This window comes from Panicum virgatum, chromosome 2K (assembly GCF_016808335.1).
Source record: "Panicum virgatum strain AP13 chromosome 2K, P.virgatum_v5, whole genome shotgun sequence".
Classification (NCBI taxonomy): domain Eukaryota; kingdom Viridiplantae; phylum Streptophyta; class Magnoliopsida; order Poales; family Poaceae; genus Panicum; species Panicum virgatum.
The window spans coordinates 41949612-42020298 of NC_053137.1; the positions used below are offsets into that span (position 1 = coordinate 41949612).

Genomic DNA, 70687 nt, shown 5'->3' on the forward strand with positions numbered 1-70687 from the left:
GAAGCTTCGCGGCCGTGCGCGTGCCTGCGCCTGCAGACACATGGCGGCTCCGGACCTGCCCCAGGCGGGGTATCTGTTTCCTCCCCGCTGAGGGGTCCGCATAGTATATGGGGGTCCGGGACCCCGTGGGTGGTCCGGGGCCCCCGGCTGTTTTGGCTGAGCGCTCCCTTATCCGGGACATGCGGCGTCACCGGACCCTTCTCTAGCAAGGAATGGGTCTGGGGCCGTTGACCGGGTGAGAAGGGCTTCGGACCACGGGGGTCCGGCTGCTCAGGCCATCAGCGCGTAGTCAAATATAACTACGAGGCTCTCGCCTAGACACAGCAAGAGGGGGTACTCTAGTCCAGAGGTACCGACAGTGGCCCCCGGGCCCATCTCGGGGGAGGTACGAACCCGCAGGTGGGGCCATTATCGTGATGTGTTCCGACGCAACCTGGTTGCGTTGGCGTGCCCATGTCGAGAGCGGGTGCTCCGGACCCACTGGAAGCCAGAGCACCTGTTGCCAGGTTCAGGTACTAGAGCACTCTCCACAGGGCGGTGAAGGTGTAGGCTTAGGGTACGGAACCAAGCTAAGCATCTACACGGACCTCGGATCGCCCCAGGGAGCGAGCACCACTTCCCCAGACCCGGCTCCTGGCGACCGTAGCGAGCGGTCTCCGTCAGAGCGGGCCACCGGAGTGGACTTGGGCGACCGCGGTGAGCGGTCTCCGCCGGAGCGGGACACCGGAGTGGACTTGAACGACCGTGGCGAGCGGTCTCCGCCGGAGCGGGCCACCGGAGTGGACTTGAGCGATCGTGGCGAGCGGTCTCCGCCGGAGCGGGCCACCGGAGTGGACTTGAGCGACCGTGGCGAGCGGTCTCCGCCGGAGCGGGCCACCGGAGTGGACTTGAGCGGCCGTGGCGAGCGGTCTCCGCCGGAGCGGGCCACCGGAGTGGACTTGAGCGACCGTGGCGAGCGGTCTCCGCCGGAGCGGGCCACCAGAGTGGACTTGAGCTGTCGCCATTGATCCAACGAGATACATCACCGGATCTTGTGGTAGGGCATAGGAAACCATGCCTTATACTAGAAAGGAGTCCGGACCTCTAGGCACGGCAGCCTCGGATACTAGGGGACTCATAACAGGGCAGTGAAGTGCGTAGGCTTAGGGTACATTACCAGGCTAAGCGGCTACGCAGAACTTCTCCACCCCAGGATACAAGCACCACTTCCCCGGAGCAGGTCCCTAGGAGTTCGGGCCGCCTTCAGCTAGAAGGGGTATCCCAGCCTGACCACAAGCCTGCAACTCAATGTGGATCGTTAGCAACAAAGGAAAGACTCCGCACAGGAGAAGGAAACAGTCAAGCCAAAACGGATGAGTGCAATTAAGCTAATGTAAAGATAAGACTGAGAAAGCAAATCTTTTTTAACTTGATTCATATGTTTAGCGTGGTGTACATCAGAGGTCGGGATTACGAGGGCGTACCTCTACCGCTCTGGACCACTCGCTGGTGTCGCCTGTTTGCGCGACGAAGCCAGAGGTCGGGTTTACAAGGGCGGACCTTTACCGTTCTGGACCGCACGTAGGCACCACGTCATTACAAAGGACAAGCACTCTTAATCTTATCTAGGGGCAACCTACAGCCGCCGTCCCGTAAGGCATGTATGATCCTGGCTGGAGTGGAATCACCACCTTGGGGGTTCCTCTCAGTCGTCGGAGGCAAAGGCGACCTGGACGTGCCTGTACAACATCATCCAGCATCACCTCGGGAGCTTGCAGGGCTCTTCCCAGCACAAGAACTGTCCCATGCTCAGATAGCATGGGAACAAATTCTTTGGCTTTGAATGGGAGTGGCCCAGCCGCCGCGGGCTGCCGTCGGAAGCTAGCTCGGTGGCCGCTCATAGTGAGCTGAAGCCGGCTTGAGACCCTGGCGTAGCGGAAGGACGGGTGCTCGTTTGGACGAGCACGGAGCGTGGAGAAGGGCGGTCGTTCGCCGGCTTCCCCCGGCGCTGACACAGGGCCCCCGCATCTCGTGGCAGAGGTCGAGGCCTGTCTGCAGTAGCACCGAGAGAGGCTTGAGCCAGGCGAGGGAGATGGCGACCGTCATCTTTCCTGAGTCACAGCCGTCGGCTCCAGGCTCCATCTTGAGAGGAAACCTTGAGCCGACGTCGTGTCGCCGCAGGGGAACCCTGGTGGTTGCTTGAGAGAAAACCTTGAGCCGACGCTGGGGTGTCGCAGGGTGACGCACAGCAGGCATCGCCGCTGCGCGCCACCGCGCCGGCTCTGAGGTGTCGTAGTGGCGACGCACAGCAGGCGCCGCTGCCGTGCGCTGCCGCACCGAGGGCACTACCGCCTCGGTGCCGGGGCATGCGGCGTAGGTGATGCCATGCCTTTCTTCATATTCTCGTCGTCTTTGTAGAGGATGAGCTCAACCTCAGAGAAGGTATTAATGGTGCTACAGTGGTTGAGAATCTCTCCCCAGATATGCTTCATCGCCCTGTGGACTCTCTGACCGAGGAGTGGATTCACCTGTCCCGTCGGCGAGGCGCCCGTTGAGGTAGTGTAGGTTGCGGCGTAGACTGTTGGGTCTACCACGTAGGCGTCATGATGGGCGAAGGCGAGCCGTCGTGCCCAACTGGCATAGCAGACTGACATGTGTGGCGTGGGCGGCGCCAGCGGCTGCACTGTGTACCTTGGTAACGCGCGATCAACAGTGCAGCCTGGCAAAAGTCGCCTCGGGCTCTGCTATGGCAGAGCGCACTTACGTCTCCCGTATTGATTGCGGTAGGTAGGCAAGTCTTCCCGAGGAAGCTTCGTGGCCGTGCGCGTGCCTGCGCCTGCGGACACGTGGCGGCTCCGGACCTGCCCCAGGCGGGGTATCTGTTCCCTCCCCACTGAGGGGTCCGGATAGTATATGGGGGTTCGGGACCCCGTGGGAGGTCCGGGTTCCCGGCTGTTTTGGCTGAGCGCACCCTTCTCCGGGCACGAGGCGTCACCGAACCCTTCCCTAGCAAGGAATGGGTCTGGGGCCACTGACCGGGTGAGAAGGGCTTCGGACCACGGGGGTCCGGCTACTCAGGCCATCAGCGCGTAGTCAAGGATAACTACGAGGCTCTCGCCTAGACACAGCAAGAGGGGGTACCCTAGTCCAGAGATACCGACAGTCTTGATTCCTACCCCCTCTCATATTTGTAGGAGGGAGCCATGGGATCCCTCGTTGTCGAGCTGCAGCAAAGCCTTGTTGAACTGACCTAAGGAGCCAATCAGGAGGTGACACATCGAAGAAGAAGGTCTGTGGAGCTCTGGGCTCGTGGGCCGACCGGGCCGGTCGGCCCACGGCCCACTGGCACCAACCGCCCCCAACTTCCTCCTGTGGGTTGTCCTGATGTCCCTCATGTCCAGACAACGTGCTAAAGCCTTGATCCATTTGAGCCAGTTATCTGCCCTCGGATTTGTCGACGAATTCTACCTTATCAAAATGTACTTGCACCATGCATTTTAGCTAAAAAATAAATATTGCATATTTTCTACGAGTATATTAGGTTTTGGCCTTTATTTAAAGATAGATGCGTTTAAAAAATACAATTTTTATAATTTTTTAATCAAATTGACATTTAAAAATAATCATTATCGAGCGTCAACAACCTGCGATGGCGTTTTCTCTCGGCACCGGCCTGGGGGCAGGTCGGATCTAAAGAGGGGGAAATGTCACGATATGAACTACACCCGAAGAACGTGAGAAGCTGATCGATAGTGGGCCTTCAGCCTGGCCTAGTGTTTAGCCCAAATCGGGCTGGGCGTGAGTTGGCTAGCCAGTCAACTGTGAATGTGCCATTTTATACTTGTGCCAGGAACCGTGAGCGACATGAATGAAATTAATCGAACTATTCCCCTCCCATGAGACTATTCTTCCCTGTTCTATTACCCTCTCTCTCCTCTGAATCCCCTCCACCAGTTCTCGAATCCGGATAGTCTCTTAACACGGGCTTGGGCCAGCAGCTTGGCACGCAACTCCGCGGCATCCACCTCTTGCTGGCGCTGGCTGCTGGCCGGCAGTACCTGGTCACCGGGTCCGGTGCCCACGCGGTCTTTTACTCATCCGTGGCGTTGTAAGCTGGATCGATGCATCGTAATTTCGGATGCCGGTGTTAAAATTACAAGATTTGGAGAATCCGGATCGGTGCGTTGGGCTTTCCATCCAACCCCACCTAGGCCAGACTTATCATACCATCTCACCCACACAACACATATGAGTATAGATAGGAGATGTTATCCTTTTAAAGTAATCTAGGTGGACCATTTAGTATCGGGCTATAACAATTTAGTACCGGACCATAACATCACTTAGTACTAAATAACACTATTTAGTATCGGGTGGTGTTAAAAACGAATACTACTCCCTCCTTTCACATTTGTAGGGCGGATGAGCAAAAGTAGCTTTTCTAGATATAAAGGGCGCAGTCTTGGAACAAACCCCATCACCCAGCAGCCCCTCGCCTCGGTAACCACATAATTAAGCCCCCTTATAAGGGGCGCTGCATGTCTTCATGCAAATCTGCAACCCCCTCGCCTCGGTAACCACATAATTAAGCCCCCTTATAAGGGGCGCTGCATGTCTTCATGCAAATCTGCAACGTGGCATAAGACGGGAGTAAATGCCACTATATTGTAGAACCGATACTAAATTGATATAAATACCGAGTTTAAAGCAACCGGTACTACCAAGATATGAATAAATGTCTCTTTTTTTGGTAGTGCATGTGGGCGCAGCTAAGCGCGCCATTCAACGTATAGTTATCTTATCGAGTATTTTATTACGCTATTAGAACGTCGCCCCGAACATATTTTCTCTTACTTCCTTGGTCCCACAATAATTAGGATTTATTCATACAGATTTGTGTGGAGAGGAAAAGACCTTCATACCCCTAATCAATACTCAACCAAGTTTTGATTAAATTTTGGGGAAAAGTCTAAATTACTACCCTCAACTATAGCCAAAGTCTGGATAACTCCATAAAGTATCGTTTGGTTTATTTTACCCCGCAAATTATGCTCTTTGGTTCAAATTACCCCCTAACATAATTTATTTTTTTATTTCTCCATGTATAGGTGGGGTTTTAAGTTGAAATTTTACAAGATGATAGTACACATCATAACACATGTTAGAAAAATATATCATAATTTTTTTATCATTATTGTGATATGTTAGAATATTTAACAAAAATTAAACATTGGAGTTTAAAATTATATGAAAAATAAAGTTGAAAAAATATAATCTTTTTCTAAAATATGCATCCTGATGTCCATTACCACCCTACAAAATTTGAGGTTAAAATTCAACTTGTGTATGAAGAAACAAAAAAGAACAAATTGTATTATGGAGTAGAATGAACTAAATGGCATAGTTGAGAGGGTAAATTGGACCAAATTATAGTTTAGCGGGTTATCCGGACTTTGGCTATAATTGAAGGAAGTAATTTAGACTTTTTTTCTAAATTTTGGTACGTTCATCATATCATTCATCCGATCCATCACCACCATTATCAGGGCTATTGAACTTGCGCCATGTATAAACTGTGGAACCTGTGAATGCTGAAAAGAGTACTCAGATGATTACTTACCACACATGAGCAAGGTTCTGGATCATCGTCGGCTGCTGCTTGTGGGGGTGCAACGTTTGACCAGTTCTTGACCGCACCTTGACCATGATTACGTCAGCTCTGACAAGGCCCCCGCCAACAGGTCTTCCCTGCTATTATTCATCGGCTTCAATTTTTCTTACCAAAATTACTCTTGCAAAATTTTAGATTTAGCAGGTACGTTCATCATTCATGTGTGACGATCACCATACTTGTATCATCCGATTAACCAAGCCGAGCCGAGCCGTGATATGAGCAAACGTTATCTAAACCGAGCGTCATCAGAAAGAGCTTGTTCATCCCGTGCGTCCGATCCTTCAGCTGTCCACATGGTGCCCATCGGGCGTGGGGGCTGCAATTTTTCTGACCAAAATTACTCTTGTGGAATTTTAGTTTTAGCAGGTACGTTCATCATTCATCTGTGACGACCACCATTAGGGGGCCTGCTGTTGACTTTGCGCCATGTATAAACTATCCAAACTGTGAATGCTGAAGAGAGGACGACAAATGCTAGCACAACGAGTACTCTCTGGTAACGATGCTCAGCTGCTACAAATAGCAGTGCAAACATTGTGAATAACGCCAGAATGATAGCAAAATAAAGCATGAAGGTCGCCTGCAACAAGTAGACAGGCAGCCGAAGGTTAGAACACAGCTCGATTCCATTTGGAAATAATGGTTGTACATCTAAGAGATGTCTATCAACAATAAAAGAGAGTGTGCAATGCTGTATATCAGATGACTAGTGTGCAATGCTATATATCGGATGATTAATTACTTACCACGCATGAGCATTCATACGGATCATCATCGTCGGCTGCTGCAGCTTGTGGGGGTGCAACCGGCCGCTGCAGGTTCATCACGTTTGCGCTTCCAGCAGCTGGTTGTGAGAGTGATGATGCGCCGACGTCCACGGACACGGATGAGGCACGTTCGCCTAGTACATCTGCTGAGCTCGGCGGTTTTGCTGCACACACCTTGCTCATCTCCAGGTACTGGAGCAGATCGTCGAAGTAGGATGCCATACCGCGGTGGTACCAATAGAACTTGAGCCCCCGCCCCTCGCCGCCGAACGCGGGCGGCGGCGGCCAGAGGAAGGCTCGGTGGCCGGCCCGGCTGGCCCTGGTGACGAAGACGGTGGGGCAGGGCGCGCGGCAGATGCAGCACCTGCGGTCGTTGCCGAAGCAGCGGATGCATAGTGGTGGCCGCCGCTGCTCCCGGAGGGTGCTGCTTCAATTCTTGGGCGGCCATGGCCGGCCGATCGATCAGATATTCAGATCAGGAGGAATTACTAGCTAGGGCGCCCGGCGCCGACGGAGAATTACATTACTTATATCGAGATGTTTGGCAGCAGAGAGCTTCGGATTATTCTGGTGCCTTGTCCGACTCGGTTCGCCGGGGGCAAGCTGCCGCGCGCCTGCGCGCATGTATGCTTATCCGAGTCGATTTAATTTGTAGTTGGAACAGATATGATTTTTTTTTTCTCCTGCTACTACTAGCCAGGGCTTGGCCGCGGGGACGAGGAGGCGGCCCTGTTGCCGCCAGGTTACGCTGCGTGCACGGGGGATCGGCCAAAATTGATCATGGGCAAAGGAACAACGTACCAACTCTACTAATTATCTGCACGTGACAACAAGCAGCGAGAATAGTGGCGTTTGGGGAGCGCGCGGAGTTCGATAAGGGGCACGCGTTGCCGCCGAGCGATTGGGTGCGGCAGGGGTCTTACTTTGCTTGCTACTAGTACTGCAGAAGGACAAGATGAGATCGATCGGGCGTACGCCGTCGAGATGAGCCGACGCATCGCGCGTTTCGGTCTCCATATCATTTTTTTCTCCTTATTTTAATTTTATTATTTTAAATAATTAACCTGTAGATCGTCCATCCGTGTGCTGCCACGTAGTCGATTTTGATCAACAATCCAGGGCGGCGGTTCGCGAACTGGTGGTCAGTCATCATCAAATATATAAGAACGAGGCTAAAACGAACAAACAAACCCTCGAACGGCATGACGAAAGAAAATCGAACTTGCATTTTGCCTCCCCTGCACGGTTATCTCGGCCTCCAAAACTCCTCATCCAAAGCGATCGACGACCGGTTCCGATCCCCTGGCCCGATTCGATCAAATGCATGCATGCCTCGCCGGCCGATCTCATCCGAAGACTTCTCTTCCTCTCTGAGCTCCTGCTTGTTCGAAATCGTTGGTTCGAGCGCACGCCATCGAATGGGCGCCGCACGTGCGTGCGCGGCTGCATCGAGATTGTTCGCTTCGTTCGGCGAGGTTTCTTTTTATAGCCCACCCACTATTCTCGCGGTGAGGACGAGAGGCAGGCAGGCAGGGGCGAGAGCTACCTCCGCGCCCCTCTCCATCTTCCCCCCTCCTATCCCTACGACGACGCCGACGCCGAGGGCCCCGACCTCGCCGGCCGCTCGTGCGTGCGTACCATGTCCTCCTCCACCTCCTCCTCAAAGCAACCACCGCCACTCCTCCGCCTCCACGTCGACACTGCCGCCGCCACCACCACCAACGGCTCCGGCGCCTCCCCCGGCTCCTCCACCAAGTCCTCCTCCCGCTCCCCGCGCCCCTCCGCCTCCGCCTCCGCCGCCGCCACCGGCGGCCCCGGGGGCGGCAAGAACCCGAACCAGAACCAGGCATGCGCCGCGTGCAAGTACCAGCGGCGCAAGTGCAACCCGGACTGCCCGCTCGCCCCCTACTTCCCCGCCGACCAGCAGCGCCGCTTCCTCAACGCGCACCGCCTCTTCGGCGTCAAGAACATCCAGAAGACGCTGCGCTGGATCGACCCGGAGCGCGGCCCCGACGCCATGCGCGCCCTCATCTACCAGTCCGAGGCCCGCGCCGCGGACCCCGTCGGCGGCTGCGTCACCATCATCGAGCAGCTCCAGAGGCAGATCGAGCGCACCGAGTTGGAGCTCGCCTACGTCAAGCAGCAGATCGCCTTCTACCGACAGGCGGCCGCCGTCGACCCGCTCGTGGACCCGGCGGCGATGATCCTACCTCCAGCCGCCACCGCCACCGTGGCCGGCCAGGATCACCACGCCGGTCAAGATTCCGTTCCGCCAGGCGCCGGCCTAGTCTTCCATGACCAGCAGCAAGGTTACCACCATGGCCTCCTCAAGGTCGACGACCAACAGAATCATCCACCGCCACAGCAGCTTTACAATTACTTCTGCTACGACGGGACGCCGGCTGCCGGCGAGGCGAGTACCCAAGATGGGAGCGTGCAGCACTACGGCGGGTTTGCCGACACCGGTGGTGGTCTCAAGATTGGGTCGCCGGTGGCCCTCGACGAGCAGCTGGAGCAGCAGTGCCGGCTACACGCGTTCGACGTCAAGCCACAGGGCCTGCGGGCGACAACGGAACGCCGCCATGGCGGCCCTGCCGACGACCTCATGCGTCCACAAGATCATCACGACGTCGATCAGCACATGGAGGACGAGCCGGCAACTGCGGTGGCGGCGCCGTGCCACTTGGAGTTAGGCTTCTCCTCCTTCTGATGCATGGGAGATGCATTAATTCATCCATGACCATGCATATATGCACGTTTATTAGAAACGTCTTCATTCATTTTATTATAGGATACACAGTGTTTGTTGCATGTCTCAGTTTTTTTGTTGCAGAGAGTATTGTTAATTAATTCGGCTAGATAATAATTGTTAGGTCATCAAACACATCAGTTTAGATTATATCACTCATTTTCCTCGATCGCCATCCACCAATCCATGATGAAGAAGGTTTGTAGAAACAATCTTTGAATAAAATGCCACTAAGAGTTTTTCATTGCCATTGTTGAGCTTCCCTCTATGGACCATTAGGGTTGTAATAAATGCAGAAGCCCACGTAGTGATAAGAAGTTTAGTTATATATAAATGGGTCCCTCCACCCAAGTATGTTATTTCAATATTTCCGTTTGTGCTTTTATCTAAACTAACGTGCACTAACTTGATTTCACTTGGGGTACCTAGCCATGCAAGTGGGTCAGTTTTGGCTCAAGTAGTGCCTTACTAGTCGACCTAGAGTGAATTAACTAAGTATTGAATTGAAAACAAATCACTAAGTTACCCAAATAGTAACTACAACAACATTTAGTCAGAAGAAGCTTGCACACTTGACGTGGGATCCACATATTGATATGCCATACAATTCGCACGATTGCAATTAATTGACATGTTGAATTAATTTCGACAAATTTCAGCCAATTTTGGTAAAATATTGGAAGTGTGAATGCGAGATTTAAATTTAAAGTCCTTCTCTTGACGTGGGGAGCACATATAGACTAGCCACACTGATTTGTACAAGGTAGCTATACGTACCGAGTCATCTCTAAGAAACTTTGGTCGATAATTATAAGGTATGGCTACAAGGTTTTAGTTCTAGGATCCAGCTTTTCACATAGAACTCATACATAAATGTAGTCACATTTATCTGAACAAAGTACCTATTGTCATATTAAGTAATTTCCAATAAACTTAGACCAATTTCGATAAAATTGTGAAGGTGGAGACATAAAAGACCCATCTCTAAATAAATGTGAAGTTGTGAACAAAATGTCCCAAAAGAGTGGGTAATTACATACTATGTTTGGCTAGTGTCAAATTTTAGTTCCAGGACCTGTCTCTCGTTCATTTTTGTTCCAGGACCCATGTCTAGTTCATTTTTCCTGAATAGCTACATTTTAGCCATATGCATGATGTTCCACAAGTGTAGTTTTCTGGACTTGTTGAGATATTCGGATTTTGGTCCTGTGCAAATAAGCAATATATGTGCATTCTATTGGTGTCTCTGTTTCAAAATGCAAACTAGAGACTTAAACTTTCTGATCATTCTTTCCATTCTTGTCAAGTTATCTATGAATCTATTAGGTTACAATGTCAATCCTGAAAGAGAGGTGTTCAACGATTTTGTTCACGGTACCCTGTAAAGTCAGCTTGTAACAGTGTGGCTCGTGGCAATACTTGGCCATTCAGTGGCAGGACTTTGTGTGTGTGTGTGTGTTGGGGGAGGGGGGGGGGGGGCAGGGGGCATGGCCCGCCTCAATAAAAATAAAAAGGTTCTCACTCAATTTTTTGGTTTGATCCATCTTGTGTCATTGACTGGTGGGTCTTAGTCCATTCCGTATGCGAGTCGGACCAGCTATCCGCCCATGACTCGATCATATAGATCCCTACATATTAACTTACAGGCACAGTACGTATATAATATTTATACTAATTTTATCTGTAGCAACGCATGTGCATAATTATCTAGTAGTATATAATATGTTGACAAAATTAGATCAAATTTCTATAGAAAATCAATTCAAAATTAAAAGGACTACCATTTCTTCAGTGGAATAGCCTATTTCATCCACAAAATTTTAGTCGAGGGTCAACTTCATCCCTAAACTTTTCAAATGACCTTTTCAAACCTCAACCTTTTTTATGCAGCTCAACTTAGTCCTTCATTCTATGTGTCTTACCATGTTAGCATGCTATATCAACATCAAGTGTTCCTATTTTCTAGTAGCAATGTATTTTACCAAAATATTCTTTGGTTGTTTCTTTTGTATTGCAAAATATTTTTTTGTAGCGGTAGCACAGGAAATATACTAGTCTGAGTAAAACTCAATGCTTTCCATATAGGGGGCTAGGGATGCATGTGGATGTATAAAGATATGAATTATCCATATCCGTTACAAAAGCTAATATGCATATCCAATTTTAATATGGATGGCGCATGGATGTATCCGAATCTCAACTCAGTTTAAACTTATTTCACGACTAATTACATTTAGACCATTTAAACTATTTAAAACTATCCATATGAAACATAACTATTAAGATTAGTTCTAATATGACTAATCATATAAAACATTAAATATAACTACTTTAATATATTTAATTAATGTTGAAGCTATTTTGTATGTGTGAATTTAATTATTTATTTAGTGATGAAATTACTTTTTATATGTGTTAATTGTTAAGTCTTCATATATTATTAAAATATTTATTTACTTTATATTTATAATTACTTTAACATATTCAATTATAAAATTAAATATTGATAAGTATGTTGTTTTTTGTTAGCTATGTTTATGCAAATATTAGGATTTTTTTCAACGCGTGGATAAACTGCGCCACCTCCGGCCAACGAATCCGCCTCGTGGGGGTTCGAACCGACCTGGCAGCCAAGCACACTGCTAGACCAACTGGTCTAGCGGTCGCTAGCATGAATTTGATGTACTATAAAATTATTGATAACACGACTCTATCTTCCATATCAAGAAGGTATCCAAATCTAAAGTCGAACTATTTTTTATATTTATATCCGATAAGATTCGATTCAAATTAAAATATGGTAAAAGGTGTTATCCAAATTCTATTTCATGATATGAATCCATCCATAATAATGGGAATCTTGTAGCCCCAGATTCCTAGCCACGTGCGCTAATGAAAGGGTATACCCCTTCCTTATTGGTCACGTGCGGATCTGCTCTGAAAAATGGATAAGTCTACACGCTAGTGGGATTGCAACAATTTGTTTCTTGAATATAGAGTACTTGTAAAACACGAGCAACGGCGCGCGGCGATGAAACCAGAACCTTCCGGTTCCGGCTCGATCGATCGGTTGCAGGTTCGAGTAAGAAGTGACTGCCCCTACCGACCAAAAATTTTTGCCTCGCCTTTAGTTACCAAAAATTTTCACCCAAAAATTTTTGCCTCACCTTTAGACACATGTATGGAGTATTAAATATAGTTAAAAAATAAAACAAATTGCACAGTTTAGATGTACACGACGAGACAAATCTTTTGAGCATAATTAGTGCATAATTAGCCATAAGTGCTATAGTAACCCCACATGTGCTAATGATGCGGTCAAAGACCTCAAAAGATTCGTCTCGCGGTTTCCAAACAAGTTCTGAAATTAGTTTTTTAATTAGTGCCCGAAAATCTCTCCCGACATCGGGTCAAACATTTGATGTGACTTTGTACCAAAAATTTTCATCAACTAAACACCCATCAATTCGTTTAATTCGTACGAGAATCTTCCTCTGTTCTTTCTGAAACTAACTAACGCGTCTTGCTTATTCCACGCGGGGCCTCGCCACCTTGTCCCGTAGCGCTCACTGGAGCGTCCGGACTCCGGAGAGGCCGGCCGGAGGCGGCGAGACACGATCACCACGACTAAGAAGAGTCCAAGCCGACCGCCGTACCGGCGGCCGGCGAGACGCCGAAGCGCACGCAAGATTACAAAGGTCTGCCGTCGTCTAGACTTGCATCATCACGAGATGCATGTCGATGTAGGTGATGACTTGGTTGCTTTGCTACCTGAACCTTCCATGTACATTCAGATTTTAGGTTTAATCAACATCGATGTCACAAAATAATTAAATTCCGGTTGGAACTTGTCAGAAACGTATGGCGCCGGAGAATATTTAGACGTGGCACGTGTGTGTGTGTGTTTGGAGCTGACGCATGACTGAAACGCCTGGAAACGGCACGGGACAGCTACATGTACACGGGATCCCGGGACAAAGTAAACCAGATCGAGACGACGACAGTGCTGATAATACCAGTGCTTAGCTTCCCTGCGAATCAAACATGGAAGGCTACTTGGCGGCCAAGTCCCAGTGGTGACGCGTATTTATAATGTCGAGATCGACATGCATGTGCATGCATGCAGATATTATTATATTAATAACGCTAAACCTGGTCAGCACGAAAATCAGTAGGAAAAAGTGTTTAGTCATGAACTTAGGCCAGTCTCAGTGGGAGTTTTATGGACACAGTTATCTAGACTGAGAACTAGATAATTGTGCCAGATGAGTTTTATGGTGATGAAACTCTAGTCTTCTCTCTCTTTGTCATGTCAGTAAAAGTGATTGTATTTAATGTCATGAAACCCTCCATGAAACTACCATTGGGACTGGTCTTATGATGATGATGACGACGACTTCCACAAGAGTGATGGTGACACACAATTATTTCCTCCGTTCCAAACTATAGGTCCTTTGATTTTTTGACTCCAAGTTAGACTAATTATTTTATTCAAAAATTTGTGCAAAGTATTACTTTTTTGTTGTGGCTTACTTTATCAATACAAGTTCTTCAAAAATGACTTAAAGTTGACTATTTTTATACAAATTTCTTGAATAAGACGAGTAGTCAAATTTGGTGTCATAAAAGTCAAACAATCTATAATTCGAAACAGAGCGAGTAATATATATCCTGGAAAGCGCCCCCAAAAGTCTACATACTCTGAATAGATTAATGAACTAACCTGTAGATGCTAGCGTACGGAAGCATGTTTCCATAAAAAAAGGTTGAGATTATACTATTGTCAGTACCTAACTTCCATAAAGACAACAACGACATATGCAACAAAATAAAAGTAGGAGTGGTCATTTACAAAAAAAAATGGCTTATAAGGGTAATCACAAAGAATTAACATAGAATTTATCAATGCTTTCGGTTAGCATAATCAATTCGGGTATAATTTTCCTTGATTTTGTTTATTTCTCACACCTCATTTTTTTCAATGAAAATCTTGAATATGGCTTGGACTAAAATAAAGTATATTAACAATTGCTTGTGTGCACTGTCTCAGCTGAATGCCCTTACCAACAGCGTTAATTGTTTCCTTCCATAATTTGTTTTAAACAATCAATCCGTCAATCTTGAGATTCCATGGTGCCACCGAAATTCACTTGCACCGAAGAAACAAATGGGCAGAATTGAAAGTAGGAAAATAGATAAAGTTCATTCCCATGGGAACCAAACCAATCATGTGAAGATACGTACATGGCGTGCCTGGTCCATGCTTGACCGGCCGCATTGCCTAGGTCACAGCGGATCTATGACACGGACAACTTCTTCGGCCGTGCTACTTTTCAACAAGAAAACGAGATAATTGAGGGGTAAATTTGCTCCTGGACCATTCAATGATGCTTTTTGCTAGAAGCCACTAAAAAATTTGACTTTGCTCATAGACACTAAAAAAAATTGTCTTTGCTGGGAGACATCACGCCCACTATTTTGTTCAAGTTAATTGGATAATCACATGAAATGACGAATTTGCCCCTATTGACTTATCCTCTCCCGCACAGCAATCTCTCTCTCAAGCCTATGCTTTCTCGCATACTAGCGGTGGTGCGCGGCTTTCCTCCCCCGCGCGCAGCTCTCCTGCTCGCAGCCCGGCCGGGCATGCTACCCCGGCGGTGCCCCCTCTCCTCCTCGCTACAGAATAGACGGCCAAGCCACCATGTGCTCCTCGCGCGGCACGCGTGGGAGGGACGGACGGACGGACCAGCTTGCAACTTGGCCGGCGATCCCTTCTCGGCACGAGGTTGGAGAAGACGGAGCGGGCAGCGGTGCTGAAGCAGCAGTGACGCAGCGGCATGGGCGGGTCACGGGTGGCAGCAGGGGAGGGCCGCCGCGCGCCGGACCAGGCCGTCGGCAGGAGGGCCGCGTCTAGAACCTCCGCACCCCGCGGAACGAAGCTGGAGGCCATCGAGCTGGAGCTCGATGCTAAGCCGCCGCCGGTGGCGGGTGGCAGGAGAGCGACGGAGCTGGCCATGACGCTGCTAGCGGAGCTGTGCGCGTGCGCGGATGGGTGCGCGGCGGTGACCGCGCCCCAAGAAGGGCGTCGTCGTGGTGGCGCGGCGGCTGCTGCGCCGTGGCCTGCGGACCGAAGCTGTGGCCGGCGCTACGAAACAGGTGGGAAGCAAGAAGGCCTCTGCACGCCGGAGCAGGGGCAGGCAGGAGGGCCGCTGCTCGCCGGAGCAGGAGGGAGCAAAGTGCGAATCGGAAGCAGGAGGGGCAAGCCGTAGGTATGAGGTAATTTTGTCATTTCCCATTCCTTTTCAGTTAATCTGAATAAAGAATAGACTCTAGTATCCTGTAGCAAATTGGAATAGTTGAAGAGTGTAATCATAATTTTTTAGTGGTCTGGAGCAAAAAAACCAACATTGAAGGATGTCCTACAGCCAATTTTCCGTTAATTTAGCGCTATATAAACTCTACCCGTGCGTATTCGAGCCCCCACATCCTCCCGGCACACGAAGTCTTTGCTATCACGCCGTTCTCGGCCTCGAGCAGCAGCAGCCAGCAGCAGCAGTGCAGCGCGGGCGTAAGAGCCGGGCGCGCGAAGGAGAATCCCACGGAGCTTGGCCGACGATGGCGGCGGCGTGGTGGTGGCCGTCGCTTCCGGCGTGGCTGGGGTCCGAGGCCGTGTGGTTCGTCGCGCTCAACGCCGTGGTCGCCGCCGTCGCAATCCTGTCCTCCCGTGCGCGGCCATCTCTGGCGGCGACGCCACGCCGCGGCGGCGGCGGCGTTACGCGCAGGGCCTCCTCGGCGGTGCTGCAGAGCCTCCGCTCCTTCTCCATCTTCTCCTTCCCGTCCGCCTGCATGTCGTTCCTCCAGCCCGACGCCGCCGCAGCCGCCTATCAAGAAACAGAGGAGCTGGTGCGTGTGCGTTCACCCACCAACAAGCCGCTGCCGTCGCCGCGAGCGCTCGTGCTAGCACCACCGCCACCCGTGCCGGCGGCAGGTGAGGAGGATGTGGACGACAACGATGAAGAGTACGAGGACGAGGACCCGAACGCGATGAGCATGGACGAGGCCTACGCGCTGGTCCTGGCGTCTCGGCAGCGGCCGGAGCGGGAGCAGGAGGAAGCGGCGAGGCTGTCCGTGGTGGATGCCAAGGCGGAGGAGTTCATCCGGAGGTTCAAGGAGGACCAGCGGCAGCAGCGGCTCAACTCCATCTTCAACTACACCCAGATGCTCAAACAGCGTGGGCTCGCCGGTGGCCGCCGGCCGCCGGATGCGAGGCCAGATCAGCTTTAGAGTATTTGACTCAGTGACGTATTCAATTCTTTTAGATTTTGGTCAGCATTTTTAGGGGGCCAACTATCTTTTGATGTTTTTTTATACACTTAAGTATCTTTTGATTTGGTGTTTTTTGTTTGTTTGTAAATAAGCTAGCATATAGTGTGCAGGTGTATATCTTGTGGCTTGGACAGAACTTTTTTTTTCTTGGCCAGAACATTTGTTTGGTGTATATCTTCTAGCTTGAACATAATTATAATAATAACATTGTTCAGTGACATAACATAGTTTGATGCGCATCTTGTAGGATGGACAGAACATGTGTTACCCATTCTTAGCCCAATGTTTTGCTGACCTAACAAAGTGGAGACTAAGCAAGCCTCGTGATATAACACGGCTAAACATGCTGACCAATATTCCCTCTGTTCCAAATTGTAAGTTGTTTGATTTTTTTAACACCAAGTTTAATTCGACCACTTATCTTATTCAAAAAATTTGTGCAAATAGTCAAATTTAAGTCATTCTTGAAGAGCTTGCACACAACCAAAGAAGTGATGTTTTGCACAAATCTTTGAAGAAGATGACTGGTCAAACTTGGGGTTGAAAATGTCAAACGACCTATAATTTTGAACGGAGGGAGTACAAATTATTTTTTTACTTTATCCAGAGTAATAATGGGCATTCAACATTTTTCCCCCTCCAATGCAATTTTTACTGCAAAACAGCTGCTCATTCGTGTATTTTCTTTTCACAAAACTTGCATTGGATATACATAATGTCATCATCTATATAGTGTAATCCAAAATCAGTCACTACTGTGATGGGGATGGGAGGGTGTCTTTCTCCGGGATTAGGATCTGCACAACTAACCGGTGGACTGGAAAATTCTGTAATTATTATGCGTTTCTTCCGATCCAAGAACAATCCAATGCGGCCAAGCTTGACGCCCGGCTAACGTCACAAAAAAATAAAAAAAGCTTGACGCCCAGCTCACGCAAGACGGCAAGAGGGCAGGTCTCACATCTGGAACCTATATATTTTTTTAGATTAAGATCTGAAACCTATATATGGCACCAGACAGTATCCAAAAATGTTGAGCATCGACGACTACTACAGAACAGGTTTTTTTTTTTTTGTCCCGGTTGAGAAATCTCTTTTGTCCCGGTTTCGCAATCAAGACCGCCAAGGCCTCCTTTTGTTCCGGGTCAGATAACCGGGACAAAAGAGGACCTTTGGTCCCGGTTGGTAGGCAGACCTTTTGGTCCTGCTTGGTGTTACCAACCGGGACCAAAGGGTCCTTTTTTTCCTTTTTTTCTTTTAGGTTATTTCTATTCCATTTCAGATTCAATTTTGTATTAGAATTTAAGTAGAGTATGAACTCCACTAATATAGATAAATATAAATATAAATTCATTTTTGTAATATTAGTCCTTAATTTTTATCATATATATAGGAATTCATATACACAATGTGAATTCCTATATATACGATAAATATTAAGAACTAATATTACATAAATGAATATATATATATACATTCATCTATATCTATATTAATGGAGTTCATATATATATTTACATACACATACATAGATATACTCAGATACATACATATATACTTAATTACATACAAAGTGCAATAAGAGTTTTACTTAATTTTATCATATTTATTCCTATTATCTATGTTTGACACGCCATCATAGTAGTATTCTCCTGCCGGGTCCAGGATCTCGTGAACAATAAATTCGCAAATGGCTTTTTGAATCGCCAAGATCTTTTCCTCTGGTATGAGTTTTGTCTCGCATTTCATTGAGCTGTGGAAAAGTGAGAATATTAATTATAACAATTTATAAAACGAGTTGCACGCAAGCTAAGTTTGATTAAGTTTTTTATTTACTTCCTGCTGTCATACGGTAAAGGTCTTTTGAGGACCTATTAGGGTAGGGTAAATTTGCTCGTGGACACAATTCAATGATGCTTTTTGCTAGAAGCCACTAAAAAAATTGCCTTTGCTCATAGACACTAAAAAATCAGTTGTCTTTGCTGGGAGACATCACGCCCACTATTTTGTTCAAGTTAATTGGATAATCACACAAAATGACGAATTTGCCCCTATTCACTTATCCTCTCCCGCACAACAATCTCTCTCTCAAGCCTATGCTTTCTCGCGTACCAGCGGTGGCGCGCCGCTTTCCTCCCCCGCGCGCAGCTCTCCTGCTCGCAGCCCGGCCGGGCGTGCTACCCCGGCGGTGCCCCCTCTCCTCTTCGCTACAGAATAGACGGCCAAGCCACCATGTGCTCCTCGCGCGGCACGCGTCTAGGGGACGGACGGACGGACCAGCTTGCAACTTGGCCGGCGATCCCTTCCCGGCACGAGGTTGGAGAAGACGGAGCGGGCAGCGGTGCTAAAGCAGCAGTGACGCAGCGCCATGGGCGGGTCATGGGTGGCAGCAGGGGAGGGCCGCCGCGCGCCAGACCAGGCCGTCGGCAGGAGGGCCGCGTCTAGAACCTCCGCACCCCGCGGAACGAAGCAGGAGGCCATCGAGCTGGAGCTCGATGCACCGCCGCCGCCGGTGGCAGGTGGCAGGAGGGCGACGGAGCTGGCCATGACGCTGCTAGCGGAGCTGTGCGCGTGCGCGGCGGTTACCGCGCCCCAGGAAGGGCGTCGTCGTGGTGGCGCGGCGGTTGCTGCGCCATGGCCTGCGGACCGAAGCTGTGGTCGGCGCTACAAAATGGGTGGGAAGCAAGAAGGCCTCTGCACGCCGGAGTAGGGGCAGGCAGGAGGGCCGCTGCTCGCCGGAGCTGGAGGGAGCAAAGTGCGAATCGGAAGCTGTAGGTATGAGGTAATTTGGTCATTTACCATTCCTTTTCAGTTAATCTGAATAAAGAATAGACTCTAGTGTCCTGTAGCAAATTGGAATAGTTGAAGAGTGTCTCTCAGCAAACGCATAATTTTTTAGTGGTCTAGAGCAAAAACCAACATTGAAGGATGTCCTACAGCCAATTTTCCCACTAGGGTGTGGACATTCTCTATGACATAGTATGCGCATAAATTAGTTCCTTGTGCCTGCCTCTGACACTTCAAGAGAAATAAATGAAGTAATTAGCTATCAATGTATTCATATATACTAAAGGATATGGAACATGCAAATAAAGTAGAATCTCACCCGTATCGGAAAGTTTTTCCTCCACTTTAGTTCGGCTCTGAAATTATTGCCACTATGCTTTCGAACGAATTTCTTTCAAACCCTGAACACGAACCAAAACGAATAAATATAGTTGTCGTTGATTTCAAAGCAATGGTAATTGAGGTGGTAAATTACTTGTCCAACATGTCGGTCATATCTTTGTATTGGTTTGGATCTCTGCGCAATGAGTCCATAACAATCGCTAAGCCCTTGTCAGGATATATGTTAATTAGTATCTAGTGATCTCTGCAAGATTTCATGTAAGATTAATAAAATTTAGTTATATAGAACTAAAATAGTTACATGGCAGAAAAGACTTGCCCAAAGTTGTACAGAAATGCAATGGTCGACTTATAGTGCTGAACGCTTAAGTACTTGTACAAGTTTTTGAAAGTTCTGCAGGATTGCTCTGGAGATTCTTACAATTCACAACTATTGGGTCGATGAAGCCGATTTGGTAATACCCTTTTTTTCCGACAAGTTTGAATCTCCATCCTATGAGATACAAAATGAAGTAAGGAATCAATAGGTTTGGAACTTGTAATGAATCGGGACTTCAAGAACACACTTACAGAAGCCACAAAGTGACGATAGAGATGTCGAGGGAGTCCTGACGGTATAGTTGGTAGATTTCTTCCCAATCAATCCATATGATGGCCTCTCCACGAAAAAAATCTTTGTCTGTTATCTTTGCACCCTGCATGAAGTTACAGTCTCTCATCGCCTTCATGTACAAGTCATGTAGCCTTCGCATTTGCGTTGGAAGCAAAGGCACAATATCTGAGGGGACAAGGCTGGTGCCCTCCTTATATGGTCATCTCACCACTGGAGCTATCGGATAATCTTTATCCGGATCCGGAAATTGATTCAAAGCCCATGTTATCTGATCAGTAGTGAGTCTTGATGATTACAAGAACCCCAGAAAGCCTTGTTGTTCCTGGTTTAGAACAACTAGTGGTTGTATTGACTATTTCTCTTGGGCGTCGAGCTGTGGAATATCGAACGATGACGACCTTGATTTCCTCTTCAGGTATGATTTCTTAATTGAGCGATCATAGTCCGAAAGCGGTTTCTCAATGAACTTTCTCCTATTCGCTTCTTTCATTCCAATAAAAAAATTTAATTTTGAAGGGTCCAGTAGTTTATCCTGATTCTCTGGCTCCGTCTTCTTTCGCTTCTTTGGCGGTGGCGGAGGAGGTGAGCCAGGAGATGGCGGCTCAGTAGGAGTAGTCGACGGCTGCCTAGGAGATGGCAGCTCAGCAGCAGAGTGTTCTGGGGCAGGTCCCGGAGACAGTGGCGGAGCAGGTGAACGACGATCGGGTTGCGGCAATGCCGGCCTTGATCCCTGATCGGTAGGCTTGAGGATGATGTACTGCTTGTCCCATAGGATGTAACCATGAACGGCGTCTGCTAGTGTTGTCTCCCCGTCACCTCCAGGAATATCGAGCTCGAGATTCTTCCAATCATTGCACACCCCCTCGACCCCAACTTTAGCGTATCCAATCGGGATCTCCGGCCCATGGTACACCTCGCCTGGTATGCTTGGCATGGCGAAACTGTACGCTCCCGTGAACCTTAAGTTCTTAGTGCAAGTTTGAAGCACACAAGGTGTCCACTGGGTGATCTCATCCACTGGATAGTGCTGCTCGGCCGTCGTATCAATAGCGGCGATTCCCGTATCGGCAGGGAGGCCCGTGGAGGCGCAGCTGCTTTTACGTTGAGATAGGCCGGCCGCATCGACAATAGGCTCTGCAGGCGTCGCTTGCTGTTGCTGCTGCTGGCTCATTGCTAAGGCCACCTGGCATTTAACCTCATCTGCCATTCTTTCATCTTGTGAGAGGAGCTTTTCCTCTAGCCTTCGCAAGTGCAATCGCTCCTCGTTCTTCCTTCTATCCCGGCTTCTATATGTATCGATGTAATCTCTGAAACTATATTTCCACGCAACCACTCCCTTGCCCCTTGTATGCCCCGGATGTTCTGGGTTCTGAAGGGCGTAAGTCAGCTCGTCCTTTTCTCTATCGGGCTAGAATGTCCCTTGGCCAACTGCTTGTATGGCCTCCTGTAGTCTCCGGGCCACTTGCTGAATTTTCTGGCCAAAGACGCACTCACCCGTCTCTGGGTTCAATGTTCCACCATGAGCATAGTACCAGTTCTTTGAACGTTCAGGCCAGGTGATGGTCGCAGGTGTGATATCTTTGTCAATCAAATCCTACTCCATCTTCTCACATTTTGGTTTTGCCATCTTGTACCCACCTTGCCCCTAGAGTGTGATGATATATTTTCTTGGAGGCATTTTCCTTGGCCTTTTCCACGTTACGAATCCCAAGCTCTGAAGACTTATATGCCACAAAGGCATTCTAGTGGTCCTTCTGCTTTGAAAGGTCTCCAGTAAACTCGGGCATTTTCCCATTCTTGATATAATTCTTCGTTAGATTCTTCTTAAATGTCTGAAGTTGTTCGGCCATCTTGCTTAGGGTCCAGCGCTTAGCTGCTTCTTCTGATTCAGCTGGAACCGTGAAGTTCTTCTTCAGCTCCCGCCAGAGCCATTCCTTTTCTTTTTCAGGCACCGCATCCCTTTGCTTACTCGGATTGTTAGCTTTCCATAACCTAAAACTTATAGGGATGTGGTACCGGACAAGACATCCACATTGCCTAACGTATTTCTTTGCGGCTGCTTCTGGAGCGATCGGTTCGCCATCTGGAGCCACTTCTGTTATAATAAATCGCCCTTCCAATTTCTTGGTCGGGCCTTACTTCATTTTTTTGGTCTGCTGACTTGTTGATCCAGATGGCTTCAAAAAAATAAATATATATTCATGGTTATGACTCATTGTAAGTACAACTTAGAACAGAAGGATCGATATTTAAGTATATACATTTGCTTCATGGTCATGAGCAGCATCTGTAGTTTGATCAATTTCCTCGCCACCGGACATATTGAGGTATATGTCGGTATTGGCGGCATCACCGGTGTCGTCAGCATGAGCAGCCGCGGCGGCGTTACCGGATGCAATTATGTCCATTAAGAATTGCTCATCATCCATCTTGTCACGTCGTGGGTCCATCTTAACAAACTATTGAATATACAAATTGTTTTGATCAAATTAAAGAAAGTATCCAACTAAATTTCCAACTAAATTTCCAATAAATTTCAATCCAAAATTTACAAGGATCTAAATTTCCAAGGATCAAAATTTTCAAACTAAATTTCCAACTAAATTTCAAACTAAATTTCCAATAAATTTCAAACTAAATTTCCATCTAAATTTCAAACTAGATTTCCAATAAATTTCTATCCTAAAAGTACAAGGATCCAATAAATTTCCATTCTAAAATTACAAGGATCAAAATTTCCATCCTAAAATTACAAGGATCCAATAAATTTCCATCCTAAAATTACAAGGATCCAATAATGAGGACGACGGTGTGGGGCGAGTCGCCCAAGGAATACGACGCCGGCAAATGAGGACGACGGTGTGGGGCGAGTGGGCACGACGACGGCGAGCAGCGGCTGCGGCGGCGGCGGTGGAAGCTCGACGAGATCAAGAAAAATCCAAGTGTTGGGAGGGCAGGAGGGGCGCCAGGATATATAGAATGGGGGCCTTTGGTACCGATTCCAGCCACCACCCGGGACCAAAGGCTCTTTGGTCCCGGGTGGTGGCTGGAACCGGGACCAAAGGCGCCCCCCCCCCCCCTTTGGTCCCGGTTGGAGCCACGACCCGGGACAAAAGACCTTTTGGTTCCGGGTGGTGGCTCCACCCGGGACCAAAGGGGGCTTTTGGTGGGCCGCAGCAAAAATACGCCTGCGGCCCATTTTTAATCTCGGGTGGATCTACCACCCGGGACAAATAGGGGCCCGTGGCGCCAAAATTTTTAGGTTCTTGAATTGTTTCTTTTTTTCTATTTTTATTTGCCTTTTTAAAATAGGATAGCAGCTGTTAATTGTGTAAAAAATAAATTAGGGTTCCAAAAATAATAAATAAAGTTCCTGGCCTTATTTATACTTGATATGTACACAAAAAATTGTTTATTTGTATTTAAGTTATTTGGATCCTTGATATATACAACTTTATGCATATTATAATTTTTATTTTTACTATGCAAATATGTATTAGACAAAATAATTGTTTCAAACTATTGGTTTTCGAAATAAAATGAGTTTCTTCAACACATTAACATTAAAAAAGCGAGTTTTACATATAACATAGCCATTTCATGTGCTAGTCAATGTGTTTGTTTTGTGAGTGAGTTTTAATGTGTTAGTTAGTGTTTGTAGTTATATGTTTCATGAAACAAATATAAATAAAAATAAATAAATAAGTACTAACCCTATAAATACATATTTATTTTTAGAGAAATTGATGCATCACATATATTAAAACTATATATATGTTTAGAGAAATTGATGCATCACATATATAATAAAATATTCAAATTCTCCATCACATGTTTATGAAATATTACATAATGATTCTAATACATCAAGGATCAGCAGGTACTGGTATGGTAATAGACTTTCTCTTCACAAATGTCCCTTGATTATGATCATGGCGCAAGTATGGAGCATCCTCATTGGCCAGTAGGATGCATGGATCAGCATTGACGGTGAAAGATGGAATATCAACAAAGTTATTATAATCCTCTGACAAGTCTATCCTATCCTCGACTCCAATGATATTTCTTTTACCTGAAAGGACTATATATCGCTTTAGCTCATCGGTTTGTTTGTTGATCCCCTTCTTTGGCTTGCTAGACATGTCCTTAACGTAGAAAACCTAAGAAACATCCTGGGCTAGGACGAATGGCTCCTCTCTGTACCCAAGATTGTTAAGATCAACTATTGTCATACCATACTAATCTTTTGTTACTCCAGTCAGCTTCACCCACTGGCACCAAAACAGAGGCACCTTGAAATTGGGACCGTAATCCAGTTCCCATATCTCTTCAATGTAACCGTAAAATGTCTCCTTTTTTCCATTGATGTCTGTGGTGTCCATACACACACCACTATTTTGATTTATGTTTTTTTATCTTGAGCTGCCGTGTAAAATGTGTTTCCATTTATCTCGTACCCTTGGTACGTTAAGATATTCCAAGACGGTCCCCTAGACAACAAGAACAGTTCTTCACCTATATCCATGTTATGCATTAGATGTCTCCGCAACCAGCTGCCGAAAGTGTCGATGTGTTGACGTATAATCCAGGTCTCAGACTTTTCTAAAAATTCCGAGGTTAGAATCTTCTTATGTTCCTCAATATACGGATCCACCAAGGACGATTGTTGAAGAACTGAAGAGTACTAGGCCCGATCTTCCGAGAGCTATGGGTACGTTCGATTGGTGTTGATCTTGACATTGACAACCCGGCTTCAAATCAGCAAGATTCGAACCCTGCAACCGCTACACCACTACTCCGTTGGTTATCAACCAAGCACAACTTGATTGACCTCACCGAGAAGTCTTTTCCTGCAAGCGAATCGAAGGACACAAGCAAGAAGATGTAAACAACGCAATCTGATATTGCAAATATGGATGAAGCGAATCAAAGAGGGGTTCAAGAACTCGATTCCAAAGGACTAATCGACACAGTGGAGGAGATCAAGAACAAGGGCCCTGGATCAATGTATAAGGACTTGTCGCCACAGATACAACGATGCAATGTCTATTCCTCGAAGGAAAACTCAAGACTAAAAAAAACCCCAGTCTAAACGGCGGTGGCTACTGAGTTTAAGGGAGAAAGGGGGTGTCCTAGGGTTGGGGCGACCAGGGGGGCGCCCACAACATGGGCTTAAGGCCCGACACGATACAAAGCCTGAAAAGGCCCAAAACAGGTGATGCAACACCTTTCTGTGGTCACACAGAATGTTCCACGAGGTTTCTGGAGCTGGGACCAGAACCAAAAGAAGCGTCTCATCGTCACGATTCCAACACATCCAAGATCACCTCATTTGGATGTCGTATGAGGGAGATATCACCAAAACCGTGCAGGGGTGTTGGCTGAATCCGAGACGAATGTGATGACCGAGTTGGTAACGACTTGTAACTTGGGGAGGGCCATGGCATGAACGTGTCTAGCATATCGATGTCCTCATCATCCTCCCCTTCTTGAATTGGAGTCGTCCTCGACTCCATCCCATCATCAATCTCCTGCAAAAGGTTAGTGACAACAGGAAGCAAGGTACAAGACATAGGATCATGTGTGGGCCGCATAATGTGCTTTCTTGAACGAGTCATTATCTATGCAGACATGAGATTTTTTCCCTAGTGTGCCCTTTCCATTTAGTCTCCCCTCATACCGCGATTCAGGGACCCCAATCGGTTTAAGATCATCAACAAAATCAACACAAAAGTCAATAACCTACTCTATTCCGTACGCACTGGCGATGCTTCCTTCTGGACGAGCATGGTTACGAACACATTTCTTTAGTACACCCATAAACCTCTCGAAGGGGAACATGTTGTGTAGAAATACAGGTCCGAGGATATCAATCTCTTTCACAAGATGCACTAGAAGATGTGTCATAATGTTGAAGAATGATTGTGGAAATATCAGCTCAAATCCAACAAGATATTGTACCACATCGTTCTGTAGTTTTGTCAGATTGACTGGGTTAATTGTCTTTTGAGAAATTGCACTGAGGAAGGCACATAACTTCACGATGTTAACTGCACATTCTCAGGCAGAATCTCCCGCAGCACAATAGGAAGAAGTTCAATCATAAGCACGTGGCAGTCATAAGACTTTAGGTTTGTCAATTTCGTCTCTTGCAAATTTAGGATTCCTTTAATATTCGATGAGTATCTAGATGGGACCTTGACACTGCTCAAGCATTCAAACATGTTTTTTTTCTTCTTTGCTAAGAGTATAGTTGGCAGGACATAAATAGTGTCGTCCATTGTCTCGCTTTTCAGGATGTAGGGCATCTCTGTCTTCCATTCGTTGTAATTCCTAACGTGCTGCTAGTGTATCTTTATTCTTTCCGTACACTTTCAAGAATCCTATCAGGTTAACGCAAAAATTCTTTGTGAGGTGCATCACATCAATTGCATGGCGAACATCTAAGACTTTCCAATATGGTAGCTTCAAAAAAATAGACTTCTTCTTCCACATGGGCGCCAATCCGTTGTCGCTCGGATCAGATTGGCTACCTGGTCCCTTTCCAAATACTACTTCTAGATCTTTGACCATTTCAAAGACGTCGTTGCCAGTACGGTGCATCGGTTTTGTTCGGTGGTCCCCCTGCCCTTTGAAATGCTTGCCTTTCTTTCGTACCTGATGTCTGACGGGAAGAACCCGACAATGACCCATGTAAACACACTTTCTGCAGTGAGTCAACCATATACTATCGGTATCCTCCAAACAATGTGTGCAGGCTCTATATCCCTTGTTCGATTGTCTCGACAGGTTACTAAGAGCAGGCAAGTCATTGATGGTTACGAACAACAATGCTCGTAGGTTGAAGTCCTCTTGTTTGTATTCGTCCCACATCCGTACACCTTCTTTACGTTATAGAAATAACAGTTCCTCGACCAATGGTCTTAAGTACACATCGATATCATTTCCAGGCTACTTTGGGCCCAAGATAAGCATAGGCATCATGATGAATTTTCGCTTCATGCATAGCCATGGTGGAAGATTCTATATGCATAGAGTGACAGGACAAGTGTTGTGCCCACTGCTCATCTCACCGAAAGAATTCATGCCATCCGTACTTAAACCGAACCTTATATTTCTCGCATCCAAGTCAAAGTCAATGTACGTTCTATCTATTTTTCTCCATTGTGACCCATCCGCTGGGTGTCTCAACATTGAGTCTTGCTTGCGTTCCTCTTTGTGTCATCGCATCAACTTAGCATTCTCTTTATTTCTAAACAGACGCTTCAAATGTGGTATTATAGGCGAGTACCACATGACCTTGGCAGGAACTCTCTTACAGGGACGCTCCCCCTCGACGTCCCCAGGATCATCTTTTCGGATCTTGTAACGCAATGCAACGCATACGGGGCAAGCATCCAAATTCTCGTAGTCACCTCGGTAGAGGATGCAGTCATTGGAACATGCATGTATCTTCGGCACCTCCAATCCTAGAGGGCAAACAAGTTGTTTCGCTTCATACGTCGTGCTAGGCAATTTGTTGTCTTTAGAAAGCATTTTTTTCAAAAGGTTTAGTAATTTACCAAATCCCTTGTCTGATACACCATATGTTGCCTTCCATTGCAGCAACTCCAGTGTGGTGCCAAGTTTCTTCAACCCATCCTCACATCCTGGGTACAACAACTTGCGATGGTCCTCTATTATCTGCTAGAACTTTAGCCTCTCTTTTTCACTCTCACAATCTTCCCGCTCACCGCACAATGCCTGTCCAAGCTCGTCGGTGGGCTCATTTCCTGCAACATCTGCTTCAGGCTCTTCCATGGCAGTATCATCATCAAAGGCACCGAATCCAGCATGGATAGGAAAATTGACGTCGTCGTCACAATCTATTTCTTCATTGGCTTCCATCACAACACCCTTTTCTCCATATTTGGTGCAACATAAGTATTTGGGCATGAAACCATGACGCAGAATGTGACTGTGAAGAGTTGTTCTAGAAGAATAATTTTTATTATTCTGGCAGTGTAAGCATGGGCAACACATGAAACCATTCTGCTTGTTTGCCTCGGCGACATTCAAAAAATAATGCAAGCCATCAATGAACTCTTTGGTATGTTGGTCAGCTTTGTACATCTATTGCCGGTCCATCTGCATTGTTTGAATAACATGAATAGAAAAATAAATGGTCTACATAATCCATCACACAAACATAGTAATTTAAATAGTCCAAATTAATATCATTCTTCATACACCATGATTAATTAAAAGGTCTACATAATCCATCACTTATCTTTACAACAAAATAATAAAAACACATACAAAATACAACTAATTATTCATAATAATAAAAAATTAATAAAATATTAAATAGTCATATTGTAATATATACATACTCACATTGTAATATATATACTCTCATTGTAAACAAAAATCTAGTTTTAATTTATAATAATAATAATATGAACTCTCTATACATGAAAAATCACACAACTCTCTATACAAGAAAATCACACATCAACTCTCTATACTCATCTAGAAAAATCACACATCAACTCTCTATACTCATCTAGATAAACTAAAACAAGTAACTCTATCTATATATGCACAACTAAAAGTACTATACACATTTGAGTTCAAATGGTATAAAAATGAAGAAATTTTCACAAATCTCCTATTTCTCTATTTCTAAACAATAAAAACTGAGCTAAACAAAAAATGAATGATGAGAAGAACAAGCTCTAACCTTTATAACTGTTGAATAGATAGGAAATCGAAGATTCTTCACAAATCGTGGAGGAAATGGGTAAGAACTCCTTCCACCCGAGCCAAGAACAGAAAAAACACTGAGTTGAATGGCTCGGGCGGGAGGAGGAAGAAGGGGATATGGGCCGGGGCTCTTTTGTCCCGGTTGGAGCCACCAACCGGGACCAAAGCCCCTACATTTGTCTTTGATCCTCGGACCAATGGTCCCAAATGGCGCCACCAACCGAGACAAAAGGCCTCTGGACCCTCCACGCTGCCCGGTTAGTTGTTGGACCCGGAACTAAAGCATTTTTTTTGGTTCCGAATCCAAAAGCAGGCGGGTTAAATGGCCTGTACCAAAGCCCTGTCCGTGGTGCGTGGTAGCGCGGAGTTCATCCGGTGGTTGAAGAGGACCTTCCAATATTGAGTAAATTCCCTGTATGCCATTGTAAAATTGAGATTATCCCTTATGTGCCATTGAAAATTAGCTGATCCCTTCTATGCCATCGTTTTTAATTTTCCATCCCCTCAATGCCATTGCTGTTAACTCTTCCTAACGGATCCGTTAAAGCTTATGGCGAAAAGACCAAAATACCCCTCCATCACCTTATCCCCCGAGCGCACACCCCCCTCCCGTCCCCGACGCCAATCCCCCCTCCCGTCCCCGAACCCAAGCGAGGGCGCGCCGGTGCGGAGGCGAAGCAGGCGCGGCTTCCTCGCGCGGGCCCTGCGGCGCGCGCTTCACTCCCTCGCGCGGGCCCCGCGTGCCCTCGCGCGTGCCCACTCGCGCGGGCGCGGGCACTGGGGGGTGCTAGGCCGCGCGTGGCGGGCGGCTGCTGGAGCTGCGGGCGGCGCGCAGAAGCCGCTGGAGCTGCGGGCGGCGCGCAGAAGCGGGAGTGGTAGGCGCGGCCAGCAGCTGCGTACGCAAGGGGAGGCCCGTGCAGCCGCGCGTGGAGGGGCCTCGCCGTCAGCAGATCCACCCCGTCGTGAGCTCCCTGTGGCGCGCGGGACGGCTTCACCCCGTCTTCCATCGAGGAGGCCACCGGCATCTCCGGCGTCGAGCAGAACTGCCTCGTCGTCGCCTCGCAGGTGCGCGACTCGCTCCTCAGCGAGACCGCCGCCTTCCCGCCCGACCTGGTCCCCTACTTCGACTCCCTCGGCGGGCCCGAGCTGCTCTACGAGCTCCGCTTCCTCAACGCACGCCAGCGCGCCGACGCCGCCAAGCACTCCATTGACCACCGCCTTGAGCCCAAGGGCGTGCGGGAGCTCGCGCGCTCCATGAAGGACTTCCCGCGGCGCCGCGGGGTCGACGACGGGTGGGAGGACTTCGACGGGGCCTCCCCCGGCGACTGCCTCGCCTTCGCCCGCTTCCGACCGACCCTGCCAGGGCGCACGTCGAGCTCGAGATGGAGCGCGCGAGGAAGAAGGCCGCCGGAGAGGAGGTGGAGGAGGAGGACGACGCCGCCGCGGCTCGCCCAGCCGTCAACGTGTTGCGGCTCCAGTACGGCGAGGTCGCCGAGGCTACCACCGTGCTGTTGCTGCCGGTGGTGCGCGAGACGGACGGCGTCGCCGCCATGGAGGCCGCCCCCATGCGGACCAAGACGGACGTGGACCTCGGCATCGTCGAGGTGGACAAGGCGTGGGCGCGGTGGGCCGTCGTGCCCGGATGGGGCGCCGTCGCCGCGGCAGCGGAGGAGGCGGTCGTGGTCGAGCTGGCCGACGGGCGCAAGCTGCCGTGGCAGACGGCGGAGGAGGAGCCGGTGCTGGTCATCGCCAACCGGAGCCAGAAGAAGGTGGCGGAGAAGGGGCTTTACATCCTCGAGAAGGAAGGCCGGCTTGTGGTGGAGAGAGGGAGAAAGCTGGCTGCGCAGGGCATCACCACTGGCTGAGCAGGGCATCACCACTGCCGCCGCCAAGCACTCCACTGGTTGCTTGTAACCATGCATGTTTGGGCATCAAAAACTAGTTGTATGAACAGCACTGGCAGCTTACAATGAATTTTATATATTTGACATCTCTCTATATGGTTTGTTCGATCATTATGTTTGCCTTCTATCTCCTGATAAAATAACTAGATCAATATATACTGTTCTTGTTTCTAATGGCATGGGAGGAATGAAGGTAAGAAATATGCTTCATCCTACATAGGGGTATTTTGGTCTTTTCGTCATAAGCTTTAACGGATCTGTTAGGGAGAGTTAACAGCAATGGCATTGAGGGGATGGAAAATTAAAAATGATGGCATAGAAGGGATCAGCTAATTTTCAATGGCACATAAGAGATTATCTCAATTTTACAATGGCATACAGGAATTTACTCTCCAATATTCCGCCGCTCCGCTAGATGCTCGGCTAGTCGCGCTCGCCGCCGGCGTTCCGGCCAAACCAGCTTTGACTGACGTTTTCAATTCGTTTGGGATGCAGTGCGGGGGGAGGGGGGGGGGGGGGGGGTGGGGGGGGTTAAGAAAAGAATCAGAACGAAACGTGTGGCACCAGACAATATCCAAGCAAGACAGCGACGTGTGCCGATATGGCACTTGTCATCCTAGGTGCGCGTTAGCTAGTAAAGCTGAAATGTCAGCAGATGAAATCATGAATACAGGGGGGGAGATATTAACATCCACACAATGACACAAAGGCAAGCTTAATTAGCACAGTAGAATGGATGACGATTCTATTTAGAATTAAATCGGAACTAATTAAGGAGTTAAGTAATAGAGTCTAGCTAGCTCACACGTGTAGTCTGCTGCTCGAGGACGATTCTCCGGGTAACGTGAACAGCCTTCCAATTATCAGTTTGATATCGACAATACTACTACACCCAGTCAGCATAGAGAAGAGTCAACGACAAACGCTGGGTCAAGAGCTCATGTGACGATGACGATGACACAGTCGAATGACGGCGATCCCACCAAAGTAATGCAATCTCCTGGAAAGCGGCTCTTTCTTTTCGGCAGAAGTAAAAGTAAAGCAGGACTGTCACGCAATGACAGTGTGCCGACAAGATACCCACTACAACACTTAACTAATTAAGCTACGATGAACTCTTGTGTACACTGTCCATCCTAAAAAAATTCTCAATCATGCTTCCCGAGAAGTCAAAAATTTTTAATGATTATTTTTTATAAAAAATTACTAACATTATATCTCCAAATAGATTTAGTATGCAAATATATTATAGAAGTACTATTTTGTATTAATTTTATTAAACTTAATATTGTTTAAGCGAGATTGTATTATTTCAATTAGGGATAAAAGGAGTAACCAACTGTAACGAACCTAGAAGCAAGCTAGCGGGCTCTTTTCAAAAAAAAAAAAAAAAGGAAGCAAGCTAGCGGACGGAAGCATGCAAAACCTGCGGCCAAGTTAAAAGGTAAATAAACTCGTGACGAGATGCGCTTGCCGAGTCAAAGCCTTCCGCTGGTCACTAACCTTTCGGTCGTGTCAGGCTGCCAGCCACTTTAGCAGCTCTCCAGATTATTAGTCTGCGGCAACTGTGGTGCTGCATTTGTACATATCTTTGCTTTACAATATGATTACCGACTCTACGTCTCACATGAAAAATAATATACTTGGGTACGATAGTGAAATGTTTCATTCAGAGGGAGGATATTCCAGTCATGAAAACGTACTTTAGTGTATTCTGATTTTAAATTACACAGTTAGCTCCTGACCATTTCAGATTGCGACCAAACACAAGTCAAGTTCCGTTCAAAAAAAAATCCTCTGCATCGGCATCTAATCCACCCCACACGCTATATACTCTGCACGCAACTGCCCAAGCAGCAGAGCCTTCTCTTCCTTTCTTCCCGTACAAAACTCCTGAGCTTTCGAAGCAGAGCAAGCCAGGAGAAGCAACCGCGCCAAGCAGCCGAGAGCGCGGCCGATCAAGAGTTGGCGGGCGCGCAGATGATGGCGGCGGTGTGGCGGTGGCTCCCGGTGCCTGCGTGGCTGGGCTCCTACGCGCTGTGGTTCGTCTTCCTGAACGCGGTCGTCGCCGTCGCCGCCGTCCTGTCCCGGTCCCGCTCCTCGCTGGCCTCGCCCCGCCGCGGCGCCGGGATCACGCGCAGGGCCTCCTCGGCGGTGCTGCAGCGCCTCCGCTCCTTCTCCATCTTCTCCTTCCCCTCCGCCAGCTTCACCACCGCGCCGTTCCTGCACCCTGACGCCGCCGCCGCCCAAGAATCGGAGGACCCGTCGACGGCCCGGACCATGATCGCGCGGCAATCGCCGCGCGCGCCGTCGCCCAAGGCAGAGCTCGTGCAGGTGGCGGAGGAGGGCGCAGGCGAGGACCCGAACGGGATGAGCATGGACGAGGCCTACGCGCTCGCGCTGGCGGCGCGCCGGCGGCCGGAGCGGGAGAGGGAGGAGGAGGCGAGTAGGTCGGAGGTGGACGCCAAGGCGGAGGAGTTCATCCGCGGGTTCAAGGAGGACCTGCGGCAGCAGCGCCTCAACTCCATCTACAACTACACCCAGATGCTAAAGCGGCGCGCTTTCGGCGGCGGCGGCGGCGGCGGTCGGCAGCCGGACGCCCGGCCAGATCAGCTTTGATTCCCCTCACGTGCTCAATTCGTTCACAAGTTGGTCATCGTTTTTCAAGGAGACCAATTCTGTTTTGAGTTGTCGTTCTGTACATAGTTCTTCAAGAACCCCGGTATAGTTTGGACAGATAGTTTGGTCAGTTTGCTTGTATAGTTTGGACAGGTTGCTTTATTTGCATGTTTTGTTTAATTTTCGTTCGGCGCATTGGCGTCTAAGCTAATGTTTTGTTGTAATCACATTTCATTTGTTCTTTGAAAGGGGTAATGAAATAATATATGTGTGTGTAAATGGGATGATTCAGTGTATGTTGAATGGGAAAATAGGATTTCACATTTTAAATGTTTTGTTACCAGAAAATATATTACATCCATTCTTTTGCACAATGGACTGAAATTGCAAACAAATTAGACAACCCAAAAAATTGCCGCTTTTGCGAATAGAGGAATTATAATAAAAGGAAATCATTTTCCATTGCGTAGGAAAAGAAGAAAATGGCATTCCTCCGTTTAGGGCAACTATAGGAAAAATGAAACTTTACTCACCATACACCTATATCTTGATATTGATAATAAGGTTACCGCAGGGGTATTATTGCTATTCAAATGCATATCACGTACCATTGACAAAATATTTAGCAATAAAATACAGTGTGCATACATATTCTAGAATCCAGTGTGCAAGGGTTTAGCAATCAAAAAGTTTGATCTCACCTTGATTTCTTATAAAATAAAATTCCTAAACACTTTCTAGAATCCTGACATACAACATATTTTTATGATTAGGACATGAGATTCATGGTGGCATTACCAAGAATACCGTAAATTGTGTAGAACTCTTGTGAAACTCTCTTGCTAAGCTGTAACTAACATACACGCAAGCTAGAAGACATGGAAAAGGAAGTCGTATTCTCAGTAAGAAAAGGAAAACATAAGTGCTAGATTCCTTTTCTTAGCTAGAAGAAAATGATATTCATTCTTTGAGGATGAAGAAAATGAAAATATTCCTTCGGCGTCACGATACCATACCACCCACCGGACACGGACAAATCTATTATTTGTCGCGCGCTGGTACGATGCAAAGCTATCGCACAGACCTAATACTTGCTCTTGCGGCGGCCCACAAAGATGTAACGTGAGCTATTTTTCCATTGATCATTTTTCTCTCTTTTTTTTTCCTCATTCGTCGGAAGGCCACCACTGCCATGACATCCGTTGCCCAATAAAAATTAAAGGTTCACAAACTTCAAAAGTTTAATTTTATGTCATCAACTTGTAATTTCTGTTACTTAGATCCATAAACTTTGAAAGTACAATTTTAGGTCCATGAAACTTCATCCATAACCAGTGGTGTGGCCATAGACGCGTGCACAATGGTCACCCCGATATGGGTGTTCATGGATGTCTTTCAAACCCTCATCGAGAATCACTCTAGGTTGACCTAAGTCTAATATCGTTATGAGACTTTTCGCCACAACACCTAGCGCCACCATATTTCGCCACCCGCATGCACCATGGGGGACATATGGATGGATCGTCATGAGACTTTTCGCCACAACACCTAGCGCCACCATATTTCACCATCTGCATGCACCACGGAGGACATATGGATGGAGAGGAGGACCATATTGCAAGGTTATGAATAACTTCAAATAAGTCTTTCATCCATCCTCTCTCTCTCCCCTCTTTCGCTAAGCACTTGATTCGAAATCGAGCCTCAAATTTCACTCATATGGCAAAACTCTAGCAACGTGTGGGCACCATGTGGATTCTTGTTGTTGTGATATCAGTGCATGAAGGCTAGGTGGAGGTGCATGGATCCAGGTGACATAAATTATAAGTTTATGGACCTAGAAATATGCTTTTAGAGTTTGTGACCTAAGTGACATAAATTATAAATTTATAGATAACCTAGAAATGCAATTTCGAAGTTGATGAATCTAAGCGACATCCTCTTACACGTTGATGGACCTCTAGTACATTTTACTCATAATTTTATTATGAAGTTACAACAATTATTTTGAATTTACGATAAAATGGTTCTAACTTTAAAATAATTAGAAAAGTTCATCCATATATAGTTAAATGTAGTTTTGTTTTGAAGATCCGGTCATTAGAATACAAGGGTGCAATCAAAATTTGTTTAGGCACTTAGTTTGAAAATTATAGATTTTTTTCTACTACTAGCATAGACACACGTGCGACACGCGCATAATTTAGTTTGGATACCCCAGCTAGGACTTATGGTTCTTCACGTGAGAACTGTCTTTTTTATATAGGGAAAAGTATGCTTTACACCCTCGAACTATCGCAAAAGTCCGATTTTCAACCTTCAACTACGAAATCGGACAACATAGGCCATCCAACTGTCAAAACCAGGCAAAATTGGTACCTGGAGTGGTTTTAAAGGTGATTTTCCATTTTGTGAGAATTAAAAATATTCAATTTTACACTAAAAAATTTATAAGTAATTATTTTTTAGGTCAAAAAATTATGAAATGGGTATCAAAAGTTTTCTAAAAATGTAACCTATCTATTGTCACATGACTTGTGAGCTATTCAAATCTAATTTTTTTATATTCATAATTTGGTTACTTGCAGTTATGCCTATTATTTTTAACAACTAAGATTCAAATGGAGTAATAATAGATAGGTTACATTTTTAGAAAAAATTTGGTACTAGTTTCATATTTTTCTGATTTAAAGTGAATTAGTTTTGATTTTTTAGATATAATTAGATTTATTTAATTATTTTAAAAAATACAAAACCACCTTCAAAACCACCCAAGGGCCAAATTTGTCCGGTTTTGATAGTTAGATGGCTTATGTTGTCCGATTTCGTAGTTGAAAGTTAAAAATCAAACTTTTACAATAGTTCGAAGGTGAAAATAGGACTTTTCCCTTCTATATAAGGACATGTTAGCATTATTTGAGGTGGTTACGAGCACATGTACAATAAGTTTCTAATTCGTACGTATCTTAGCATGCAATGTGGGTACCGAGTACAAAAATATGAAACAATCTTTGTACAGTAATATCTCAGAACAATTGAAAAAGTGATATTTATACACAGAAAAATATCAACAGAGGTATCACCATAAGAACAGCATGGATGAAAGCAGAAACTGATCAATTACCTATGCTCGATTGATCTACAAAATCTTGTACCTAGAAGAGTAATTTTGTAGTTTACCTCGGTGTGAGTTTGGGCCTCTGATTGCTGGCGCATTGCGAGAAAATTGCGGCAGCTGCGTCCACTGCCAATGTCATCGCCGCGCACCGCCCAAGGCTGACGACGTGCCGCGCCGCCGCCAAGCGTGCAGCACTGCTACACGTGCGCATGGCTGGTGTCTGGTTGAGATCGATAGGACCATAAGATTCTTGGACATCGTGGTGGGGTTGCACACAATCTGGTGGCGTCTGAATTCATCAGGAGCAGGCAACGCCGGCCTTTGCAGGAGGAAGACGATCGAACGAGAGACTCGATCGGGAGACAGAAGGGCGCTGCTGGGTCACCGTGTGACCGCAGCACACCTGTCACACTAGCCCTTCTCACCCTATATTTTATATTTTAATCATAAATTAGTCTAATAAATCGGTCCACGTATATAATACAGTCAAATTTATTTTAAAATTTTTTATTTTATTTTAGAATAATTTTTTTAATTATTCCAGTAATACAAAAAAATTGTTCGGAAAAAATTGTTCTAGAACAAAAATAGTTATTGAGCCTTGTGTGATAGTTTGGCTACCAGTTGTCCAGGTGACTCCTAATATTCGCAGAGACAAAGGCAATATGCGTAGGTACCAAGTACGATATGTGGGTATAGGAAGGTGTGGCGAGAAAAGAAATAGTATTTTGACAGAAATGCTCTCCAACTCACGATTTTTATGGATCTACCCATCGTTTTTCTCAACCCCAATAGGTAAGTCCAGCGTGAGGGGTAAGACAGACCCATCGATATATGTGAGAAAGATTTTCAATTATTTCCAATTTTTTTATATAATATATAGATGGACTCCTCGTTTGAACAAAATCCAATGCTCATGTCTGGTACAATCGGTCCTGTCTGCCCATCCCCGATGGCCGGATCGTTCGAATAGAAAGAGAAAAAGAAAAACAGCTACACCTCAAGGACCTTATGGGCTAATGTATTGGCTGCTTTACCGTCGTGGGCTGCAAAACTGAGCGATCGTGCTGGCAGTGTCTGGAACATTACCGCCGGCCACCCGATCATCACATCACAGTGCCTGGGCCTGCGATCCTGTGGATACTGCACCATAAGGTAGAAGGCCTTATTGGGCTGGGCCACCCGATCATCACATCACAACTTTTCATTAGCTAATGAAAAGCTCAGTCTAAAAGGGCCAATTTACTTTAGGGGCCCAAAGCCCAATAGCGGTTGCTCGGCTATTACGATTTCCGTCCCTCCTTTCATTTCGAAATTACGTCCAACACCTTGTAGGCAGCAAAAACCCTGTCCTCTCATGTCCACCGCCTGACACCCACCGCCGATCACGCGCCGGCGGCGGCACGGCAAGATGCTCTCCCGCGCGCGGCGCCTACACCCAGCTCTCCACCGCCTTCTCCTCCCCACCACCCCTGCACCCTCCCATGCTCCACCGCGCCCACCTCACCACCCCGCCGCCGCCCAAACCTCTACGCCTTTCCCAATCCCCTTCCGCCGCCACCTCTGCTCCCCACCACCACCAACGCCGCCGCCGGCATCGCAGCCTCCAGCGGTGGTCTCTTCTGACCCCACAGCCGTCAGCGCCAAATCCGTCTGCCCGGGATGCGGCATCACCATGCAGTCCTCGGACCCCGCCCTACCGGGCTTCTTCTCGCTCCCCTCCCCCAAATCCCCGGACTACCGCGCGCGCCTCGCGCCAATCACCGCCGACGACACCCTGATTTCCGCCTCCCTCAAATCCGGTCAGCTCCGGGAGGGGTTAGAGCCCTCGCGGGGCGCCGAGCCGGCCGCGGCGGCGTCCGAGGCGGCGGAGGCCAAGGGTGAGGGCAAGGTTCTGGTGTGCGCGCGGTGCCACTCGCTGCGGCACTACGGCCGCGTCAAGCACCCCGACGCGGAGCGCCTCCTCCCGGATTTTGATTTCGTCGCAGCCGTCGGCCCGCGCCTCGCGTCGCCGTCGGGGGCCAGGTCGCTCGTGCTACTCCTAGCGGACTCCGCGGACTTCGACGGCTCCTTCCCGCGGGCCGTCGCGCGTCTGGTGGCCGCCGCCGGCGAGGCGCACAGCGCGGACTGGAAGCACGGGGCGCCGGCTAACCTCCCGCGCGCGCTGCTCGTGGTCACCAAGCTCGACCTGCTCCCGACGCCGTCTCTGTCCCCCGACGACGTGCACGCGTGGGCGCACTCCCGCGCTCGTGCCGGTGCGGGTGCCGACTTGCAGCTCGCCGGGGTGCACCTGGTTAGCGCCGCGCGCGGGTGGGGCGTCCGCGACCTGCTCGACCACGTGCGCGACCTCGCCGGGCCGCGCGGGAATGTCTGGGCCGTCGGCGCGCGGAACGTTGGCAAGTCGACGCTGCTCAATGCGATTGCCAGGTGCTCTGGCGTAGTCGGGCGACCCACCTTGACGGAGGCACCAGTTCCTGGAACAACCCTTGATGTGATTAAGGTGGACGGCGTTCTTGGAGCTCAAGCGAAGCTGTTCGACACACCAGGACTTCTCCATGGGCATCAACTGACATCCAGACTGACAAGCGAGGAGATGAAGCTGGTTCAAGTGAGAAGGGAGATGCGCCCCAGAACCTACAGAGTAAAGGTCGCATTTATTCTCTTTATCTTCCCTAATATGATGTGTCTCAGTATGTCCAATGGACTGCTGCTGCTGCTGCCCATTTTCTTAAGTTTGACAAAAAAATTGTTGTGAAACTACAGCCTTTTGGTAGTTTGCTGCTACTGGTTGATTCTGCAAAATGATGAATATCCGCTGAAATGTAGTGCAGCAATTCTTGTGAAACTGAACTTGTCGATTCACAGGTTTTGAATTGGACTGGGTAATGGATAATAATTAAATTTATGATGTTTCATTTAGTAGATTGTGATGTGCTTCATTTTACATTGTTGATTTAATCTTAAGTTGTTAAGGAGCATCAATAGATACACCTTTTGTGGGTTGTAGCTCAGGATGATTCACTAACCTGCAGTCCTGCACTTGTCAAATGATTGATATTTAGTATGCTTTGTTCTTGAATCATTTACAGACAGGACAGTCTATACATATTGGTGGATTGGTGCGCCTGGACATTGAAGAGTTAACTGTAGGATCAATCTATGTTACAGTATGGGCATCACCACTTGTCCCACTTCACATGGGGAAGACAGAAAATGCAGCAACGATGATAAAAGAACACTTTGGCTTACAACTACAGGTTTTTTGGTGCAACATTACATGTTTTTGTTTCCTAGAACTAGAATATTGCTCTATTACCTTGCATAACTACAATGCCACTGTTGTTCTGGTAATTGCAGCCTCCCATAGGCCAGGATCGAGTAAAGGAGCTCGGTAAATGGGTGAGGAAGCAGTTCAAAGTTTCTGGGAACAGTTGGGATACAAACTCTAAGGATATAGCCATTGCCGGTCTTGGCTGGTTTGGAATTGGACTGAAAGGAGAGGCAGTGTTGGGATTATGGACATATGATGGTGTTGATGTCGTCTCCAGGAGCTCCCTAGTCCATGAGAGGGCTTCAATTTTTGAGGAAGCTGGTTTCACAGTTTCACAGATTGTCTCTCAGGCAGATAGCATGACCAATAAACTGAAGGGCACCAAGAAGACAAACAAGAAAAAAGAGAGCAAGACGAGTACTTCACCCATCACAGCTCCAGAAGCTGCAAAATCTGCTTCCACCATCGATGCTTGAGTGTTTTCATGCAGTCCTGTGACTGGAGTACTGCTTCGGTTGCCATGTTCTAGGTGGCTGGAGTATTGCTGCGGTGATCATGTTCTAGCCCAGAATGCTCTGCTTTGGCCCTAGAAGCTGTAACTGAAATCAGAAGCATACATTGTCTTTGGCCCACAATGTTCTTCAGAAGGGGCCTGTGTTCATTGAAGGTTTTCTGGTAGGGAACTGTGTTTTAACGCCCTAAATTTTGAACCTTCACTTATTTGTTTGGATGGTAACACCTATCTGGAGAGTCAGTCACTCATTTGGGAGTACTCCATGTGACATGTATGTTAGAGTGTGGGTGTGTGTTCGGGTCTATGTATGACTCTCTTCTTCTATTAATACAATGATACGCAGCTCTCCTGCGTGTTCGAGAAAAAAAACATGTATGTTCAACACGAGTACTTGTGTTCCAGATTTACATTTGGATTTTGTCATAAAATTTTGGATTTTACACTTGTTTTGTAAAGTTATAGCGCTGGACCTTCATATAGGTTCCACAATCACCTCTGCGGCTCTGGAGACTCTGCCTTGTGTCAACATGTCCTAGGGCTATAAATTCAGACGGGCATCTCTTACAGACTACAGCTTGTCTTCTAGTGAATTTTTTCTTTAATTTCTGTTGGAATCAGTGATACTTTGTTGTAAATTTTCTGTTTTGTATTCTCTGCGGTGAATTTCAGCATCATTTCTTTATTGTCTTTCATTATCCTGTGCTTCTCGGGTGGGTCTGAACTCTGAAGAACAACAGCATGTTAGATAACTACTTCTGTATTGAGGCTTGTGTAATTTTTTTTCACGATCGTGTCTGAGCACGTTTTTCATTAAGAGGTGAGGCTTGTGTAATGAAGACTGAGACTTTGAAGATCATGAAAGATGAAAGAAAATAGGTTGAGTCGCATCGCATAGTGGGTACACTAATCATTTGTACCTGCATCTCAAAAATAAAATCGTATGTATCTGCAGTATGGGCACAGGTATCTCTCGGTTTATCTCTACTTTACTTTTCTGAATGTAACAAAAATATATAGTTCATCAACAAAACATATACTCCGGTCAAAAATGTATAGCTTGTTGCTTTTCATGGTTTTTAAGGGGCAACTTTGACTGCTATTTTTTCCCATTTAAAAGTTTGACAGATCCTGATTAAAGTGTCATATATTTCTGAGTAAGTGTGCGCAAACCTATACATCTCCTGAAATTTTTTCTATGGTAAAGTTAGTTCCTTCACCTGATCTGGTTTCTCAAATAACTAAGTATTGCATATAATGGGAGCAACCTGATTTGGTTTCTAAAGTTGTCAAATAATTAAATAAATAGTGCATTGTCAAAAAGGGGATCTTAATATGCAAGATTTGTTTGGGATTTAGAACCTTCTCCAACCAAAATCTTGAGATGCCTCCTTTGACATAAAGTACAACCTTTGGACTAATCTAAGGAACGCGCCAATCATTTTATATCAAAGCTGGTTGTTAACGGTTACGTTTATGTGGTGCCCTAAAAAGAAAAAAGAAAACGGATATGCTTTGTGGAGTCATCATTGATTCTGAGGGGAGTTTCCACATACTGTTGCACAACTGGTAACAAGAGTTCAATCTAGTAGAATTATATGCATCCTAGCTGAGGCAACTCGATCTAGTGTTATCAAAAATTTATCTCAAGCAACTGTACGAACTTTGTTAACTCTTTGAGAATCTTTTTGGCTTGTCTATGACCATTGACATATTTGACTAGTTCTGAGTCTTTAACCAGAGTTTTTTTTTTCTTCCAGTTTTCTCCTCTCACTTTGATCATTAAACCTGATGGTCAGTTCCACGCTTCAGAAGTAAGGGGCTGCGCTAATTGATAGACCGCCTATAGGTTATTGCAAAGTCAGTTTCATGAAATGAACCAAGGATTATTATATAGTTATTAAGCTAAACCCTCGATCAAATTGACACTGCGGCGTACCAACCTGTTGTCACTAGTACTATTGCCTATCATCGGTTTCTCTAATTAATGATTGGTTGGTCACGTATATATTTCTCGTACAATGTTGTACACGCGCATGGTTGCCGGCACCTTGCCGTGGACCCGTGGTTCATCCATTTTTTTTTTTTTTTGAGCAGGGTTCATCCATTATTCGGGTGCTTGCATAGCTGCGGGGCACCTGTGCTTCGCCTCCGATGCACCCTCGGACATATCATTATTATTCAATAATTTGCATGGCTGCAAGCTACCGAGTACCAATTCTGTAGCTGACGATGTTCCCCAATTAAAAAAGTTCAATAATGTGCACGCGACGCATATCATTGGCCTTTTGATAAATGTTACATGGTGCGCTCAATAGTAACAATGTTTCTTTTTCCCCTTTTTGTAGAATTCCGAAGAATTTATCATTAGTTGCAGTGCTCATATATATATATATATATACTTATGTTTGGTTCAAGGGACTGATCACTTATGCAAAAGTCTCTACACTTTAGTCCCTAAAAAACAAAACAGAAGGAGCTAATAGGGACTTAAAGTGCAAGTTGGGGTTAAAATTCAGAAGTCCCTACTGGAGGAGCTTATTGGGACTAAAAGCATATACGAGGCATACAATTCCACCCCTACCTCTGATCTCCGCCTCTCTTAGATGCATGCAGACTAGGGGTAATGCAGTCTTTTGTAAAATTCATTTAATGACCTTTAGTCTCTAGTTCCGAACAGAAAGGGACTAAAGTTTTTAGTTAAGGGACTAAAATTAGACCCTGTTTGGATAGGAAAAGTCCTAGAGCTTAAAAAAGTCCCTAGTCTTAAACTTTTAGCCCCACCCTGTTTGGTTAAGGGACTTAGAGGGACTTTTAGTCATTAAACGAAGCTCTAAAAATACCAAAGTACCCCTAACTGCCATGCAACCACTGCCCTCCATGCCGCGCTGCATGCATGCACAGCACACCGGCTGGCATGCATGCGCTGCGCCCTGGCTGCTGTGCATGCATATGCACGGCTGCTCTGCATGCATGTCTTGCACATTTTATTGAAATCATGTCTTGCAGATTATTTCAAATGATATTAGTACAAATTATTAGTACAAATCATGTCTTGCACAAGATAAAAAGACAATTGAAATTACATTTATTTCAAACTCCACAGCCCATCGGCGACCCAATCCCGGAATTGATTCATCACGGCGCTATCTCTTTCATCTGTAGCGTTGGCATTAGAACTTTGTGCATGTAATGGAACATAGTTTACATCCTGGTCGCACAAGTCAAATTCTCTATCTGATATCTTACTTTCTCTGATGAAATTATGCACTGCCATGCATGCCACAATAATCTTGCTTTGCTTGCGTTGCGGATAACTTGGTAGGTGAAACAAAATCCTCCACTTGTTTTTCAAGACTCCAAATGACCTCGCTATCACATTTCTAAGTGAAGAATGATAGTAATTGAAGTGCTCCCTTTTTCCTCTAGGCATTATGCCATCACGGTATTCTTGGAAATGATATGCTATACCTTTGTATGGTGCAAGATAACCCGGTCTGTTTGGGTATCTCGAGTCCACAAGATAAAATTTTTCTGGTGGTGGATATGGAAACTTGTGACCAAGTCTACTCTGAGCATCATTGAACACCCTCATATCATGAACCAATCCTGACCAACTGGCAAGGACGAAAGTGAACCTCATATCAAAGTCACATACGCACATCACATTCTGACTCTTCTCCTTGTGTCTATTTCTATGTTGCACAACAGTGGCATTTGGCACCACAACTTCAATATGTGTGCCATCTATTGCTTCTATGCAATTATCCATGAATGGCATAAACTTTCTATTTTTCAATCTTGGGTGCATATTTGTGAACTAAGGATCTTTTGGCCTAATGATATCTTTTGCTAGATTGATTAAACATGCCAACACTTTCTCAAACTTTCTATTACATGTCTCCAGAGACCTGATAAATCTATTTCTTTGCTGCCTAACTGATTGAGGGGCAAGAATGTCCACAAAAATAGTGCCAGAGACTCTGTTGAAGACATTCTTCTAGTGGATTGCAAACCATAAGACTCAACTAGCACATTATGTAACTTCTCAAATATTGGCATACTCATTCTAAACATATCATAGCAATCAGTTGGGTTCCCTAGTGTCCTCATAACCCACTCAATTCCAGTTTCTTTTGGCACCCTTCTAGGCCCTTTATTGGAGTAAGAGTCCAAGTAACACATACCAATCATGCTGGCCAACATAACAAGCATAACAGCTCTTCGCTTCTTCTATTGTTGGAGCATCATCAGTGCAACAAGGTCATCATCACATCATCATCACTGTCATCCTCAGAGCTGGCCTCATCACTATCATCCTACATCCAAAATAAATCATCAAATTTGAATCAGCAAACACATAATCATGCAAAGGTTCAGCACATAATCATCAAATTTGAATCAGCACACAACTTCAAGTAGATGCCAGATCAAATTAAATAGGTTCATCACATAATCATGCAAAGGTACATTACAAGACACATCAAAAGAAGTCCAAATACATAAATAAGGCAAACATCATTGGGACCTAAGCTACATCAGGTCCTTTTACTGGCACCACCTCTTCAACCACATAAGCCTGGCCTCTTTAGTTTTCATGATCATAAACATGACTCTATTGTGTGCCTCAGCAAATAGTTGTGTTGCACAGAAGTACTCCACAGACTTTTCTGGTGCCCCACACTCTATTGCCAACCGTTGGCACCGAGTCAACTCCTCAACAAAGATGTTTTGACTCTTCTCTCTTGACTTCCCTCTCTTGTTTACTAATGCAGTCATGAGCTAAGAGGACTTTCCACTATCAATGGAGAAAGAAGTCAGCAGCCCCCTCATGAACTTGACCACTGGGCTCTTGCTTTTCTTGCCAGGACTAGTGGCAGTTGCATTGTCACAAGAACTACTCCCCCTTTTGCGACTGCTGGTGCTCATGGGGCTGTTATCAAAATCATCGTCACCAACTGCCTGCTGAAAACCCTCAGGTGCCTACACAAAACCCTCAGGGGCTGCATCCTTATCACCAGCTGCCTGCTGAATACCCTCCTCTCCTTCATCACCAGGGAAGTATGCAGTGGATCCATCAACTGCCACACCTTGGTACATCTCTATAAGCAGATCCAAGTACTCAGGGTTGCCAAATTGAAATTTCTTGGCATGCTTGTTATCCTGCATAGTAAATGGACAGTTGAACACAAGTACTCTCATAAGACAATTGAAAATGCTCATTGACACATCATGGCTGCATACCTTGATTCTTTTTGCCCACCAACCAGCTGATGCAACAATTTCGTTGTTAGGTCCTCTACCGTATCCAGTTTGAAAGCCAAGCCACACCCAAGCACAATACCATTTCTTCAACGTATCAAATCTGTTTTTAATTTGTTTGGTTGAATGTCTCCGGAATGCCCTCTCAAAGTATTTGTCCTTGATATTCTAGTACCCTCTAGTTGTCCAAACACCATTGGGACAATTTCCATCTCTCATTTCTTCAACAGCTATTTCACATAATGTTAAAGTATTTGCTTCTGTCCAATTAGCCTTGTCAAAGGTTTTCTATTAAAGAAAATGTGAATTAATACATATCCTAATTAACATATCATCAACACAACTTTAATGGAAGCATACTTGTATGAACTAGAAAAATGTTGCACACAACTAATCCACACATATACCAGTTTTGAACTTGTATCAACTAGAAAAAACACATACCTTTCCACCAGGCGCAATCTCTTCTTCGTCTTCGTCGTCAATGTCCACTGCAGGGCCAGCAGAGGACGACGGCTGGCTGCGTCTGCCACCGAGGAAGTTTGGACCGCCGGGTGGCAGGGAGAAGCCACGGCCGCCACCGCCTGGGACATGAGCACCGTAGCCCATGAACTCCCCACGGTCAGCTCCTCCGAAGCGCCCGCTGCCGCCACCACCGGAGACATGACCGGCGTAGGCCATGGGAGGATCAAGGCCACCTCCTCCGAAGCGCCCTGAAGCGTCCCCTCATAAGAGAAGACTTAAATGTGTTACAAACATCAGTCCCAGGAGGCTGATGACACATTTATTACATCAGATGGTTCATTACCGTACAACTCTACGCGGTAGTGAGCAGAGTAGCGCCACTATCGCTAGGATTACAATCCACACACACGCTACGATATTAAAAACAAAAATAAAATCATCAGAGTATTGCGCCATGCGGTATCTCCTGCGGGTGACCCAATCCACAGGCAAGGCTGGGTGCAGGACGGTACCCCTACTCAACGTCGTCAGGTACAAAGTCTGGATATTCCTCTGTAAAAATAAAGAGTGGGGTGAGTACAAACATACTCAGCAAGTCCAACCACACCCACGGAGGGGGTATAAGCAGAGTAATATGCACAGGGTAATTCAAGGATAAGGTTAGGGTTTACTTTTGCGGTAAGCAATATTTTATGCAGGGGTTCGTTTGAAAGAAAGCATTTATTTAAAACTAGTTTTCTTACATCGAATAACACCAAGGGTTGATCCTCACAGGATCCAAATTTTAAGACTGCTACCGGACTCCTCGTCCGCCGTAGCACACGGCACAACTGCCGGACACTTTTCCAAAACAACTCACGCCAACCCATCCCATGGTAAACACTAGTTGTGAGACCACACCGTAACTCGCCCAGTACCGTGGGCACGGACAATTTGAATAGGTTTCAACTCTGCAGAGGTGTGCAACTTTACCCACAAGCGGGGTACCGCAACTCGATCACCTTAGTGTCGGTGCAGATCCCAACAAAGCCATTACCCACCTTAGATAAACCTGACTAGCCATCACGGGATGCACCAAGGAGTCATCGACCGTTCACTTAGGTATAACCGGGCATAAGTCACTCGGGGCTTATCCCTTCTCCTTAGTCACCCGTTGCTCTCAGCTCTCCTGATGGCTATCAAATTAACTAGTGGGATTTATGCTAAGCTGTTGCCCATTCAACGGTCGAGTGGTTTGCACGGAAGTGGAGTTAGGTGAGATGTAACACCAACTCGGTCCTTAGTTATGACAAGATGGATATCTCCCTTCCTTGCCCTGCCACATTGGCACGAGCACACCAAATGGCAAATCCGTAGAAATGCCATCCATCTCGTCTAAACTTTCCTTACAAAAACACCACATTTATCCCATCCCACGTACGCACGCATTTTCTTTATAAAATAAATAGTGTTATGAGTAAAGTCCTAAGCATTCTAATATCGATTAACGTCCAAGCAAAATCAGACATTAACCTAGGTGGTCAAGGAATGGTCATCACAAATCAAGGGGTGGCTATCCAACCGTGTTTTCATACAAGCAAAACATATGCAATTTCATAAAACAGGCCATTGGATTGTGTTTATAAAAACTAGGACAGAAACATGCATCAAAGGATGTGATTGAACTTGCCTTCGCTCAACAAACAGGTATTTCAACTTGCGGTACGCGTTTCGATTTCCGGCTCACGGTACTAGTCCTCGTGCTCGCGGTACGTACTTCGGGCTTCTGCTTGCAGTACAAACTTCCTATCCCGCGGCACCGGACTCCATGCTTCCTCTCGTCGTTGTTCGCGAACTCTCGGCTACTATTATGCGTCACACATCAAACAAACACAGCATACATAAATATAAACTGAACTCTATAAATTATAAAACTAACAAAGGCAGTTAGAGTTAGATTTTAGATAAATTTAGAAAGATGAATTAGGCCAGATAGCGTGCAGTGCTTACCAAGAGCACGATGAACAGCTTGTCAGAATAAGAGAGTGACGAGCAAATCCTTGCTCTGATGGAACCGAGGGAATGAGGTAGCTGTGCTGGCTGGAAAGGAGAGCTCAGCGTCGCCTTTTATAAGCCGGAGGTGGAGGAGCGGTCGGGCATGTGAGGCTGAGCGCAGCGCTGTGTTTGACGGCGTTTGCAACGAGGCCGGGCAAAAGCCGGCGAGGGCGCTGGTCTTTGACGGTGCTGTAGCTACTCGTGCGTGGAGCTGTTGGCGTGGAGCGGCGTGCTGGTGGCCGGCAGCGTGATGCGCGGCAGTCTGCGGCGATGCGACGGATGCGGCAGGGCGCCAGGGGGGTACTGTGGCGCAATTGAGTGCGGTTCGCGCGTGTCGTATACTCAACGAAAGGGAATGGCACCGCGAGGGGCACCCTGAGCAGGAGGTTGGCGCGTGGCAATCGAGTCGGTAACGTTTCGTCCGGCGAACGGCTCGGCGAACGTTCTATCGAACAAAAGCGTGCCACGTGCACAGTTGGATAGATTGTATCTTTAGATTATTTGGTTGTGCAGGCTTGCGCTCGCGGTGTCCAGCGACGACTGGTTCGCGGCGACTTGGCTCGTGCCCGGGGTATGCGAGGACGGTGGCTAGCGCGACGGCCTCCGGCGGCATGCATGCGCATGGTGCCCGGCATGGTCGGTTCGTGACGTGCCCGCCCGCGGTGAAAGCGCGGGGCAGAGCGGCCGTGGTACCATAGGTAGGCTTGGCAAGGTCAATCGTGTGTTCGCGTTCGCGGTGACTAGCTACAGCTAGCTCGCGTCGCGACATCGGCGACGATGGAACGGGTGTGCCTGTTTGGCTCGGGTCAGGACGTGTTCCGTGCTCGGTCGTGGCGGACCTGCGTCTGTGGCTGCGGTGTGTTAGCGTGCTGCAAGGACAGGCTCGGCTTCCTCGTGCTCGTGGCCGTTGACGTCGTGGTTGCTCCCGGCAGCGGCTTCAGCAGAGCAGGACGGCAAGGTGGTGCTGTGCGGCGGCGGCGAGCGGGTCGAGCACGGTGCTCCTCAGCTCGTCAGCGTGCGGCCGCAGCGTGGCTCCGGTGGGGCTGAGCGAATGCCACTTGGGCGGCCTGCAGCTAGGTGGCAGCGTCCCGGCCTTGATGCCGAGGCGAACCAGCGTGGGCGCGACAGCAGCGTTGTACGGGGGTGTGCGGCGTGAGTTCGTCGGTGATGCGGTGCGAGTGGTGGGGTTGCTGCGGCATGGGGAAGTGGCAGGGCATGGTGCTCTGTTGCCTGGTCTTACGACGGCGTTCTGGCGTGACGGTGGCTCCGGCCATGACGCATTCGCAAGAGCAGAGCAGCGAGCAGAGGAGGGTGGAAGAAAGGTCGTTGGCTCGGCGCAGCACGGCGGAGGCAGGACCTCAGGCGTTCCTATGCCGACCTCGGCGCTGGCTGTTCCGAGCTCGAGCTCTGCTTCCCTTGTGCTCGCCGCGAGCTCACCGGCTCCTTTTATAGGCAGGCTAAGCCGGTGCTCTAGCGAGATATTTCTCCGGCCGCGGCGATATTTGCCGGCATCCATGGCAGGCTGCAGCTGGATGTCAACGGAGATCGTCAACGAGTACAGTGCTGCGGTGACCTTGGTGCCCTAAGACAGCAGAGCAAGCTTGGTCGGCGTGAGCTGGCGTCAACGGGCGCAGCAGGGCGGTGGGTTTCACGGCGGCATGCTGCTCGCCTGCTGGCTGCTGCTGGCTTGCGATGGAAAAAGGAGAAGGCAGTGGCTTGGGAGGAGAAGAAGTGGAGGATACAGCTGCGGTTAGCTTCGGTGGTGTGGTGGAGCAGAGGGGATGAGGGGCTGCTGCTGCTGCTCGCCGTCAATGGCTTCTGTGGTGTGAATGCATGTGTGCAGGGAGTGAAAAGACGTGTGAGAGATGTGTGCGTGAGTGTGCATGCATGTGTACAGGAAGTGAGAGGGAGGTGAGAATTAATTGTGTGCATGCATGTGTGCATGCAGGAAGTGAGAGAGCTGCTGCTTGCCGTGGAAAGCGGAGAGAGGAGCAAGGCGTGCTGGCTGCTTGCCTACTTGCTCAGTGGAGAAAAAAAAAATCAGAGGGGGCGCTGCACCACCGACGGAGAGAGAGAGTATGAAAGAGACGTGTGAGAGAGAGGTGTGTGCAGGGAGCGAGATGAGAATTCATGTGCTGTTCCGATATTTTTGTCCACCCATAAAGAAAAAGGTAAGAGAGGAAGAGTGAGAAGTTTATCGCTGCTGCTGCTGGCGCCTCAGTAGAGGATTAGGCCGTGCGGAAGGGAGCGAGGCACCGGGATGAGCACGGCAGAGCGATCAGCTGCGTGGCGATGCTTCGAGCGAGGGGACGAGCTGGCCAGGTACGAGGAGGTTTCTGGAGGGGGACAGTGAGGAGGATGACAGGCGGAGCCCGGTGGTCAGGGAGAAAAGAAAAATGATTTGATGATGGTTGTTAGAAAGAAATTAGATAATTTAAGTTTGGGAGAAAATTTTCTTTATGCAAAAGAAGATGAGCTCAACAATCTTGAAATTAGATTTTGAAAATAAATTTTGAATTCAGATAAATTTTATTTGTGTGAGATTTTGGACTGTTACACGCCCGCGGCCTGCGCCGCCAAGAGCAGAGCCAGGGGGACGAAACCCCGTATCGGCCGGCTGGATCCCGTGCCAGCGATCAAACTTTTGCCGCGGCCCGGTCCTCCGCTTCTTCCTCGTGGAGCTCTGCCGCGCGGACCACCGGAACTACTGCCTGGGCGGATAGGTGGGAGCCTGTGGTCGAATCCTTCTTCAGGTCAGAGTATTTGTTGGTACCTTTCGAGATCGGGGTAGCCCTAGGCTTGCAAGTTCAGATCGAAGCCACTGGGGAGTCCTGGCGAAGCTTGGGCGGGCGCGTGGTGGTCGCTGGGCGCCTGGGAAAAATGATCCTCGTCGACGCCGGCCAGGGCGGACGCACGGTGGTCGCTGGGCGACTGGGAGAAAAGGTCATCTTCGATGTCGGCCATGGCGGACGAGCGGGTGGAGGCGCCGGGACGGATTGCGGTGCCGAGACGAGCGGGTGGCGGCGCCAGGACGAGCGGCCGGGACGACCGGGACGGCACGGGAGCGCGAGTGGCAGGAACGGGTGGAGCAGGTCCTAGCGCCGCCGGTGGGGCCTTGCACGGCCGGGGGCGGCGGCGGCGGCGATCTAGGTTTCGGTGGGGAGGGAGGAGGAGTTGGGTTCACGGGAGGATTCGAGGACAGGGGGCGCGGCCGCGCGGGTCACGGGCAGGGTTCACCTAACCGGTGGGAACCGGTCCGGTTTGGGCCGGTACCAAACCGGCCCAAATTCAAAATTCAAATTTGAATTCAAAAAAATGAAAAATTCCCAAAAAAATTCCTAAAAATACTTCAAGGTGCGACGAATCTAATGGTGTCAAATTTTCTCAAAAATTCGTTCATTTAACATACTTTTCGGGCATTTAAAATTAAAACAAAAAAGAAAAGGAAAAAAATGAGACGGCCCATTAAGGTCCACTTGGTAAACCGGTCTAACCGGCCGGTAAACCAGTCTAACCGGCCGGTATACCGGTCCAAACCGGTTACACATGCGATTTTAAATTTGGATTTGAATTCAAACCGGTCGGTAAACTGGTATGAACCGGTTGAACTGAGTTTTTTGAATTCAAATTTGAATTTGACCGGTTTCTACCGGTTTCCGGCCAAACCGGTCCGGTATACCGATACCGGACCGCGCCGGTTTGGCCAGACCGGTCGGTAAGGGCAACCCTGGTCACGGGTGGGCGTGGGAGTGGGCGCGGGTCACGGGATAGGTGGGCTCGGGGGAGGGGTAGGCAGGAATCCAAAAAAAAAGTCCCAAAAAGCTCCTCTTGAGAGTCTTTTTTATTTTAGACTCTAAGGGACTTTTAGACCCTAAAAAGTCCTATCTGTTTGTTTTTTAAGTCTCATAAGTCCCTAGAACTTTTGCATAAGTCTCTCTAAACAAACAGGGCCTAAAGGATCCAAACATGGTCTTACTTTTAGTTCCAACAAATTTATCTTAGCTCGTGAGTAATCCAGAGGAACGCACGTGCACCATTAATTAGATGAACACCACCTAATATACGTGTCCCATTTCTTACTGGCTAAGTCTCCAACTGCAAGGACTATGAAGAAGCAAGGAAGAAGAAGAACAAAGCAAGCTTCAGAAAAATATTTTTTAAAAGGCCAACGCAATAAGTAAGGTTACAAATGCGTCAAAAAGATGGCTCCTTAATTAACTGCACCCGACTTTACTAGAAAGACAACGGGGAGACACGATTACATATTCTTGAGCCAATTTGTGATGCCGCTGTCACGTTGGTTTGGCCAGCCTGCCTGCCGCCGGCTGGTACAGCTTTCGTGCCAAGGCTCCTCAAGAATCTCGATCGTGATGTGGGGTGTGTTTAGTTCCCACCAAATTTCTAAACTTTTCATCACATCCATCACATCCCCTATCACATCGAAACATTAAATATAGCAAATAACCCATACATGGAGTACTAAATGTAGTTAAATAAAAAAACTAATTGCATAGTTTTGATGTACGTTGCGAGACGAATCTTTTGAACCTAGTTAGGTCATGGTAGGACAATATTTATCTCAAACAAACGAAAAGTGATACAGTGTGTTATAGTGCCTGATGTGACTTTTTCTCCCATTTTCCTCTCATCTAAACACAGCCGTGGAGTGGCAGCGCGCACCATGCATGCACACACGCTCCTGTCAGTTGAGAAAGCAGGGCTCACTTCACCTAACACTCGCTCCCTTCGTTTTTGCATCTTTGGGCTTTTTTCTTTATAGTGGAAAAACAATTATGGCCTTTGCAGCGTGTGATTCACACCATATAATAAACTCGTAGTGCATTTTTGCAGCACAAATGTGAACACTCAAGTGATTAAGTAACAAGCCAAATTCAATAACTAGCAGATGGCTTATTACTAAATCTCCACTCAGGCTTGGCGAAGAATATTATTGCAATCACGTCTAGAGGGTCCCTCCACCTTTTTATCTTTGACAGAGTCGCAAATTCAATAAATATAATATGTACAGGGTATTATTTCATTCCTTTATCTGGGCTATAAAGTAAAGAATTCCATAATTTCACATTTCAGTAGGTAGATTTTGACAATTTCAGCGGGTAATAGATCCAACTAGTTTTACCTTAATTTAAATTTGAGGTCACTAGTAAAGTTTTATTTCTTGTTGTGATATGCGAATATATGATGCTTTTTCCGCGTAGATGCCTGCCATGCTGGATACTCATTATTGATTCAAAATTTCATTGGCTTGTTTAAGTTATAACTATGTTTTTTTGCCACTCAACAAACATCGACATCACTTATCAGAAGGACATATTCATGTTGTTTGATCCAAAGGATCAATGCTTAATTCATATGGAACATGAATCACCATAAGCAATTTGTACAGAGAATATTAGTGTCACTAAATCTTTGGCTATAGAATTAGTATTTCAATGTGTAAGAATCAAGATAATTTAGCCCAGTTAAGCCGTTATGAAATGGATATCGTGTTTAATTTCACATCATATAGATGTTAGCTTAGCTTTATGTAAATGCCCATAATTGATTGGGGCATATGCTGCCTTCTATAATGTGATAATATCTAGTGTTTCTTTGTCGAATTGTAGTACAGGTGGTTGACCGGGAAAGAATGAGGCTTAACATTTTATCCAAATAAGTGGAATAAACAAATAAAATTGGATAATAAGAGGACCAAGCGGCTGGCATTTAAAAAGGTTAGGCAGGAGTTCGAAGTGAAGAATACCATGCCTCACACATGAGTAGCTAGCCCTTTTTTCATTTTACCAGCCAAATGGGGTTTCCATCAAAGTTTACTTTTCAACATAAGGTAAGAAAAAGTAGTCTTCACAACTTCCAAAATATGGATTATGTTCCAACTTTCGGTCTATTAATATAAAGACAAACTCTTGTGTGCAAGATATAAAAGCGTGACACTGACACATTTATGACAAGCCAACATACCATATTACCATCACACACTGGCACTACAGTCTACACCTGCCTAATAGTTGGAGGAACAGAGGTTGAAGATGGTCTCTGATGAGAGCCAATAGTCTAGAATATCTAGATTCATTGATGAAAAAAATACACACAAACACAGTCATTTGAAGCTAGCGCCCCTTGAAAGATGTATTTTTTTTAACAATCCCCTTGAAAGATGTATGCTTATATGTTTTGATAAATCGAATAAAAGTGTCCCAAAATTCATAATACACTCCATCAAACAAACAAAAATCAACGACTCAAAATTCCATACAATACATAGCAGTAGCACAATACTCCATCAACCATAAATATATTCTATGCTTCATCCATAAGACCTAAAGGTTGGGACCACAGCTCTATTATGTGAGCAAGAGGCAATGATCCATATCTGCGGAGCCCCTTTTCTTCAGTGTTTCGAGGGACACATCATAGAGTTTGAGAAATTAAAGGACCTCTTCTCCTGCAATCACGGGACTTGATCCCAAAAGGCCAAGATTATCTATAAGACCTGCTAAGTGGGGGCCCACCCACAGAGCTACCCAATCAGGGAACCAATGCACAGCTCAGCCTTGGGCCCGTGTCAGTTAGCGGCCCCTGATTGGCTTCCTCCTTGCCCACCTGTCCCTTGCTGGGACTCCACTACTACCTTCCCTCCTGCTGCCGACTGCCTGCTCACACGGTTTTTTTTTTTTGAAATAAACCTGCTCACACGGTTACACCTGAAGGACAAGAGGCAGTCCAGCTCTCGAGCAATCGGCAGTTCAGCAGCACCAGCATGGCACCATCCACACCAGCACACGGCAAATGCATGACCAAGTTTTCAGTTACGCAGATTCATCCCCCAACTCCCTTGAGAAACTGAAAGTCTGAAACAAGTTGAGGGGCAATGCAATCATTCGAAAAGATATTATTGCACAACATTTGCAGTATTCACTTGAACCCTTCTTATTATTGAAACTTCTAAGATTGCATCACTGGAACTTCTCAATAAAAGAAAAAAAAAGAATTGCTTTTTTACTTCACAGAAATGAGAAGAACAGATTGGTTCAGAAGAGCCCAAGCAAGTTCCAACTCGAGGTCACAGGGAACACAAGCACATGTCCGTTTCCTCCCTGGTGGCCTCCCCTGCTCCCCTTGCTTAGCACAGGGGTCAGGGGCTAAACCGCCTTGCCTCCTTTGGGGCCCCAAAGCTGGCTTTTCTGCGGAGGTCGGTTGAGCTGAATTCGGCAGGAGGACAGGTAGAAAGCAGCAGCCAGGGCCCAGGGCAGGGCATGCAGGCGCCGCGGCAAGGCATCTTGGGAAACTTCTCGCAGGCGTCACCCACCCCACAAAGGGAGAAGACACGGCTTGGGAGCTCGGGCTAGCTAGCTGTACACACACAAACAAACCACACTCACTGCCTGCAAGGGAGCAGCTCATCAGCTCAGACCTTGCAGCAGCTTGCAAAAGGCCTATATATATTCACGCACCCTTCTTCCAGCTCCAGCTACCTACCATTCAAAGCTCATCGCAACCACCTAGCTCCTGGCACGTTGTGAGTGTGAGTGGCCATTTCAAGAACAGGATAAGCTGTTCGTTTCATCCTTGGAGGGATCGGAGAGGCCGGCCTTGTTGACATCAGGTGATAGGATTCGATCACAGAGCTCGATTCAGAGGGGTTTCTGTTTCAGACCATGGGAGGCACCCTGGAGTACTTGTCCGACCTGCTCGGTGGCGGCGGCGGCAGCCGGCGGCGGTACAAGAAGAGGAAGCAGTTCCAGACGGTGGAGCTGAGGGTGCGCATGGACTGCGACGGCTGCGAGATGAAAGTCAGGAACGCCCTCTCCAGCATGAAAGGTACACCAGCTAGCTACTTGTTCTCCTCCATCAGATTTAATTATTAACTTCACTCTAAGAATACTAGCTCATAACAAATCATGGCTAAAATCTTCTCTGCACTTGCTAATTAAGCATCAATAATCTTGACAAAGTTAACTGATGGTCCTGTGTGGTTTCTGCTGGTTGGTTTCTTCGATGATCAGGGGTGCAGTCGGTGGAGATCAACCGGAAGCAGTACAAGGTGACGGTGCAGGGGTACGTGGAGCCGCACAAGGTGGTGAAGCGCGTGCAGGCCACGGGGAAGAAGGCCGAGATCTGGCCGTACGTGCCCTACAGCCACGTGGCCCACCCCTACGCCGCGCCGGCCTACGATAAGAAGGCGCCGCCGGGGTACGTGCGCCGGGTCGACGCCGTCATGCCCGTCTCCAGCTACGGCGGCCCCACGGCGGCCGGGCCGCAGGAGGAGCGGCTCGTCACCATGTTCAGCGACGACAACCCCAACGCCTGCTCCATCATGTGATCATCAGATCAGCTTTTGTACTAGGAAACTGTGGATGTGAAAAGTAATGCGCGCTGCGATGATGTTCGTGTTCGTGGTGTGGTGACACACTATAATTGTTTGTGTAAATTAATATATAGAAGAAGTTTGAGAAGAAAAATCCCAAGGTTGGATCGTCTCTTTCCTGCATGTGCTGCCGAATCTTAGCCTACCGTACCTTTTAGATTGTTAGATTTCGTGTACAGTGTTGCGTGTTGCAAGCATGTGTGGTGAATCGGTTGGCGTGTCATCAAGTGGCATATACTAACATATAGTACGATGTGTCTGTACTTCATGGCGCAGCTGGATTGCTCTGTTTAGGCTGTGTTTAGATTTTTACTCGTAAAAATTTTAAAAAAGAATTTTGCTATTTAGAAGTACCAAATGAAGTCTATTTACAAAATTTTTCACATAGATGGGTTGTAAATCGTGACATGAATCTAACAAGCCTAATTAATCCACGATTAATTTAAAATTAGTGGATGGTTACTATAATATCACTGTTGCAAATTATGGATTAAATAGGCTCATTAGATTCGTCTCGCGATTTACAACCCATCCATATAAAAAAAATTTATAAATAGACTTTATTTTATAAATAGACTTTATTTAATAGTTCATATATGCGTCCAAACATTCGATGTGATGTTTTTGACGATAAAATTTTTGAAACTAAACACGGCCTTAGATTATTTCTATACTTTTAGATTATTTCTATACTTTTGTAACATTCGAAAGGGAGAGCACATTGAGTTACAGAGTCTAATTAAATAATATAACAAGTTCTGTTATTCTATAGAGGACTCCTAACTAAATCATCAAAGGTATAATTGGTACTTAGCTTAATCAAATGTGTGCTTCAAGAGTTTATCAGTATAATAAGCACATAAAACGAATAGGTGGTCCAACTGGAGGGTTACAGTACCAAACTAGTAGGAGAGCTTCCCATTAAATTAAACTAAGACAATCAGAAAGTTTTCTCTTGGAGGAAAAAAAATCTTGACCCCGCTAACCTCCAAGTTTGAGCCCCTTCCGTACTTTCCAAGCATGTTAATTATGATAAATACTTTGCCTCCAGTTTGGTGCCTCACTTGTTTTTTTTTTGAAGAACCATGCCTCACTTGTATTATAGTATATAATTGTGGATAAATTTAGATGAAGTTTTGTGAATAAAAGAGTGGATCTTACGTGTGTACCGTCTGCGGCTGGACCGTGTGTCAAAAAAGAAAAACAGTTCAACGCTGCGTTGAATCCGTAGAAACGTGCCCGGGTTTTAAATTGCCATGCGCATGCTTTGCGCGCCAAAGCCAAGTTCACGCATAGCATGCTTTCTTTCCGGGGAAGAATTTTTGTTGTCGACACTAATCTCTGTTATTCCACAAAGCAAAAGGCCACTTCTTCAGAAACTTCCATGGAATATTTAAAGCTATCAGCGCACACAAGATGATTCGATTAGAACTTAGACGTGAGGATTGATACTTGCTCATCACTAACCTTGACACGTTACATACCATGTATGGCTAGGCTAAACACACAATAATTGCATGGAAGAAAGTGCTTAGTTCAGACTCCACTGGATGTTCTGGACTCTGCCGTCTGACTCTGACCTCGGGGGTCCCTATCTATCTTCCGCTAGATAGTTAGTTATACATCTTTGATCCATAGTGGCCCAAGTATACATCTAGAACGGCCCATTAAGAAAAAATGCATCAGAGTTTTTTTTTAACTTCAAATGCATCAGACTTGCTACGTCTTTTCTATGTGCGCAATAAAAAACAATATGGTTTGCTAATACGATGACACTGGAAAGTTCGCATGAACTTCCGCGGCTAATAAATATACTATAAGCCCATCATCACACGAACAGGTACTATTTTTTTATCGATTGTTTTCTTAATCCTCTTTGTCGCTCTTGTTCAACATTTCAAACACTGGGTTCAACATTTCACTAAATCTTGTTCAACATTTTGCAAACATAGTTCAACATTTTACATGATAGTGTTGAAATGTTACATTTAAAATGTTGAAATGGATTATATGAAAAGTTGCACTAGCAAATCGAAAATAAACTTGTCATATTGGGTCTCATTTTGTTAGGAAAATTCTAAACAACACCGTAGTTCAAATGGAATTAAATTTGGATGAATCACTAGAGAGAAAATCAAATTTGAAATCTGAGAAGCAAAAGTACAAATCGTCCAGCAATACACACCTCGGCCTAGGTGTATGGACAGCGTAGGACCATGTGCTAATGCATTCCATCTGGTCCATCCAATTAATATGCATTCCATCTGGTCCATCCAATTAATATTACACGTGAATCTTAAAACGGAAGATGTGTAAGAGCATCTCCAAGAGTTTGCCATATTTTACTTGGCATATCTTGTATTTTGCCAACTTCTAAAAAGATATGGCAAGTAAAAAAAGAGTTTATCTCCAACAGTTTGGCATAATTCACTTACCAAATCCAGATATAACTTACATCAGGAACCCTGAGAGAGAAACAAAATTATATTTATGTCCTTCCACCTCTTGAAAACTTAAATCAGGAACCCTTCTCTGTTATTTATTTCTTTTTTCACCCTCCCACCTGACTAGAAACCACGATGCCAACCGCGCGCCGCGCGCGTATATTTACGCGCTGGAGGCTGGTTTTTCCCAAATTGCCAAAAATTGCCAAGTCTTTTGCCAAACTGTTGGAGGAGTATTTTTAATGTTTTTGCCAAAAATCAAAGATGACAACTGGATTTGCCAAACTCTTGGAGATGCTCTAAGTAAATATCTTCCGGAAGATATATAGGAATTCTGCTCTGACCTCACGCACCAGGCTCCAGCAAAAGAAATCGGCCATTTAGACAATAAGGCCCATATAACCGGTCCAAGGCCAGATGGAGTGGGCGAGACCGGGTTTAAGCCCACTAAAGATATTTTTAAATGGGCTAAATAAGCTTGAAACTATTGTAAAAGATTTGAAATGTGTCCGAGATGTCGTTCTTTCCGGCCACACCATTCCTTTTGGAACTTTATGACCTAGAACTAAAGCCCGGCTCAACTTAGCGGAAAAACAGCTTAAAGTATAAATACCCCCAGAAAACATCTTACATTCTCTCTTCTTCTTTTTTTTGAAAGGTCTTACATTATTCTCACTTTCTCAGCACTCAGGTAGTGCGAAGAGAGAAGTGAGCGGACACCCTCGGAACTAAAAGGTAACGAATATCGATTCCTCACATGGAATCGCATAATTGCTCCACCCTTTTAGTTTTGAGAATAAATAAGTAAAAACTTATAAAGATTGTGGTTTTTGTGTTACAAGACCAATCATGAATATAATTTCATAATATTGACTATTATCATTTAAGATAATTTATTATTCTTACAAACATTACTGGTCAAAGTGCAACGTTGGAGACCATGTTGATGTCTTAATGGATTTGTATTTGTGATCAAATGGAGCACAAAATTTCTTATCAAAATTCTTTTCCACCTTGCATGACGTGGTAATGAATGGATGGATTCTTATCTACGGAGTGTTAACGATATCTCGAGGGATCAATTAATTTCATGGTTGGTCTGTGAAATTGGTCGGCAATTTCTGTTCCTAGAGACCTGGACCCTTTTTTCTGTTCGTCCAGCTGACACTGCTATCAGCATTAGAAAAAAAAACAGTCATAGACTCATAGGGCAGATAATTCCGTTGACGCGTATCTGTTGCTTCCAAGTAACTGCCACTGAGATCATACACGTCTCTTGAGAGTTTGTGATAGCCATGTATATACGTAGAAACCTGCAATACATATATACATTAACTTAGATATTTCTGTGTATGTTTTGAGTTTTTTTTCTGATCACCTATCTGCACATCGTATTATTATAAAAACGATTTGTAGGAACATCTTAATTTTTTAGAATGGATCAAAGTGTAACTCATTTATATAAAGTGAGTGGGTTACTGTAGCAAAAAACTATTTTCAAGGGTGGGTCAACCTCTCATCTATCCCTGAAAATGCCCCTATTTTTAGGGGCATGTGTTTGGAGGGGTGGAAATTGATTTTCACGGGCGGGTGTGTTATATGTTCCTGCAAATATCATTTGTCGAGAATTAGAAGCAAATATTGCACCCGCCCCTAAAAACTGTTGTCGCAGTAGTGTCGTCAGCATGCACAAGAAACGCGGCACTATACTGTCTCACATCTAGGTCCACACATGCAATTCCATGCATGATACGGTTGCTATATTTCTTTGCACTGGTCAGACAATGCAACTGGTACAGGATTTACACCATGATAATGTGACACAACTTAGGATCTAGCTAGAGCCTAGAACACGAAACTACGTTGTCAATTGCATTGACAGCTGTCCTCTCATCATCATATCTTTGGAAACTCAATGGTCAAACGCCTCGAATGTCTGACTCTGAACAGGCAAGGTTGATCTGCGCATCTCTGCTAGTTTTGATCTATCGTTGTCCGGCTTATTGGTAAGAAATAACTATGTCCATTCCAGAGTCGTTAATCAAAAGTCTGGGATACTATTCTACAGAAGTAGCTGATTATTTTTATAAAAACGAAAAAGTGGCTGATTATATATCAGTTTTGGGAATAATCATGGCGCACCATTGCTGCAGCTAAGAGCTGCCAAGCTACTTCGGCTTGTATTGTCACTTAGGACATGTTTAGTTCCCAAAAATTTTTCTGCAGTACTCATCACATCGAATCTTCGGACACATGCATGGAACATTAAATGCAGTTAAAAAATAACTAATTACACAGTCTAACTGATTAGTACGAGATGAATCTTTTAAGCCTAATTAGTCTATGATTCGATATTGTTTGTCAAATAACAACGAAATATGCTACAGTACCAAAATCCACAACTTTTCACCAACTAAACATAGCCTTAAGGATCCAGTAGTATTCATAAGATATCTAAATACATAAGTCAAAAGATGCATGCTGCACCTCTCATATCTAGATGCAAGTCAAAATCTGGATTCCTTTTTTTTCAATATATAGATGGTTCTGAATACAATAATTATGCATGCACATCTCATATCCTCATTTTTTTTTTATTTTGGAGCACTAATACAAAAAATAGCTTCTTGCATCATGCTACCGAAAATGCTTTATATGCATGCTTGATCGATCCGAGCCATATCCTTCAATTCGTATTGTTGTGATGTCGTGCCATCTCAATTATCCATGCATGCGACCATTAGTTTTGGTTTACGAGGACGTACACATGCATGCACGCACCTTACTGTAGAGCTAATTTTGTAAACCTCCATTTGATTTTGATTCTCCATGGGAGCTGATTCTCTGAGAGAGGTGATTTACTAGCTGATAGTAATTCTCTAATATTAACTTAATGAAAAACAGATCCAATATGAGAGGTGAATCGAGAGAAGCTAATTTTCATCTCCTTGCTTCTTATAGTTCATTTTAGAAAATTACTCTATAGGATTAGCAGAGAATCGCTTAAAAACTATTTTGCAGAGATTCTCTTGAATTTGAATTCAGCTGAGAAACTCGAGAGCTCTGCCAAACACGATCGAACCTACATTTTTTTTTTCTAGCTGGAAGTACTTGCGACGATCTGTCCTAGTCGCTGATGTGTGCGTGCACATGCAAATGATTCCTTTTTTTTTTGCGGAAAACAAGCAAATGATTCCAGACCGCAACTGACAAAATTTCAAAAACCACAGTTGGAATGCGTGAATGCGTCATAGATATATGCCAGATCAAAACCGTGTGATCAGATTGTTTTACAGCTTCAAAGCTGTCTGATCAGCTCATCAGCCTTTGGAATCTCGATCCCTGTATACTCAGCAGGCCAGCACTTTCTTTTCTATTCTCGTTAAAGATCACGGAGCATGGTGCGGTGCCGTAAAAGATCCAAGCACATGGTGTTGTTCCGGAATCATATGAACACACACACACACACACACACACACATATATATATATATATTATAATACTTATTTTGCATTAGATAATTTACTAACGTAAACAAAATCGGATGACTTAAAGAGTTAAATCCTGCATTCTAATTAAACAGACCCCAAGAACAAAACCTTAGAGAAAAGGGAGACAATACATATTTGTATTATTATCAAATTTCGTCTAATTACCAACAAATTAGAACAATGTATTTTCATATGAATATCTATTTTCGTAGCTAAAGGCACTCATTTTAGTATATTACTACAGGAAAAAATCCAAATCACAGGACTGTAAATAATGCACATTACAAATCTAATAATTACCCACAACAATCATGGATTTCATTTGATGATCGATTTAATAATTAGAAACAAAAGAAGAAAATGAATGGTGGTACATCGAATTATCGATCGATCAGTGCAAGAAATTTAACCCGTGCAGCTGGCTATTCAGTTAATGAGTGACTCGTCAATCAGTGGCCACCCTTTGTCTTCCCGCACCCCATGATGTCCCGTGGGAGCTCGGCGACCCGCTCGACGCCTTTCTCAAAGACGATGCCCATCCCCATGAAGAAATGGGCCTCGATGTGGCAGTGGAACGCCCACACGCCGGGGTTGTCGGACTTGAACCGCAGCGCCGTCCAGCCGTAGGGGTGCACGGCCACCGTGTTCTTGAGGATGGGGTCCCTGAGGTTGTACGTCGACGGGTGCACCGCTGGGTCGAAGCGGCCGATGCCGTAGCCGAGCACCCAGAAGTCGTGCCCGTGCAGGTGCCACGGGTGCGTCTCGCTGTTGTTGGCCGCCAGCATGTTGGCGTTCTGCAGCACCACGTCGACGACGGACCCGAACCGCAGCCGGTACAGCCCGTCGCTGGTCGTCGCGTTCGGGTTCTCCTGCACGGCGTAGACGTCGTAGCCCCGGTGCTCGTACGTCTCCGGCGGCGGCCGCTGGTCGAATGCGCCCAGGAGGCCGCTCTTCATGGCCACCAGGTACGGCGTGTGCGGCAGGGTGAAGGAGACGTTGTTGATCGCCCACTTGGTGCGCCCGTCGATCCTATTCTGGGTGTTGAGGAGGAGGATGGTGCGGTCGGCGCGCGGCGGCGGGGGCTCGACGTGCGCCGGGTGCGCCACCGTCGCCACGCTCTGCCGGAACCGGTACATGGTGTCGTTCCAGGCGGGGCCCGTGGGAGGGGCGGTCGGTGGGGGGCGGCGAGGGCTGCTGCGCCCGCCGTAGTAGCTGAGGACGGCGGTGCCGGTGGCCGTGCCGGGCTTGCGGCTGACGACGTTGGAGGCAAGCCAGTAATTGCGGTTGGGGTCCTGGTCGGCCTTGATGAGCACCGAGTAGGTCTCGCCGGAGTAGATGTTGAGGTTCTTCACCACGAACGGCTTCACGTAGTGCCCGTCGGCCTCCACCACCGTCATTTGGTGGCCCTGCATGCATATTTGGTCAGTCACTTATTATTAGACGTACTCCTACACGACGAGTTGTTGTTTGATCATCAAAATTCAAATCACAGATAGTCGTTCTCTGCTGTTTCAATTCGATCAGGTTTTAGTTTAATTTGTACCTAGCCATTTGATTCTTTTAAAGAGCCAACTCCTCCATGTAAGGCACCCTCGTTTCTATTTACTCGAAAGGGGACGTATATATTTCTTTTAAAAGGAAATATAAGGTATTCAGAAAAGCTAGAAGGTCAGCATAGTAAGCATGCATGCACCCCGGCCCCTTGTTGAAGCAATTGCCATGCAAATAAGCTGGCTCTACCTAGGGTAGCTAGGGCTGGGCATCGGAATATTGACTAACAACCAATATTCTTCTAATCATCCAACTGATGGAATTGAACCTCCATTTCCTGTTTATTTCGTCGTATCTCATGCGCGATTTGACATACTAGTTTAGCGGGAGGGGTTGGTAGGTAGCCATTGGACGCAAGGGGTATACTATGCAGCTCAGGAAAGACCAGGGTAGCTTGGAGACCTTGACTGCTTAATTCACGCAACGTGTTAGTTGCACTAGCTAAATTGATTACACACGGTGATTAGAGTAGTTGTACTAGTGTCCAAGCTAGTGGCCTCGGGTGGATAAATAGATCCAAAAGAGCAGTCATATGTACATCGATATAGTTACTGCTGAGTAGCTTCCCGTTTCAATCTATATTCTGTAATTAAGAAATGTGTGATGCAATGTCTGATCTGCCTAGCTTATTTGCAAGTTGCATTTGTGCTTAGTCAAAGTCTCGTAAGGTCAGTCGTCTCAGTGTACTTGGTAGCTGGATTTTTATGGTGATGAAACCACTTTGTCATCCCATAAAACTTTTTCCTCCTCTCTCCCCATGTTGATATTACCAAGTCAGTGAATTGCATGGAACTTCTCATGAAACTTCCAGTAAAATTGGCCACGGTACAACATGCATGCTGCACCACTTGTGTGGATATTTAAATATCGATCCTAGTATAAAAACCAAACGAGGCCTGTATATTGTGCTACGCGTCAACAACCATAGGAGTGCACACCACGGTACTAACAGCCATGCATTTAATTTCATTCGGATATCGCAGCAGCTAGCGCGCGGTCATCAGTGTGGTAACCCGAGATATACGGGGTCCGAACATGCATGCGTGCACGTACATCCAACAATGGCGCGCTTATTTTACGGTGGCCGAGACAAAGCAGGCGGACGGCGCCGGGCTTCCTTGCAAGCACCGCCGCCAACTAACGGCTAGTGGTGTCCAGACGAGGCGACCACATCATGTGCAGGCCGCAGCCGTCTTCCTGCCTCGAGCTCCAAGATACTCTAGCACGTCACATGTGCGCGCGAGCCATGGTTCGATATCCCCGGCCACGCGGCTAGCTAGCAACCGCGCTCTCTGATGATTTAATAAGCTAAATCTGTGGTTCACGATCAGGAATCCAGCGGAGAGCGTTTAATAATAATAATAATGTGTACTAGTATTCGCTAGAAAAAAAAAGGTTTAATAATCTCGCCGACTAAGTTTTCTTTTTTTCTTTGAGATCAGAACAAAACACGGGATATCTTTCGCGCGTTGTATACTACGTCTTTGGCTGTTGCGCGCCTGGTTCCTTATGGGGGTTTGAGTAGTAAAATGAGTTTTTCGGTGTCGGTGCCTTTTGCGTTACTAGAATCTTTAGGGAACTGGTTGGTAGGCATGCTACTGCCAAATAAATCTGACTGACAGTTTGTAAATTTCCTAAGCTTACAGTTATCATTTATATGTGTGTCGGCATAAAACAAAAAAAATGGTTTATAGACGAAAGTTTTCTTCAAGCATGGATTGTGTATGATCAGGTTCTGTTTATCGCATAATATTCGCATTATTGCTGTAGAGAGTGAGTGTTGATCAGTGGTCAGATTGAGAGGCAACGTGCGTGCGTACCTCGATCTCGAAGTTGAGCGCCGACAGGGACGTGACGCTGGCGATGCGGAACCTGTAGGTCTTGCCCGGCACGACGGCGAACACCTGCGGGGCGCACTCCGGGTGGGCGGCGTTGCAGGCCCCGGCGGCCATGGCGGAGCAGTTGGCGAACCTGCCGCGGCCGTTGATGAGCAGCGACTGCGGCTCCCCGACCCAGACGATGGGCGCCGACGCCAGCCCCGCCGCCTGCTCGTAGGTGCTCTTGTGCCACCAGTCGTTGAGCAGCACCTCGTGCTCGCCGTCGTACGCGAACGGCTCGGCGTCGGGCCCGCCGGGCGCCGCCGCGACGACGATGAGCCCGTTGAGCCCCGCCGAGCGCTGCATCCCGTAGTGCGCGTGGTACATGTAGGTGCCCGGGCGGTCGACGACGAAGGCGTAGGTGAAGACGTCGCCGGGGAGGACGGGGCACTGCGTGACGCCCTCGGTGCCGTCGGCCCAGGGCGTGCCGATCTGCCGGATGCCGTGCCAGTGGATGGCCACGTTCTCCGTCAGCAGCGAGTTCTTGACCCGGACCACCACGGTGTCGCCCTGCACGGCGCGGATGGTCGGCCCGGGGGTCTGCCCGTTGATGGTGACGGCGAGCTTGCGCACGCAGTCCGAGTGCTTGAACTGGTAGCTGATCTCCCACTCGTGGTGGCGCGTGGCGGCGCGCGCCGCCGCGGCCAGGGAGAGGGCCAGGAAGAGGCAGCAGAGGAGGCGCGGCGGCCGGCCCATTTCTGAGCAGTGAAGGCGCTCAGGCTCAGCTCTCTCCTCCTGTAGGTAGCGGCTTCTCCTGTCGCTCTCAGGGTCTCAGGGGACGGGAAGAAATGTGTGCGGCGATCCGGCGCCGGCCGGGATGGCAGCTGATTTGGAGTGCCTGTTGCTGAATGCTGAGGCAATAAGCCGGTGTGTGTTGAGGTGATCACGGGATGTTGCTGCATATATAGAGATGGAGAGGGATATATTATTTGCATTGAGAGGCTAGGCAGGCCTCCGCGTTCTTGACCGAGACCGACACAACCAAATGTCTTTGATTCTCTGTAGCAATGGCAAAAGGTGACTTGTTCGACGATCATATTTTGATTTAGTTTCATTAGCCTCGTACGTAGTACTAATTAATGATAATCTCCTCTGGATCTCCGGGCCGGTTAGGCTGTTAGCTTGACCAACTTTGAAGCAAACGGCTAGCTCTCTCGATGATTTACATAGTGTAAGCATTGCAGTCGCTGCCCTGATAATAAGCTACGTAGTAATAGCTAACCAACTTGCCGTGATCTCAGAAGACATCTTCAATACCTTGCGCAGAAATGTCTATTCGATCGATTGACGCGTACAAGGTTGAGCGTTCCTCTGCCCGGTCTCACCAGTGCGCCGGAAATTTTGAAGTCCCAGATTCCCACCAACCATACGCGGGAACATGCAGCTCGACAGATTGCACACATGCATGGATATACATATTTTACTCTTTCTCCTGATTCCTGGCGTGAATTATGCATTCTAACACTACGCATCCTCATTCACACGCATTTTTTAGATTACGAGAAAAATCCCAGCCTCGATCATTTTCAAGTGAATGACTATAGCCAAAAGAATTACAAGAGCTCTTAGACTCTAGACCTCAAATGAGGAATTTCAAATACAAAAAAAAGCTATAAAACAAAGAAAGAAATCTAGAAGACTAAGCTTCAAACTTCTTCGTTCCCGCTTCAATCTTGCAATGTATTCACAGATACCAATCCATCACATTACTCACCCACTTAGAAGCTTGATATCCGTATATAGAGTCTGTTGCTTGCCCTTTTATATAAACCTCCGTCTAGCGCAAGGGTTCGGAACCCTAACTCTTCCTTGTGAATAGAACCCATGTGGCTAGCTATGTGATAATGCATATTATTATGGGGCGCATAATCAACTAAAATATATAGGATCCAAGTCATCCCCAATCATACAGCTAGTAATGGAGAACCTTTATTTCTTCCAGTAGTCCAGATAAAAAACTGAAGATCTCTATGAAAGAATGCCAGCTCCTCCGCTGCTAATATGACCATTTTCTTTACCAATTCTTTTGCAATTTCCCCGCTCCGTGCTGCATGTTCAACTGTGTTTTCTTTTTCTAAAGAAGAAAGCCGAGTGTCGGTGTTGGTCTTGAGCGCAAGTACTCAGGTAGGTGGTTACAGTTTGTTCCTCATAATATTCGTTGCTTGATTATTGAGAATGTGATTTTACTACTAATTACAACTGGTCGTCGTTGCTAATTTCTCCAAAAATTTTTTGAAAGGTAGCTGATACCTGTGTGCACGTCTCAGGAAGTAAAATGCATGGTTTCTTTATAACCGTGTCTCTGATGCAAGAAGGTAAATGGTGTCCAAGACTATCTAAACGCTACTGCTGAGTAGCGCACGCTTCAGCAACTCGTATAAGCACAAGCAAAGAAAGCAAGTCCTGTTTAGTTTCCAAAATTTTTTCTACAGTACCCGTCACAGAGAAGGTAATGGGTATTATTGAATTTTCACGGTAAGGGCACGGGACCCCTCTGCTTGTTTCCACCTGGCCTGTATCTTTTTCTTTTCCCCCTGAAGTTGCTAGGGAATATCGTGGCTCGTCGTTTGGAGGACTTCGTGCTCAACCTACACGTGCCCATTTACCGTTGCATTGCAGGGTTGACTTTTTCATTGGCGAGCATACGGGCGGAGGCTTCCTGCTTTGTGGTGTTTGACAACCAGCTTGCAGCTCTTCCGCTTGGACTATCAACCTTGTTCATACGCTCTCGAATGAAATGAAACGCATTGACTAGGGCGACCCATGTTCAGCTTCATAACCAAATCTCGGATCAAATTCACCTAATGCTTTGATTTGGTACGACACTACTCCCTGGCCATATACGCTCATAATAATCCACAACTTTTAAGCCAGCTCCGCTGAAACCCCTTTTCTGTACGTAGCCTGCTCATCAACGGCTTTTTCGTTACGCGGTTTAGCTGACAGCTAATAAATAGTATTATAAGTTTCTTCTGAAAATTAGTCCTAAGAACAGTCGTGTTTATCTGATCAAAGCAAAGTAATCCAGGATGGAAAGCTTCCGCATGTATACATCTTATTATCATTAAGAGTAGAATTGAGAGAGCAAGAGGGAATGAATGATTTAATTATCTTAATTGATAGAGATCACTGTTTATATATAAGACTGTTATGAAGAAAATAGTTAATTAGTGATCAATTAGTGTAATTATTTATATAATTATGTAATTAGTAGGCAAATCCCACTTGGGGAACTTCCACCCCCAAAGGGTGCCTTGAAGGGACCATCCCAAAGGGACATGTCTCTTGGAACGGTGTCTCTTGGTCTTATATATAAACAACAATTAATCAATGGGAACACAAAAATTCACTCCATTCATTCTCTCTTCACTTTTACTCTACAATACGTTATCAGTCACGTTTGTTCTCTACTGAGCGTAAGAAGAAGAAGGCGCAAGCAAGAACTCGCCGAGTTCTTGTGCAACAGGGAGAGCGAGAACACGCCGGAGCCCTGCTGGACTCACGCTCCTGGAACTCGCCGACTCCAATTTCCCATGCGAACTCGCCAAGAACGCAAAGACTCGACGACTACTACTCTGAGCACTTCGGCATCTCACCGGAAACACGAGGCCTCTGCACACCCATGGCAAGAACAACGAGTAAGAATGCATCCTTCAGACTTACATTTCTTCCCTGTCGTCTTCCCCGTCGACGACGATGGCCAGCCCTTCCTTCGGCAGCAGCGCGGCCATGATAACCCCCATCTTCGACTTCGTCGGTCACCCCATGGCAGTGCATCCGGATTTCGTCCTCACACACCACCAGCGACTCCAATGAGCGCACAAAAACGCCCCTCCACGGCCGCACCTCCGGCGGCCATCGCATCCGCGACCGCCGGCGCGACACAAAGAGCCCAGCCGCGCTGGGCCTCTCCTTCGACAAAAATCGGCACCCGCAAGGGACCGCGGGGCGGGGCATCGGCACGACGGTGGCGGCTCTCGGCCGCGGCGCAAGGCGACGTTCGCGGCGGCGCCATCCGGCACGCAACGGCAGCGCGCGCCGCGCACAGGCAGCGGTGCCCAAGGCGGCAGTGCTTCAAGGGCCGGCGGCGACCATCAGGCGACGGCGGCGCGAACAGAAGGGGCCCGCGGTGGCCGATCAAGGGGCGTCGGCCGTTCAAGCGGCGGCGCGCCCAACAGGCGCTGGCGGAGGCGGAAGGGGCACAGCGAGCGGCGGCAGCGGTTGGGGAACGAAGGGTCACGACGATACGGGCGTCACCCCAATCCTCTTTTGACCAATGGATCAAGAAGTAGGCCACGCCAACAGGCCGCCCACAGGCCGGCATGCCCACAGGCCAGGCCAGGCCGCAAGCAGGCCGGCGCGCATGCTGCCCAGGCACAGGCCTCTGGCCAGCCGCCTGCAGGCCGGACGAGCCCACCAGCCAAGCCACGCCAAATCTCTTCCTCCCACGAGATTTCACCCAAAAAAAAAAGTCTCGAAACTTATGTCTATTTGCATGTTTAAGATACTCAATTCTACATGTGAATTTTTGAGGCTCTAGATTGTTCTATTTTCGTTCCCATATTATACTGAATTTGCATAAATATTGAAAATTGCTATTTAGACTCTCAAGTTTATAAATTAGCACCAATGTAATATGGATGCTACGATTACCGCAGTAATTATACATTTTGATCCGCAAATTTCACATTGGTTATGCAAATATTATTTGAACGATTTTTTCATGTGCAATTTATTTTATTTGTATCATTACAAATATAGCACTT

At 46.7% G+C, this 70687-nt stretch overlaps 6 protein-coding genes and 2 pseudogenes across 7 annotated transcripts; 6 read left to right on the top strand and 2 right to left on the bottom strand.

Annotated features, from left to right (window-relative positions):
* Window positions 1–8218: 8218 nt before the first annotated feature.
* On the top strand, window positions 8219–9130 carry LOC120695313 (LOB domain-containing protein 6-like; the record flags this gene model as incomplete). The annotated part of the gene is made up of 1 exon (XM_039978596.1): window positions 8219–9130. A coding segment is annotated over one exon (912 nt), but the record flags the coding sequence as incomplete, so codon positions are not given.
* A 5878-nt stretch (window positions 9131–15008) lies between these two features.
* LOC120677735 lies at window positions 15009–16718 on the top strand. Its single transcript, XM_039958920.1, has 2 exons — window positions 15009–15448; window positions 15556–16718. The coding sequence occupies exon 2, from the start codon at window positions 15587–15589 to the stop codon at window positions 16454–16456; it is 870 nt and encodes a 289-aa protein (XP_039814854.1). The 5' UTR covers window positions 15009–15448; window positions 15556–15586; the 3' UTR covers window positions 16457–16718.
* A 12464-nt stretch (window positions 16719–29182) lies between these two features.
* LOC120695314 lies at window positions 29183–30850 on the top strand (annotated as a pseudogene).
* Window positions 30851–32710: 1860 nt separating this feature from the next.
* Window positions 32711–33788, top strand: LOC120677758 (pathogen-associated molecular patterns-induced protein A70-like). Its single transcript, XM_039958945.1, has one exon. The coding sequence runs from the start codon at window positions 32870–32872 to the stop codon at window positions 33506–33508; it is 639 nt and encodes a 212-aa protein (XP_039814879.1). The 5' UTR covers window positions 32711–32869; the 3' UTR covers window positions 33509–33788.
* Window positions 33789–37943: 4155 nt separating this feature from the next.
* On the top strand, window positions 37944–41093 carry LOC120677746 (GTP-binding protein BRASSINAZOLE INSENSITIVE PALE GREEN 2, chloroplastic-like). 2 transcript variants are annotated; one of them, XR_005676438.1, is made up of 4 exons: window positions 37960–39273; window positions 39716–39883; window positions 39984–40680; window positions 40782–41093. XR_005676438.1 is itself a non-coding variant. In XM_039958931.1 (3 exons), exons 1-3 carry the CDS (start codon window positions 38038–38040, stop codon window positions 40371–40373), a joined length of 1794 nt encoding a protein of 597 aa, XP_039814865.1. In that variant the 5' UTR covers window positions 37944–38037; the 3' UTR covers window positions 40374–40780. The 2 variants fall into 2 exon arrangements, 1 of the variants encoding a protein (XP_039814865.1); XM_039958931.1 differs by lacking the exon at window positions 40782–41093 and having other exon boundaries at window positions 37944–39273; window positions 39984–40780.
* A 3863-nt stretch (window positions 41094–44956) lies between these two features.
* On the bottom strand, window positions 44957–46351 carry LOC120695315 (annotated as a pseudogene).
* A 9151-nt stretch (window positions 46352–55502) lies between these two features.
* On the top strand, window positions 55503–56681 carry LOC120677762 (heavy metal-associated isoprenylated plant protein 23-like). Its single transcript, XM_039958958.1, has 2 exons — window positions 55503–56011; window positions 56197–56681. Exons 1-2 carry the CDS (start codon window positions 55849–55851, stop codon window positions 56511–56513), a joined length of 480 nt encoding a protein of 159 aa, XP_039814892.1. The 5' UTR covers window positions 55503–55848; the 3' UTR covers window positions 56514–56681.
* Window positions 56682–62678: 5997 nt separating this feature from the next.
* Window positions 62679–66795, bottom strand: LOC120677773 (L-ascorbate oxidase-like). The gene is made up of 2 exons (XM_039958968.1): window positions 65865–66795; window positions 62679–63899 (listed from the first exon to the last, which is right to left on the bottom strand). The coding sequence occupies exons 1-2, from the start codon at window positions 66615–66617 to the stop codon at window positions 62943–62945; spliced, it is 1710 nt and encodes a 569-aa protein (XP_039814902.1). The 5' UTR covers window positions 66618–66795; the 3' UTR covers window positions 62679–62942.
* Window positions 66796–70687: the final 3892 nt, after the last annotated feature.

Bases quoted from the DNA above. Each gene is read 5' to 3' on its own strand.
- LOC120677735 (XM_039958920.1), top strand. From the start codon at position 15,587: ATGTCCTACAGCCAATTTTCCGTTAATTTAGCGCTATATAAACTCTAC.
- LOC120677758 (XM_039958945.1), top strand. From the start codon at position 32,870: ATGATGGCGGCGGTGTGGCGGTGGCTCCCGGTGCCTGCGTGGCTGGGC.
- LOC120677746 (XM_039958931.1), top strand. From the start codon at position 38,038: ATGCTCTCCCGCGCGCGGCGCCTACACCCAGCTCTCCACCGCCTTCTC. The intron at 39,274-39,715 runs GTCGCATTTATT...AATCATTTACAG, and splicing joins CCAGAACCTACAGAGTAAAG to ACAGGACAGTCTATACATAT. The intron at 39,884-39,983 runs GTTTTTTGGTGC...TGGTAATTGCAG, and splicing joins ACTTTGGCTTACAACTACAG to CCTCCCATAGGCCAGGATCG.
- LOC120677762 (XM_039958958.1), top strand. From the start codon at position 55,849: ATGGGAGGCACCCTGGAGTACTTGTCCGACCTGCTCGGTGGCGGCGGC. The intron at 56,012-56,196 runs GTACACCAGCTA...TTCGATGATCAG, and splicing joins CGCCCTCTCCAGCATGAAAG to GGGTGCAGTCGGTGGAGATC.
- LOC120677773 (XM_039958968.1), bottom strand. From the start codon at position 66,617: ATGGGCCGGCCGCCGCGCCTCCTCTGCTGCCTCTTCCTGGCCCTCTCC. The intron at 63,900-65,864 runs GTACGCACGCAC...ATATGCATGCAG, and splicing joins CGCTCAACTTCGAGATCGAG to GGCCACCAAATGACGGTGGT.